Source organism: Mercurialis annua, linkage group LG2 (assembly GCF_937616625.2).
Source record: "Mercurialis annua linkage group LG2, ddMerAnnu1.2, whole genome shotgun sequence".
Lineage (NCBI taxonomy): Eukaryota > Viridiplantae > Streptophyta > Magnoliopsida > Malpighiales > Euphorbiaceae > Mercurialis > Mercurialis annua.
Genome location: NC_065571.1, coordinates 9,425,453 through 9,495,816, shown reverse-complemented (window position 1 = coordinate 9,495,816; position 70,364 = coordinate 9,425,453). Strand labels below are relative to the sequence as shown.

The following is a 70,364-nucleotide window of genomic DNA, read 5'->3' as shown; positions in this document are numbered from 1 at the left end:
GGGAGTTAACTTCCACGTCACTGTCACAGGAAGATCTAAACCGTATGGAAACTGAGATCCCAAAAATCCTGTGTAAGTTGGAACGTATATTTCCACCCAGCTTTTTTGACTCTATGGAGCATCTTCCCGTGCATCTTCCGTATGAAGCTATGATGGCAGGACCGGTTCAGTATCGCTGGATGTATCCATTTGAAAGGTAATCAATTAGTCATGGTTTTTTCTCGAATCCATCTGTTCATATTACTAATATTAATATCCGGTTACAGATATTTGAGGAAATTGAAAAAAAAGGTCACTAATAAAGGCAGGGTCGAAGGGAGCATTAGTAGTGGATATCTGCAAGAAGAAATCGCTAAATTTGCATCCTATTATTTTGCTGAAGGCGATCCGATGTTACCCGTGCGTTTGGGAAGAAATGAAACTTGTGATATGGATATCGATGAAGATGCCGACAGACTGGGAATATTTAAACCTAAGGGAAAGCCGTTGCGTGGTAGCGGCAGGAGATATCTTGAAGACGATGAGATCATCGCTGCTCGGACCTATGTTCTTCTGAATTGTTCCGAAATCGAAGATTATCGAAGGTAAGCATTTAAATATAGTGTAATATTTCACATATTTGCTAGAATTTGATTTAGTTTGGGCCTTTTCCATTTAAAGGGTTTTTGTGGCCGGATTGCGCGAAAGGAACAGTGACATAAGTGAAACAGAAATTGAAAGAGTGCTTGAAAGTGATTTCGCCTCTTGGTTCGAACAATATGTACGTATCTTATAACAATGGACTTCCATTTTAATAATAAGGTTTATAAATCTTACAAATTTCTAACTACCCACAGGTGAAAGATCCAACTGTCTGTACTAATCCGTTTATTCTGAGTCTCGCAAAGGGACCGTGTAGAAAGGTCACCACATATAAGGGATACTATGTAAATGGCTTCAAATTTCTGACTCAGGAATATGGGCAGGATCAACTTACAATGAATAGCGGTGTGTGCGTAAGGGGAACAGAATATGTTGAGGGTGAAAATGACTTTTATGGAGTGCTAACGGACATAATTGAGTTAGAGTATCCAGCTCTACCAATGAAGCAGACCGTCATTTTCAAATGCGAATGGTTCGACCCTACGGATACAGGCATGGACACTACCAATCGATACAACTTGGTAGATGTTAATCACAGACGCAGGTACAATAAATACGAACCGTTCATTTTGGCAGAACAGGCCGACCAAGTTCACTTCCTTCCATATCCAAGTAGAAAACGGGACAAAGTAAATTGGTGGGCAGTTTGCAAAATTAAGGCACGATCAGAACTTGACATGCCCGATGCAATTATCCCGGCCTTTCAAGATGACATTGAAGAAAATCCCCTTATAGTTGAAACGGACGACAATCCCACAAATTTAGCTGACCTGAATGAGGTGGCGGACGAAGATGCGTTGCAAATCCCTCCTGCTGAAGATGAAGAAGAAGAATTTCCGCCATCCTCATCAGACGAAGATGAAGAACAACTTGACTGACGTATTTGATATTTTTGCAGTTTTTGTTAGTTGTATTCATTTATTATTGTAATGAATTAGTTATATTATTAAATGTATTAATTAATTTAAATATATGAAATTGTTAACAATTAAAATGTATTTTTTTATAATGTATTTTTCTGTAATGTTTTGTTATAATTGTTAAATTGTTATATGTGGAATGAAACATATTTTAATGTCTGCAGGTATGAGAGGGCAGGGTGGTTCAGGTGATCCGACTAGAGGTCGGGGACGTCGGGGTAACCCAGCTAGAGGTCGTGGTCGGGGTAACCCAGCTGTGCGTGCCCCTGTTGAGGATATCCCTGTTCAGGATCAGCAGCAGGAGGTGGAGGCGGCACCCCCCGTTCAGCCCCGACAGCCAGGAGAGCCCCCTGCAGAGCTGGATGATCAGGGGAGGGCACTGTGTTTCCCAGACGCCAGCAGGTAAGAATGTAAATTGTTAGTTTAATTTTTTTTATCGTTTTGCTATAGAAAGTAATAAAAGTTTGCTGTAACCTCGCAGGGAGAGGCTGTTGAACTCTGGACCAGTCTCCCGATCTATGCGGGAGATCTTTAGAAAGTGCTGGTTCGAGAATGGGCGAGCCTGGCGGTTTCTGACTCCAGAGCAGAGAGATTTCTATTGGGAGGAATTTAAGGTAATAAATTGTTAATTTTAAAGTTTGATTTTAGGCTAACGCAAAATTACTAACTCAAACTTGGTGTTTATGTTTTGCAGAAGGAATACTGGTGGGATACGGCGGATTACAGCGACGACGTCATCAAAGGTGTATTCATGACGCATGCTGCCAACCGATACAAGGACGTTATTCACAGGATGAGAGAGAAGGACGGAAAACATACCTCGATCAGCCAAGATATCTGGGATTCCTGGCAGGCCGTCTGGGCGTCAGAGGACGAGAAGAAGAAGTCCGATGTAGCTCGCGCTAATCGGATGAGCGAGCCTGCTGGAGCCGGTTCCGGACCAGTACGCCACACAGGGGGATCCCGTTCCGCCATCAGACATATGGATGTGTTGGTTTGTTTCTAGAATTCTTTTTTTATTTATAACTATCTTTTATTTTCTGATTTTCTGATGAACTAACAAATTGTTTATTATTCTTTTAGGCTGACGAGCTCGGCCGCAAGCCTACCGCAACAGAGCTGTATACTCGGATGCACTCCACGAAAGCTGATAAGGGTGTCATGGTAGACAAGAGGGCCCAAGACATGAGTGTAAGTCATAAACAATCTAATTTTAGTAGTTGTTTTACTTTACTCAAGTGTTAGATTAAATTAGTGTAAAATGTGTTTTAATTTAAATTGTAAATGTTAGATTAGGTGTGTTAACAGCCGGTGGGTTGTATATGAAATCTATATGTTTGCAGGATGTCCCTGAAAAATGGGTGTTGATCAAATTATAGAGGAAATGCTGCCGAATTTTCGTTAGGATTTATACTTACATTTCATATGTTATACGTTTTAATTAGCCGTTATGTGATATATATGTTTTTCAATCTTTTTGTAGGATGCAATTGCTCAGAGACTTGCTGCTGCATCGCAGCCGCCGACCGGAGAGGGTGGTTCGTCTAACACAGCAGAAGTCGACGAGACGCAGCTATTTCTGGATATCGAGGGCGTCAACAAGAAGCGGCGTGTCTACGGGTTGGGTTCAGCGACTAGTGCCTACGTGGATACGACGACGTCTAGTAGGGCGAGGACCAGGTCCACACAGTCACAGCGAACTGAGGAGGAGATCGAGCGGCGTGTGCGGGCGGGGATCCAGGACAGACTGCGCCAGATTACCACTGAGGTGGAGGATCTCCGTGCCCAGCAGGCGAGAACCAATGAGAGGATGGCCGAGATTATTCAGGCCGAGATGGTGAAGATGATGCAGACTCTTCCTCCGCAGTATCGCCCACCCCCAGGTCCTTCAGACGATGACGACACTCCGACTTTGTAGTGTCACGTTTGTATTTCTGACATTTTGTATTTTGTCACTTTTATACATTTTGTGTTATCTTGTTTTGTATATTTTCTTACGATATGTAAAATATAACATGTTTTTATATGAAATCGGTCGTTTTTGGAAATTGAGTTTTAATGAGAGTTGCAAATAATAGATTTTACAGATTTTAATCGTCGTGAATTGAATAGGAAAAACGGACGGAAAATAGATAATTTTGTCCAAATTGCGACAACAATTTGCGACGGACTCAATTCCGTCGCAAAATGGTACAAGTTTGCGACGGAATCAATTCCGTCGCAAATATTGACAATTTGCGACGGACTCAATGTCGTCTCCCAAATTGTCAATATTTGCGACGGAATTGATTCCGTCGCAAATTGTTTAAATCCGTCGCCAATACGTCTCCTTTTTCATTTTTTGGGAGACGACATTGGCGACGGTGTGTTTGGTTATGGCGACGGGCTGGCCGTCGCCATATTTGCGACTCTCTGGTCGCTAATATTTTAGCGACCAGATCATTTGCGACGGACTTAGTCCGTCGCAAATCCGTCGCAAATACACATTTGCGACGGAATATGAGTGATTTGCGACGGAATTGTCCGTCGCAAAATCACTGAAATCCAGTAGTGAACCCTATATCCTAAATCTTAAACACTAAACCCTAAATCATGCTAAACCCTAACCCTAAAATCATAAACCCTAAACCCTAAATCATGCTAAACCCTAACCCTAAAATCATAAACCCTAAAACCTAAATCATGCTAAACCCTAATTCCAAAATCATAAACCCTAAACCCTAAAATCTTAAAATCTAAATTCTAAATTTTAAAAAAATGGAGTTAAATGTTGGATGAATAAAAAAATGGAGTTAAATGTTGGATGAAATAAAAAGGTTGGGTTAAGTGTTGGATGAAATAAAAATATGAAATCAAATGCTGGATGAAATAAAAAGGTGGAATCAAGTGCTAGATAAAATAAAAAAATGAAATCAAGTGTTGACAGAAAAAAAAAAGATGCTCAAGTATTTTTGGAATTATTTTTGAGAATCAAGTGCTGAGTCTAATTTCCTCATTAAATTAAGCTCACCCATCGATCAAAGAAATTTGTAAAGAATAAGGTATAATCCAAAATATTCCCAACTTTTTAATTTGGTTAACTGAACTTTAATTTTGTTTCTACGAGAGATTTTCAGACAAAAGATACGTATGTAACAGCCATATTTTACTTTTTGTTTTTACCTAAAATTTTGATATGTTTGTATAATTTTTCCTAATATTCCATGTTGAATTGAAATTATGTATTTTTAACTATTTCTTAGAAAAATACAAATAAAAAACGATTTTTCACATGGCAAAATCCACATGTCTTGTTCGGAAATTCTATGTTGACATGAAATTCAAATTTAATAAATCAAAATTCGATTACCAAAATATAGTAAAATGATACCCTCATAATCAATTATTGTATAATATTTATCTAAGAAAGTAAAATTTACTTATGTTTTACTAAGAAATAAAATTTATAAAAAAAGTTGAACCTTAAACTTTTCAAAATATGATATAAAAATAAAGAAAAATATTTTATTTTCTGAAAAAATATAGGATTAACCCATCCTAAAACCCCTAAAATATACATTTTTTTTTAAAAACCCCCTCAAACTTCAAATTAGCTGTTTCTAACCCCTATTTTTTTTATTTTTCATATTTATAGGCCCTTCGATGGATGTCTTTGTAAAGGACATCCATCGAAAGGCCTATAAATACAGAAAAATAAATAATGGGGGCAGAAAGAGTTAATTGAAGTTGAAGGGCTTTTAAAAAAAAACGTATACTTTTGAGGCCTTTTTTATGGAATATTTCAGAGGCCTTAAAATGAGTGAATCCATATTTTATTTATATAAATTAAATTTATATTTGATTCTTTCTTCTACATTATGTCAATGTTATTTAATATTTCAGATAAAATTTTGACATATCTTATAAATTTTTAATGTTCAAAAATCAAACAAGCAGATCCCTTATCACTTTTTTTTTTGAGAATAATGAAAATTTCATTAATAGAGAAATAAAAATACAACTTGATCAAATATTGAATAAATCAATACATTCAAGAAGTACAATAATAGAACATCAGTAAAATAACAGAAAATCATATCTAATTTCTTCAATCGCATTGACGGAACTCTTTGAATATGCAACTCGGCGATCCGTCCGCTCTACTCGAAGGTTATTTTAAACCACAAATCAACTCTTTGGTGTTTGAATGAGTCCGATTAAGAGAATATTAAAAATAAGATTTCTACTGATAGCACTTCAGATCTGAGCTTCGTAGATAATTCCATCAAGAAAATAGCAAAACCCATAAAGGATAATAGCCAGATCTCCACAAAGGAAAACAAAACATCCATAAAGGAAGAAAGAAAAATACCAACAGATCACAGATCTGTGATTATTGATGCAAAATAAACTAAATATGAGATTTGAATAGAAAACGAAAAGGTAGGGAGGTGATTTTGAACCAAAAAAATGGCCAAAATCACCTCCCTTTTGTTGCGGCTAGGGTTTCTGAAAAGAAAGAGAGAGTTTAGAGAGATGAGAGAGAGTTTTCCTTTATCATTTTTTACCTGTCCGAAAAATAGGTGTTTATAGAGACGATAGGGATTTTCGATAGTCTACCGACATTTTTTTATCTCTCTAATGACGACTCTAAATCTGATGCGATAATGACGGTTAAAAGATCAAATTAAAATAGTATAGTGAATGAGTCGTAAAACATAGTTATTTTTTTTAATGCAAATTTGACTGGACACAATTATCTTGGTCCGGACATATATATGTTCCTAGCGCGCTCGTAACGGCACATACGCTTTGCACAGTAAGAAGGTAGAAATAAGAACTGACGGTAACATAAAGGGGAGGAAAGGGAAAGGATGGAAAGAAATATTATATATTAAATTTACTTGTGCTTTGGATGCATAATATGATTGGAAAGTTAAGAGATAAAAAATATCTGATTTTATTTGAATAAATAAAAATAAAAATAAATTTTTTTAAAAGGCATATTTTTTAAATCTATTTTATGTCATTTTATTTGAAATTAATTGACTATTAATAATTGTTATCAGTTATAGTCAAATTTTTTATTATCAACTTCTTGTCCTGTATTGAAACTTCTTGCAACTTTCCCTTGATCAACAGGCTCATAGCTTTGGATATAAGAATTTTGTGATTCTTGAAACATTTGATTTTGTTCAGCAAACATGTTCCCTTGATCACTCTCTAAACACATACTCACCCACTTGATTAACAAAAGATTGCATCTTAGGCCTACGTTTATACCTCGATGAAAATTCACGTTTTTTGAAGCAAATATTTATTGTATGATCACAAAGAACACAAAAAGTACATACTGGTTTCTGCAAATTATTATCATAAGGATTATACAACTTTCTCTGCCCTCTTTGAGGCCTAAAACCACCAAAATTACCATAACTAGGATTAGATTGCCCATTACCATTCAAACCACCACTATAAGAAATTTGATTTTTGGAAACGTGAGTTGTCGTTGTGAAAACCTAAAATATGGTTGTTAAAATTTTTTAACAACGACAAATGTGGTTGTGCGTGTTGGCGTAATGTAATGTTTTTTATAACGACTTTTTCAAATAATGGTCGTTGCTATAGGTTTTACAAAATCTATAAGATTGGTTGTTAAAAGTTATTAGTAACTATAAAAAATCGTTGTCAAAACATTATAATATTAATTATTATTTTAATATGTTATATAATTTTATAATTTTATAATTTTTATAATTTAAAATATAATTATTATTAAAATTTAAATTTTTTTATTTTTTGATTGATATATTACAACAAATGTAAAAATTATTTTTATAGTGAAGGGTGGATTTCTTTTATAGTGAGAATGCATCATTCTCATTTCACTTATTTTCAATGTGGGATTTTAACTATTCCTTCTTTCTTTTAGCAACGAAATTATTTGTCGTTGTGAAATAATATTTAAAAACGACACATATTAAATCGTTGGTAAAGCAAATAATTTACAATGACATGATTAGTCGTTGTAAAATAATTATCTTTAAAAACGATATAAATTAAGTCGTTGCTAAAAGTATAACTTTTAATAACGATTTTATTAGGCGTTGTAAAATAATTATATTTAGAAACGATATAAAAATAATCGTTATAAAAGGTATATGTATTGTAACGATTTTAATGGTCGTTGTAATAGACCGTTGCTAAAACTCACTTTTCTTGTAGTGCACCATACAACACAGAAATCCTTCTTCAATAAGGATTGGCTTGAGTTGCAAAAACTGCTTTGATCCTCTGTTTTAATCAACATTTTCATAAGGTTGGCTTTGATCCTCCGTTAAGTCACGTAGATGCCAAGTTGGCAAAAATCTGACTCGATTAAAAAAATGGCTACAAAATGTATGATATATGTTAAATGGGCTGATTCTGCTGATTTTAAAAGACTAGTTTCGAATTACGTGCTATGCACGTGGGTCGTAACGTAACTCGTCAATCTTCATATTAGTAAATTTATTATATCTATATCAATTTTTATTTATAATTAATATTAAATTAGTTAAGAATTTTTGTTAAAGTAAATATAATATATTCGGTTATTAAATTTTTTTCCACACTGAATTTATTCTTCTTTTGGTTTTATAATAACCATAATAACCATAATTAACTTAATTTTATTAATAGTATCTTTAAAAATAATAAGATTGAAATTTAAATAATAATATATTGATCAAATACATTATTTTAATTTTATAGTTCAATCAAACTAAAAAATAGACATTCTTACTAATTTGGAGACGATTTAGTTATTTTTTACATACTAAAAAATAAATTAGAGATAATTTAGCTACATATTCTAATTAGGATTTTAATTATAATAATGATTAATTAAATAACTAATTAGTTAATGACTATAAAATCTTTATTTAGTAATAAACTGAAAAGGATTATTCAGTAAATTTGTCTGTCCCCCCCCCTCCTCCGTGTTTTTATATATAACTAGTTTTGCTTCACGTGCTTTGCACGTGGCTCGTAATGTGACACGTTAAAAATAATATAATTTTAATTAATAGACAAATTAAAATAATTAAATAATAATTTATTATTTAGAAATATATTTATATAAAAATAAAGTTAAAGATATTTTTTTATATAAATAAAGTTAAAGATTTATAGTTATTATTAGTTGTCGGATCTCATGCATACTCTTTTAGTGGTTGAATATAAATATATGTGAAAGAGTAACGATTGACATATATTTAACTACTTCTATTAATGAAGTTTAGTTGAAAGCTTTTTATTAATTAAATTTCAATAATAGTTCAGCAAATGTATCTTTTGTACTGTTAGTGATGGAGTCTGCCTTCTGAACCGGTGAGTGAACCTGCAAAACAGGGTAGAAGCTAACCGGACGGTGGTTGTCCGATTAACTCTCCGATGCTAAAGTCAGTTTAGAGCTTTGAGCAGCGTTTTGAGTATATGAATGTAATTGTAATTCTAGGCATACCTCGTGCTCCTTTTATAGTAGACGAATATACCTAGTAGAGTTGTATTAGGTAGGTGAATCCTACTTTGTAGGGATTCGGCCGTATCTTAAGGATTCTCCTGATTTGTCGAGATCTACCTTAATCTGATAAGAGTCCTATTTAGGAACGTCTTCCTAAATAGTCTTATCTTCCTAAAGTAGAGCTTATCCTTCCATATGTAGTGTTTGTGTCCAAATAGGACAAGGTTTCCATATTTAGTCGTTTATCCGAATCCCGGACTTGACGCGCTCTTGGCGGATCATGTGGGATTCGGTCTTTATTAGTGTATTACCGAATCTTAGAGATTCGGTATCTCCTTCATATCTTTCCGTCTTCAGGGGGAGTCCGGTGTCGCCTGAGAGTGGATCTCCTGCAACTCGGCTCCATTATACTTACAGTAGGATTCGGTATCCATCATTAGCCCCCCCGCAAGTGAGCTGAAGTAGTTTGGCATTTATGCCTTAGTGGATTTTAGCTCTTTTGGAGCTGAGTTCTTTTATGCGGGCGAGTCGCTTTGCATTCCGGGCGAGTCGTTTCATATGTTTGTGGGTGACGTTTCTTCTTTAGTAAGATTCTGTGTTGCCACGTGTCGGCATTTAATGATTTAAAAGGTTAATGATTCAAAAGCGTTTTGTATTTAATCTCTTCGCATTTCTTCTTTTCCCTCTTACTTTGCTTTTCGAATTTACTCTCATTTCTTGTAGCTATTTCCTTTTCGTTCTTCGTTTGATTGTTTGATTCTTCGTGACTTGTTTTCTCCAGATTTTTCAGGTATGTTTTCTTTCGTCGTTTGGATGTTAATATGGCTTTCTTCTTTGTATATTCTCCATGCTTTATATTCTGGAAATTTCTTCTGTACTTGTTGTTCTTTGATGTGTTCTTCAACGTGTTCTTCAATATATTTTTTGTTTGATCCTTATTCTGTGTTTATGTTTGTGATTCCCTGTTCTAGGATGCCTCTTAGTCGAGTGGAAGATGCTTGCGCTGCTATGGCTTTTACCCGATCGAAGCTTCGTAGGGATGAAGTCTTAGATATCTATTTTAAGTATAGTTTTCCTTTTGATTATAGGGTAATATTACCCGGTGCCGATATGGCTGCGTCTGACTCTCCCGGATCTTCTTGTAGGGCGGTTCTTTTTGAAGAGCAATTTGCTGCTGGTCTTAGGTTTCCTTTGGATCCCTTTTTAGTAGAAGTGTGTAGGGATTTAAAGGTTGCTCTAGGGCAACTTTACCCTGGTACGATTAGAGTAGTGCTCGCCTTTTCGGAGGCATGTAGGCTCCGGGGCTGTGCCCCTTCTCTCAAAGTGTTATATCATTTTGTAGACTTTAGGAAGTGTGATGGCTGCTTCGTTTTCGCCCTTGGTAGAGAAGGGCGATCTCGTATTTATCTTCCTTGCCTAACCAGTCGCTGGCGAAGGCGCTTCTTTATTGTCTATCATAAATTTGCTTTTCTTCATTTTTCGGATGGTTTTTCTTCTCATCCAGTTCGGAGCTATTCTTCTCCTTTAAGTTTATCCGAGTCAAAGCTTGCTTTTGACATATCTTCCTGTAGTATTGTGTCGCGTCCCATTTTAGATGTCTTGGTTAATAGTCATCTTCGGAGTCGATGGTTTCCTTTGGAGGATCCTCCTCGAGGCTTGGCGGATCTTTGCTACTCTTTTGTTCAAGGTATATTAATTTGCTTAAGTTCTTTTTAATGTTTCTTTTGTAGGATGTCTTCTTCTTCTGACGATTTCCTTTCCGGATTTCAAGTAGATTTGGACGTTCCGATGGGTGGTCCTGACGTTCCTATCGCCGACGTTATTCCTGGCGACATTGTCGTGGATGGGGCTCCTGTTGATATCCCCCTAGCTCCCGCCGAGGTAGCGTTGCCTGAGGTTATTGTTATAAATGATGATGATGGTGATGACTCGGCTGTTCCAGTCGACGACGAGGCGATTCCGTCACTACTCCCCCCTCTAGCATCATCTATCGTTTCGGGGGGAGTTGGGGGTGTGGCCTCAGGGGGGCCTGTTGTTGCTGATTCGGGGGAGATTTCTCTAGGTCGAGACCCGGATTCTCCGTCTAGGAAAAGACGTCGAGTTGTCGATGATTCTCCTACGAGGGAGAGTTTTCCTGGAAGCTCTTCTTCTGCTCCAGACTTGGTTCAATGGGTCGAAGGTCAGGATCCTGCCAGTTTGCTGAATCCGAGAGTGCTAGCGGAATATATCCGGACTTTGGCGATTCCTGATGATGTCACGTGGTTCTGTGGTAGGCCGGGTCAGGAGCTTTCCGATCTGGCTTGTTTTCATGGTTTCTCTGTAAGTGCTTTCTTTCTTGAGTATAATATGTTTTTTGTATTCAGTTGCTTTCTTATTTGTTTATTTCTGGTGTGTAGGCCCTTCAATCTGTTCTGGTATTGAACGACCGCCGACAGTGTGCCGAGGAGGAGGTCGAGCGTCTGTCTGCTCTTTTGGCGACTTCCGAGTCTGAAAGGGCGAAATTGAAGGCCTCTTTGGAAGAGCATGATTCCCTTCTGGCGCAGCTCAAGGCGCAGGATGCGATTAATGATCGCCAAGTGAAAGTGATTGAGAAAAAGATCGATGACTTGACTCAAGAGATCGAGGAGCTCATTCGGATCAATTCCCTTGTTGGTGGGGAGAGGGATAGTCTTAGAACGGAGGTTGAAGGTCTTCACATCCGTCTGCTAGATACGAAGGCTTTTTACTCTGCTCTGATAAGCGAGTATCGCCTTGCGATTGGGAAGAAGCTTCTGGAGCAGAATCCCAATATTGATCTTTCTGGGGTTAACGGGTTGGATCCCCAGGCCATCGCCCGTGATCTCCTCGTCAAGATTTCTAAAGACCGTGTTTAGTAGTTTTCTTTTGATTGTATTTGCTGATGTATTAATTTTGCTTTTTGTAATTCGCAATTTATGAATATATTTTCTTCGTTTTTCTTCGAAATGTGCTTTTGCCTTATCTTTATGTACTTGTCTTGCCTCGAGGGTTACTCTAAACCCTGTTCTTGGCGTTGCTTTTTGTAGAGTTAATCTAAACTCTTTTTATTTTTGTTTTTGTTTCGAGTTAATCTAAACTCTTTTTTGGCGATTCGCCTTTTCTGAGTTAATCTAAACTCATTTTTAGCCTTTCGTGGCGATCTGCCTGGTTCGGCTATTTTGCTTTGAGTTAATTTAAACTCGTTTTCTTGGTTTTTAGCCTTTCGTGGCGATTTGCCTGGTTCGGCGATTTTGCTTTGAGTTAATTTAAACTCATTTTCTTGGCTTTTAGCTTTTCTTGAGTTTGATCTTTAATTTATTTTTTCTTCTTTCGTCTTTGATTTAATCATTCGTGGCTGTTCTTGATTTTTATTTCTTTATTGGTTCGTCTGGCTAATCAGATGGTAGCGAAATTGAATTTTTATTGATAAAAAGATGGCATACAAAGCATTAAAGATAGATTTGACGCCATCTGGTAAGACGGAGAGTCGTTACCGATGATGGGTCGTTTTTCATTCCTATTCTTCCTTCTTTTCGGTCTTGTTTTCTTGGAGATCCACCACTGATTCATCATAGCACTTCTTGGCTATTCCTTGGTCTCCTCTCAGCGTCACTACTCCCTTTTCAGTCGGTACCTTCATTGCCAGTGCTCTGATGCTGGTTACCGCTGCCGAGTCATGGAGGAAAGGTCTTCCTAGGATGGCATTATATGTCAATTCCATGTCCACTATGTTAAATAGTGACATGATTTTCTTGTTCATTCCTCTTTCTGGGCCGATTATTACTTCCAAGGTGACTGCTCCCAGCGGGGTGATGGAGGGTCCACCGAGTCCTGATAGCGGAATTGGGACTCGGCGTAACCTTGACGCTGTTCCTCCCAACATTTTGTATGCTGCATTCGTCATGAGGTTTACTGCACTTCCTTCGTCGATAAGGATCCGCTCCATGTTCCAATTTTCAATGATAGTAGTCACTACCAAAGCATCGTTGTGAGGTGCTTTGACGTGTTCATAGTCTTCTACATCGAAGATCACTGGCGGCATGTGAGTTTCTCGTATGTTCATTACTTCCTTCCTTTGCTTCCTCCTGATCGTGGAGCTACTATGCCCTCCACCATTAATCATGTGTATGGTTCCCAGAATTTTGGATGGGCGCTCGTCTTCCTTTTCTTTTGGCTTGTCTTCTCTGTTTCTTTTTTCTCCCTTGTCATTGCTCTTCTCTTTTCGGGCCACAAATTTCCTCAGTTCGCCTGTGTCGATCATTCTTTCGATCTCGACCTTTAAGTCTCTGCAGCTATCCGTTTCGTGTCCGTAATCGTCGTGAAATTTGCAGTACTTTCTGGTGTCTCTTGCTTCTGCTTTCATTTTGGGTGGCCATACCACGTTTTTGATGTTTTCTTTGATCCACATGAGGACATTAGTTCGGCTGGTGTTTAATGGAGTGAAGTTATTCTCATCATCTCTGGGATCATATCTCGATTCATATCTTGTCTGGGGGGCGAATCGTCTGCTTTCTTCGGGTCTTCCTCTTCTGTCATCAGGATTGGACTTGGTTTTTTCTCTGGATCTCTCTTTTGATTCTTTTCCTTTTGCTTCCTTTCCGCGAATCGCCCTTCGTCTAACTCGAAGTATTTCTGAGCTATGCCCATTAAGTTTGAGAAAGTTGTGGGTTTATTGACTAGCAGCTTGTCCACCAGCTTTCCGAATCGCGTCCCGTCTCGCAATGCTTCTGTCGCCATGTCGACGTTCAGGTTGTCTATCTTCATAGCTTGCTTGTTGAATCGTTCGATGTAGCTTCGCAGGGTTTCTCCTTCTTCTTGGATACAGGCTCTTAGGATACTGGTAGTGGTTTTAGCTGGGATGTTTGTGAGATATCTGTTGAGGAATTCTGTTGAAAGCGAAGCGAAGCTTTTGATCGAGCCTGGTTTTAATTTGTTATACCATCTCTGGGCTGTGCCCGTGAGCGTGGTAGGGAAAACCCTGCAGAGGATGGCGTCTGATACGCTGAGTAGCCCCATGGTCGCTGTGAACCTAGAGGTATGGTCTCGGGGGTCTCCTTCCCCATTGAAAATTGGCAAAGTCGGCAGCTTCATGCTGTACGGGATGGTTTCCTCCATGATCTCGGGCGAGAGGGGTGATCCTTTCAGCCTGAGGTCCTCTATATCCAATTCTTCAGATTTTAGTTTTTTGAGCGCTTTGGCGATCTTCTCTTCTAGATCTTCTTCCACCACATATGTGGCTTTGCTTTTTTGGGGTGTCTCTGACGATTCGCCCTCTCCTTCTTGGTGTTTTTTCTTATTTTGTTCTTTCCCTGCATCTCTTTCTTGTCGCTTACTCCTTGGTGGGGCATCTTCTTTTTCCTTCTCCCTTCGTTCGTCTCGTTTCGTAATCAGACCGCTTCGGGCGTCCTCCTGGTTGTGCTCATTTCTGGGTGCCTCTGGTGATTCCTCGTTAGATTTTTCTCTGTCAGGACTTTCCTCTTCGCTGGTTTCCTTTTCTCGTTGGTTTCTTGCTTCGTTCCTCTCTTCGTTTCCTCTGGTCCGAGGTTCCTTGCTTTTGTTGTTTTCTGCCCTTGTCTCCCGTCGGCCTGGGTTTGCATTTCTTGTTCTTTCTCTTCTTCTGGGAGCTGTAGGGCTGAAGTTTTCCCTTAGCATTCTCATAGTTTCTTCGTGCCTGTCGTTTGTTCTTTTGGCCTCATTAGCCAATCTGTCAAGATTTGCCTGCACAGATTCTAGTATCTTTTTCAGCATTTCGCTGTGTGGATCTTGTGTCGCTGCATTTGGTGCTTGTTCTTCAGTGCTTAGGTTGAAAGCAATTGGGATGCTTCCTCTTATTGGATTAGTTTGGTACTGGGGTGTTGAGAAAGAGAGCTCTCCGGTGTTGCTTTTTTCCCGGGAGTTGAGAAGCCCGTCTTCCGTCACGTTGATTATCTCCGGAGTGCTTTTTGGGTCCATTGGTTGTTTGTCTTTCAGGTTTACTCTTTCAGAAGTCATCTTCTTCAATGAGATTTGTTTTTGAGTTCAGAAAAGCTCCTTCTTTTGAAGTTTAGTTAAGCTTTTCCCACAGACGGCGCCAATTGATGGAGTCTGCCTTCTGAACCGGTGAGTGAACCTGCAAAACAGGGTAGAAGCTAACCGGACGGTGGTTGTCCGATTAACTCTCCGATGCTAAAGTCAGTTTAGAGCTTTGAGCAGCGTTTTGAGTATATGAATGTAATTGTAATTCTAGGCATACCTCGTGCTCCTTTTATAGTAGACGAATATACCTAGTAGAGTTGTATTAGGTAGGTGAATCCTACTTTGTAGGGATTCGGCCGTATCTTAAGGATTCTCCTGATTTGTCGAGATCTACCTTAATCTGATAAGAGTCCTATTTAGGAACGTCTTCCTAAATAGTCTTATCTTCCTAAAGTAGAGCTTATCCTTCCATATGTAGTGTTTGTGTCCAAATAGGACAAGGTTTCCATATTTAGTCGTTTATCCGAATCCCGGACTTGACGCGCTCTTGGCGGATCATGTGGGATTCGGTCTTTATTAGTGTATTACCGAATCTTAGAGATTCGGTATCTCCTTCATATCTTTCCGTCTTCAGGGGGAGTCCGGTGTCGCCTGAGAGTGGATCTCCTGCAACTCGGCTCCATTATACTTACAGTAGGATTCGGTATCCATCAGTTAGCTATATCATTAAAGGGTTTATAGTAATTAAACTTATTAATTATAAAATAAAGCACGCACGCTTGTCACAAGAGGTTTACCCTTCTTAATTTAATAAATTCGCATTACGTGCTATGCACGTGGCTCGTAACGTAACTCGTCAATATACATATTAGTAAATTTATTATAATTATATCAATTTTTTTATTTATAATTAATATTAAATTAATTTAGAATTTTTATAAAAATAAATATAATATATTCGGTTATTAATTTTTTTTTCATACTGAATTTATTCTTTTTTGGTTTTATAATAATCATAATTAAATAATTTACTTAATTTTATTAATAATATCTTTAAAAATAATAAGGTAGAAATTTAAATAATAATATATTGACCAAATATAATATTTTAATTTTGTAGTTCAATCAAACTAAAAGATAGGTATTCCTACTAATTTATGAGACAATTTAGTTATTTTTTACATACTAAAAATTAAATTGGAGATAATTTAGCTACCTATTCTAATTAGGAATTTAATTACAATAGTGATTAATTAAATAACTAATTAGTTAATGACTATAAAATTTTTATTTATTAGTAAACTGAAAAGGATTATTCAGTAATTTTGCTTGCCCCCCCCCATCTGTGCTTTTATATATAGTATAGATAGATATAGATATAGATAGATTTGGCTATAACTGACAAAATCCGTAAACGTTTGATATTTTATTGGAATTAACCATATATTTTAATAACACATAAAGTTAATATTATTTGTTTACATTTGAATTATTTATAGTTTTATTCACAATACAAAATCAAACACAAACTCTCTCTTTCTTTTCAGAAACCCTAGCCGCGACAAGAGGGAGGTGATTTTGGCCACTTTTTGGTTCAAAATCACCTCCCTACCTTCTCGTTTTCTGTTCAAATCTCGTATTTAGTTTATTTTCCGTCAATAATCACAGATCTGAGATCTGTTGGTATTTTTCTTTCTTCCTTTATGGATGTTTTGTCTTCCTTTGTGGAGTTCTGGCTCTTACCCTTTATGGGTTTTATTATTTCCTTGATGGAATTATCTACGGAGCATAGATCTGAAGTGCTATCAGTAGAAATCTTATTTTTAATATTCTCCCAATCGGACTCATTCAAAGACCAAAGAGTCGATTTGTGGTTTAAAATAACCTTCGAGTGGAGCGGACGGATCGCCGAGTTGCATACCCAAAGAGCTCCGTCAATGCGATTGAAGAAATTAGATATGATTTTCTGTTATTTTACTGATGTTCTATTATTTTACTTCTTGAATGTATTGATTTATTCAATATTTGATCAAGTTGTATTTTTATTTCTCTATTAATGAAATTTTCATTATTCTCAAAAAAAAAAGAATTATTTATAGTTTTACTATTATATAATTTTTCATTATTGGAAAAAAAAAACGCTTGTGGGAGTAAATAACTTATTATATATATATATATATTAAATTCGTGACCTTATTGTATCGCAAAAGCCCCTCCATCGCAGACTATTAGTAAACATGTTTTAGAATGATAACGATAGAATTTAACAATAAAGCTAAATCGCAATGAATTATCACTTGGGACATTTTTTTCCAAAGCATTTGACTTTAATTTTGGGAGGAAAAAACCAACGAAATGAGGTGATGAAATTTCCTTAGAAAAAGCAGATACATGAAAACAGTTTGTAGCCCAAATTAAAACATAAGAGCCGCCGTGTTTGAAAGCCTAGAATGGGACACGTTCGGTGTAAATAAGCTTAAGAACAGTATAGTCCAATTCTAAACACTAATGCAACCCTAACTAAACCGTGTTTAGTTCGTTTAATTCTGATATTTGACGGTTTGAACTTTGAACTATGTTCCAAACTGAAAAAACTTATGTTTTTTCTTTTACTTTTAAGTTTTAATATACAATTAGCTAAGTATAATAAATTCATAAAAATATAAAAGAAATATAATCATTTTAATTATAATATATAATTCAATAACGGTTTGTTTACATTCGGTGATATATATAAGATACCATTCAATTTGCAATATTTATTTCGCTTAAGATTTGGTTAAAAAATTATAAGCATTCGATTTTAATAACCGAACCAACCGAGGTACAACCTGCTACTCCTTCCATTTGCTTTAAATATAAGTCTAAATGACTAATTTAACCCTAAAATGAGAAAGACTTATATGGAAAGCACACACTTTGATAGTTCCAATTAAGTTTACTGATGGATACCGAATCCTACTGTAAGTATAATGGAGCCGAGTTGCAGGAGATCCACTCTCAGGCGACACCGGACTCCCCCTGGAGACGGAAAGATATGAAGGAGATACCGAATCTCTAAGATTCGGTAATACACTGATAAAGACCGAATCCCACATGATCCGCCAAGAGCGCGTCAGGTCCAGGATTCGGATAAACGACTAAATATGGAAACCTTGTCCTATTTGGACACAAACACTACATATGGAAGGATAAGCTCTACTTTAGGAAGATAAGACTATTTAGGAAGACGTTCCTAAATAGGACTCTTATCAGATTAAGGTAGATCTCGACAAATCAGGAGAATCCTTAAGATACGGCCGAATCCCTACAAAGTAGGATTCACCTACCTAATACAACTCTACTAGGTATATTCGTCTACTATAAAAGGAGCACGAGGTATGCCTAGAATTACAATTACATTCATATACTCAAAACGCTGCTCAAAGCTCTAAACTGACTTTAGCATCGGAGAGTTAATCGGACAACCACCGTCCGGTTAGCTTCTACCCTGTTTTGCAGGTTCACTCACCGGTTCAGAAGGCAGACTCCATCAATTGGCGCCGTCTGTGGGAAAAGCTTAACTAAACTTCAAAAGAAGGAGCTTTTCTGAACTCAAAAACAAATCTCATTGAAGAAGATGACTTCTGAAAGAGTAAACCTGAAAGATCAAACGACACAGAGAAAACGAAAAGCAACAGAACTCTCAACTCCTCCTCCAGTGACTTTTGACGGAGAGGACTTCGGGAGAATAGCCGAAGAGCACAACGAAGCTCTGGTAGTGGCCATGATCATCGAACACTGGAACGTTGAGAGAATCCTAATCGATGAAGGAAGCGCAATAAACCTGATAACAAAAAAGGCCTACGAAAGCCTAGGAGGAGACCTAGCGGAACTAAAGAGAAATGCCACGCCTGTGGTAGGATTTGGGGGCTTGCCAATTAAGCCCAATGGAACAACTACTCTCGACATCAAGCTAGGAAGGACAAGGAAAAGCGAGGAATTACCTACACGGTTTAGCGTCGTAGAAATCGACCTGCCGTACAACGCGATACTGGGGAGACCTTTCCTCCACGACTCAGCCGCCGTGACAAGCATAAAGGCGCTAACCATGAAGATACCGACGAAACAAGGAATTATCACGATACAAGGAAACCGAGCCGAGGCGAAAAAGTGCTACGAACAAGCAATAAGAGAATCAGGCGAAGCAATGGCAATAGAAGAAATCCTTAATCACGACATCGAAGAAAAAGAAACAGCACCCGAAGGCGAAACAAAGAAACTCCAACTCGACAAGGAGAAAAGAGTAAATCTCGGCGCAAACATGAACCCAAAGATCGAAAGCGAAATCACAGCCATGCTAAAAAACAACGTCAAAACCTTCGCTGCTAACGCATCAGAAATAGTCGGAATAGACCCCCACGTCATTACTCATGATCTAAATGTAGCAGAAGCGGCGAACCCAGTGAAGCAAAAGAAAAGGAAGTTCTCGGAAGAAAAACAGAAAATAATCGCTGAAGAAGTAGAAAAACTGGAGAAATCAGGATTCATACGAGAAGTCCACTACCCCGAATGGGTAGCTAACGTAGTTATCGTAAAGAAAGCCAACGGAAAAAATAGAATGTGTGTGGATTACACCGATCTAAACAAAGCGTGTCCTAAAGATAGTTACCCTCTCCCCGATATCGACCAACTAGTGGACTCTACTGCCGGACACGCGATGTATAGCCTAGCCGACGCAGCTCAAGGCTACCACCAAATCCAGATGAAGGAGCAAGACCAAGAAAAAACTTCATTCATCACGGAGGGAGGAACTTACTGCTACACGGCAATGCCTTTCGGCTTGAAAAATGCTGGAGCAACGTACCAAAGACTTATGAATTTCATGTTCAAAGACGAGATAGGAAAGCGAGTCCAGGTGTATGTAGACGATCTAATCATCAAAAGCGAGAAGGAAGAAACCCATGCAAAAGATCTTGAAGAAACATTCAGCATACTGAATAAGTTTGGAATGAAGCTGAACCCCGACAAATGCACGTTCGGCGTACAAGGCGGGAAATTCCTGGGATTCATGATATCTCAAAGAGGAATAGAGGCGAACCCCGAGAAGATCAAAGCAATTATGGACATGAAGGCACCAAGAAGCATAAATGAAGTTCAAAAACTCAACGGGCGAATCACAGCACTCGGTAGATTCATGTCTTGCTCAGCAAAAAGATGCTTGCCTTTCTTCAAAGCCCTCAAAGGAACACAAAAATTTGAATGGAATGAAGACTGCGAGAACGCCTTTGAAGAAATAAAGAAATTCCTCGTCACCCCACCATTGCTAAGCAGACCGCTGAAAGGGGAGACACTATACCTATACATCAGCACCACGAACGAGACCATCGGGACAGTGCTGGTAAGGGAAGAAGATAACGAGATGAAGCCAATCTACTACATTAGTCGAGTCCTGAAGGGCGCGGAGACACGATACCCCGAGATCGAAAAAATGGCACTTGCCGTACTGACCACAGCTAAAAAGCTGAGATACTACTTCCAAAGTCACAATGTTGTAGTAAGGACAAATCAACCATTGCGAAAGGCGATCCAACGACCAGAAACCTCCGGAAGATTAGTCCACTGGTCCATCCAACTCAGCGAACACGACATAAGATACGAACCTCGCCCAACTCTGAAAGCACAAGCTTTGGCGGACTTCGTAGCAGAAATAACTCCAACCGAGACCGGCCAACCCAAACCAGCCTTGGTATGGGAACTCCACGTAGATGGAGCATCAAATGAAAAAGGAGCTGGAGCAGGAGCCATCCTCAAAGGACCCGACAAAATCAAGATTGAATATGGAGTAAACATCCAATTCGCCGCCAGCAACAATGTAGCTGAGTATGAAGCCCTAATCGCAGGCCTCGGCCTCGCATTAGAAATAAGAACGGAAATCCTAAAGATCTATAGCGACTCCCAGCTGGTGGTAAATCAAGTCAAGGGAGAATATCAAGCCAAAGAAACAGGGATGATCGAATACCTGAGTCAAGTCAAAACACAGCTTCAACAGCTAGAAGCACAAGGAGGACAATGGGAAATCATTCAAATCCCGAGAGAGGAAAACACCGAAGCCGACGCCATCGCCAAATCAGCGTCAGAACTCGGAGATCTATTCACTAAAATGCAGCTAAAGGAAATTCTCGAGTCACCAAGCACCAGAAAAACAGAGGTCATGGCAATCGAGGAAGCCGACTCCTGGATGACTCCACTGATCAAATATCTAGACTGCGGCGAGTTACCAATAGACAAAGTCGAAGCCATTCGCACCATCAGAAAATCTGCCAACTACTCTTTTCACAATGGAGTTCTTTACCGAACCTCATTAACTCATCCATGGTCTAGGTGTGTCTCGCCTCAGACAGGAGAATCCATCCTAAAGGAAATCCACGAAGGAATATGCGGCGCGCACGAAGGAGCAGTCACCATAGCAAGAAAAACAATACTCCAGGGATACTACTGGCCAACCATCAAAGAAGACGCAAAAGCATTAGTCAAGAAATGTGATAAATGCCAAAGACACGACAACATCAGTCGTGTACCGGCAGTACCTCAAGGATCAATGGAAAGCCCATGGCCGTTCGCCACTTGGGGGATTGACATAGTTGGACCGTTCGAAACGGGAAAACATCAAGCGAAATTCCTAATCGTCGCAATAGAGCACTTCACAAAATGGGTAGAGGTAGCACCTGTCGCAACCATCACCGCAGCCAAAGTAGAGGAATTCTTCAAAAACGAAGTAATATGCCGATTCGGCATACCCCACACTGTAATAGCAGACAACGGCAAACAATTCAATTGCAAGCGGTTCAAGGCATTTTGCAAAGGACTAATGATCAATTTGAAATTTACTTCGGTGGCGCACCCCCAAACAAACGGAATGACAGAAGTCACCAACCGAACCATAGCACAAGGCATAAAAAAGAGACTTTCTCAGTACAAGGAGAACTGGGTAGAAGAATTAATCTAAACGTCAACTATTTTCAAATAAATTTCAAATAAATTTTCAAATAAATTTCAACTATTTTCAAATAATGAAGATGGACTATGAGATATATATGGAATGCGATATTTGAAATTGCATGAAAATTGTAAAACGTCAACTATTTTCAAATAAATTTGTTTGTTTCTCTAAAAAGTCAAGTAATTGCAAATATAAAATATGGCTAAGAGTTTTCAATTTAAGATAGATAGTTTCCCTAATTGACTTGATTACATTACAAGAGTGGAGTCAATATGAAGTTTTATCTCCTTTCTATTTTTGCTTTCTTCCTCGTGACAGTAAGCATTCAAATTAGTTATTCTATGTTATTGAATTAATGAAATTAAGAATTAAATTATAGTTTCACCATCAAATTAATTTGATTTTTATTGCAGTTTTCTGTAAATGGAAGTAATGGTGCTCTATCAGAGGAAGTGTATTGGAAATCAAAATTACCACACACGCCATTGCCAAAAGCTCTGCAAGAACTTTTGCTGTCAGGTTAGTTTGAATCTTTTTCTTTTCTTGTAAAATTGAGCAAAATGTTTTTAAAAAACACTGAGGCACCGTTTGTATTGAAGGTTTTTAAAATCCATAAATTTTAACAAAATGGATGGATTCTAAATTAATGGAATTTAAATCCATATATTTTAAAATTCCATCGTTTGGATTGAAAACAAAATCAATGGATTTTTAACATTATTTATGAAAAAAAAAATAGTATAACAATCCATCATTTATAAAAAATGGTGGATTTGGACTTTCCCACCTAATAGATGGGAAATCAAAATCCTAAAAAATGATGGATTGTAGAAAATGAAGGAATTTATAAATCCATAGATTCTATTAATTTTTTTCCTAGGCAAATGATGGATTTGTCCAAATCCATGGATTGTTTACAATCCATCATTTAGAATCCATCAATTCAAACGGTACCTGACTTTTTAGTTTCTTCTTAATTATATCTAAATATATAAAATCGTCAATTTTATCTAAATCTGTACTTTTAACTTTTAATGGTACCCAATTTTATAAATGAATTATTTTCCACTAAAAAATAATTTAATTTTTTTTATGAATAACTTATTTGAACTCTTTACTATTTGAAAACTACAAAATTAATGACTTATGATTTTTTTTAAAGTGAAAAAAATATCAATTTTATACTTGTAGTACAATTGAAAGTAAAAAGTGCAGATTTAGACAAAATTGCTAATTTTACAAGATCAGGATATGATTTAAAAGCGGCTAACTTTTTGATTATTAACTGTGCCACAGATTAAAAGTAATCAATTTATTTACCAAAAAAAGTAATCAATTTTCGTCCGTCATATTTCAATTATTGATTGTGCCATACATTAAAAATTTAAAATTAACAATGTTTAATTAAATAATATTTTAATGAAATTTTAAAGGGGTTAATGACGACGTCATTAATTGCTAACTTTTTGATAATTTTAGTTAGAAATTTATAAAACACAACCATTGCATCATGTCATTCGTGAAATGAACTAATAATGCATTAGTTATATGAAAAATTGAATGATAAAAAATAAATAATAATTAAAAGATTTTATATTAAAAAAACAAAATTAAAAGATTCTCTTCACAAATTCTCATTGACTTGCTGTAAAAATGACGTGGCGCAATTGCTATATGTGATAAACACTCATTTTAATTTATATATTTTATTTATTTATTTATTTAAATTTATTATTTATTGAGTTATCAAAAAAGTGATACTATTTTCAGAACATTTATTAATAATGACAGTAATATTTGTTTTAGGACATAAAACAAAAGCTATTATTTGGAAAAAAATTACCTTTTTTTTAGGCCTAATGTCTTAAAAAACTCCGACCGTTTAGCCCCTTTTCAATCATACACCGATGTTGAAAATTTGTCAATTTTACCCTATTTTGCATTTTTGTGTTTCAATTGTACCCTGAAAAATTAAATTAATGTCTTTTGCGTTTGGAAATTTGTTTAAAACATTCTCCATGTCTCGCATATATTAATTGTATATTTTTAAAATTTATTTAAATTTAGTTAAATTAATTAAGAATTTAAATTAGTGTTAATTTGATTATGGTTTTTAGTTAGTTTTTAAAAGCAAAGGACTTATTTGTACTTTTTGAATAAAAAAGAATTTAATTTCATGTTTAGACTTAATTAATTGAATGATTTCATCATTTAAGTAAAAAAAATTAATAAAATTAAAATTATTGGGGTACAATTGAAAACGGAAAATTTAAAAATGGGTAAAATTGACAAATTTTTAACGTCGGGGTGGAATTGAAAAAAAGTTTAAAGGTGAGGGGTTTTTGAGTGATTAGGCCTTTTTTTTAAGTCTAATATTTTGGAAAAACCTCTATTGCACCCTCACATTATAAAATCGCTGATTATACCAAAATCCATACTTTTCACTTTTAAGTATACTTAAAAATATTAAATTAACCTCTTTTTCATTCGGAATAAATTGAAATCAATATTTTATATTTTAATATATGTTTAAAATAGGGTGTTACTATTTGCCGCCCCTTTTTACTTAACACCGCCCCTACAAAAGACATTTTCACCCTTCTAGTAAAACCAAGACCAAAAAATTCTCTCAATTCATTCGAACAAATATGTAAAAAGTTGATTAAAATGACGGAAAACGATTATAATTCGTCGGATAATAATTATCAACGTTCGGAAACAAATTTTTCCGGCTTTTTCGAAATAAAAAATAATTTTTTTTCTAAATTCTATAGAGACGTTCCGGGGGGACATCCCTCCACAAATAAGGACGTCCCTGCGGGACGTCTCTCCACAAGGAGGAACTTCCCATTAGGGAAGTCTCTCCAAAAGGAGGGAATTATCCCATATGGGATTCCCTCCAAAAGGAGGGACGTCCCAACGTCCCTCCTTTTGGAGGGACTTCCTATGTGGGAAGTCTCTTGTTGGCAAATAATCGCAAGTGTACGATATCGCTCAAGTAATATAACTTGGAAGACCAAGTATCGATCCCACAGAGACAATGGACTTAATCACTAATTTCAAATATTCTTTAATCGGCTAGCTAGAAAAATCAATAGGGTTTTGTAATTTAATTAAACTAATATAAACTGAAAACAAATAATAAAATAGGGTTTAAAACAATAAGATTAAAAAGTTCAAGGATTGATAATCCCAAATAAATAAGTAAAATTATGGAATAGGATTTTTTAGTGATTTTATCGTGAATCGAGCTATTCTAAAGCACCGAATCCCGCCCTCTCAAGCCTCAAAGATCCGAATAAAATCACAACCTAATTAACTAACCAATTATTAACTCGCTCTCACGATATTAAAACTGAATTAAATAATCAAATTATAATTATTAAGCAAACTCAATGACTACCTAAATTCCAACCCGCTCTCACGGCGTTTTCCTCTAAGTTCTTAATTATCTATGTCTATTTAATTAACAATCTCTCAATTAGTTAACTAAACACAAACTCATGAATTAAGTAGCTAATTTAATCCAAGCAATAAGATTAATAATTAAGACACGAATTAACACTAATCCATCCAATCCAAATAATTATCAATTTATAAGTTCATATCAACCCTCGAACAAGGGTTTTAGTTACTCATAATAAAACTGAAACAAAACAAGAAGGATGATGAAGAAGAAAGCATAATTAAACAATAAATACCGGAGTTGTCAATTTCGGAAAGAATCGTCTTGATTAAGCTTGAAATCTTCAACAATCGTCTTGCAGAAACTAATTATAAACTACTTATAAACTGCTGAGAAACAGAAAACTAAAACGCTAATCTAAGAGAAAATAATTAAAACTAATGTATTCTAAATTATTCTACATACTAAATTGAGTCTAGTACAAGGTCTTTATATAGTAGGAGAAGTTCCGGAGTCTTCTAATTCGTATTACAAATCAATTTGTAATAGGAATTGTAATTGTAATTTGAGGAGGAATTTCAGTCCAATTCAAAGTCTGCTGCACGCGTAATTTTCTTCTTTCCCGTTCGGGAAGCCATAGTCCCGTTCGAGACATGCCCAGTTTTAACATGGTTCCCGAACGGGAGCCTCGTTCACGTTCGAAAAAACTTGAACTGAGAGCTTTGCTCTCGTTTGGTCCTTTGTGTCACGTTCGTGAGATGTGGATTTCCTCTTGAGTCCCGAACGAGACAAGGCCTTCTCGTTCGAGACTCATGCTCATTTTGCATGGTTCCCGTTCGAGAAACCTTTGTTTCGAACGGGAACAACCCATTTTTGCTCAATCTCGTTCGTGAAACTTCAATTTCTTCGTCCGCAAGCTACGCTTTTACTCGTACACGCAATCCACCATAAATTTGCCCCAAATAGTCGTTTTTCACCTAATTTTCACTGAAACACTAACAAACACTATTAAACGTAAAAACGCCAAATAATGTATAAAAACAATACTACACATGATGAAAACCGAGTAAAATCGACCCTAAATATAGGAGTAAAATACTCCTATCAAACCTCCTCACACTTAACCTTTGCTTGTCCTCAAGCAAGAAATAAATCTTACTCTACAAAATATGTTAGAAATCATTAGCATATAACTTAACAATAAATCAATCAAAGAAATCCCCGACCCTATGAATAATATGAAAAACAACCTTCTAAAACCGACAACTAAATAATGATGCAATCAAATAACAATAATAATTTTATGACATAATTCAATATAACAACGGTTACTAACTCATTAGTACAAGGTCAAATTGAATCACACTTCAAGCTTCACCATCACTTGCGGGACATGGAAAATAATCAATTTTTTTCCACTTAAGCAAATCATAGCACAATTTAGTAGAATCCGAGCTAATGGCATCAATATAATAACAAGTGTTTAGGGTATATAACAAAGAAAGCTCACAATTGAAAACATGAATACTCACCATAAGCTTGCTCATAGTCCCGGACTCCGCTACTTGATTCGGTAATCAACAAAAATCATATGGTCTTTTATTGGGGTTGTAACGTGGTTAAGGTAAAGGGTAGGTAAAAAGGATAAAACAAAGGCTAATTATCAACTTAATAAACTATTTATTACTACTATTAACTTCTAGGTCGATCTAACTCCGCTTTTGCGTTTATATGAACTTATAACTTTCTTTTCTTTTTGAATTACGCTTTACTCATTGCTTTTTTTTTTTGCAATCTCAGAATTTTTTTCTTCTTTTTGAAGCTTTTGCTTGCAAATTTCTATCTCTTTTTATTTTCTTTCAATCTTTTATAAGGCGTAACTTTATCTTTTAAGCACAATGTAGTTCACTTTCTCTTTTCATTAATCTTGAGTTTCGAATCACCTATATTCATCATAGTCATAACAAATGATGTATCAAGTCGATAAGGTAAACAAAAGAGGTAAAACATAGAACGGTAAAGGGTAAAATATGGTAAAAACAATAAAAAGGCTTAAGGCTCAAATTGGTGTAATCTAGGGGATAAAGGGTAGTCTATTTAGTGGTCTAAAAAGAAAGGGTATACCTAATTGCCATAATCATCTAATTGTTGAAAACTCAATCGTGTAACTTTAAACGGACACCGAGCAAGTTCTAGGAATAAAACACGAAATCAACACTCACAACAAGGAAATTAAGCTCAAAACTCTCAAAAGTGTGTAGTGTCATGCCATAAACTCAATTCCTACAAGAATTATGCTACTTATGCCAAAAGTTTGAAAACGACTATACAAATAAACAATCGACATGTCATGAATCCGCATCAAGTTATTCAATTATGTTTCAACGATTTGAACAAGTCTAAATTTCGAATTCACCCTTATTTCATCGGATTATGTCAACGAATTATTAAGTCATTAAGCAAGCATCACTTATCAATTGTCGAATTAAGAAGTCGCGTTCATACATTCATCGATTCGGGGAAATCTAAAATTGACAAATTAATTTAAGATACACACCAAATCAACTAACACTTTTCATAATTGAAAGACAAAGATTTAAAGCAATACAAGACATTGAAAATAAACTACTAACACCCTAACAACACCCTAAAACAATCTATTAAAGCATAAAAACACAAGAAAAACAAAATAATAAAACACAAACTAACCCTAATAAAACATAAGAATAATAAACTAAATAAAAATCCTAGCTAAACGATATGTTTTTCCCCCATCCTCACACTATTTCATGCAATGTCCTCAATGTAATGAAATAAAAAAAATTGAAAAACATGAGTGTAAGATGAAAGGAAAATAATACCTCTTGGGATTGCCTCCCAAGTGCGCTTTAGTTAGAGTCTAAAGCTAGACTCTTCGCGTAAAGTTGCTAAAAATACAACCTAACATGAGGAAGCCGTCTTGGTAGCATCTTCTTCCTCTTTTTCCTTGTTGGCTCCTTCAAATAATACTTGGATGATATAGAGTATGCTTGTACTCTATAGTAGGGAACATGAGGAGTATGAAGCATATTCATATATTTAGTATTATTTCCATCATACTCGGAATCAAACCCTTCTAAGAATGGATCTTTAAAATCAAAGGTTTTATTAAATTCCTTGTAGAGTACCGTAATACCAAATTGCTCTCCACTTTCATTATTTAAGCTCATGGGTGTTGTAACTGGGTGGAAAATCGAAGTTTCAAGTTCGCCATCCTCACACTGTTCTTTTTCGACCTCTACATGTACCTTTATTGGATGATGTCCAACTAAAGCATTGTCATATGGAGTTTCAGCCATCTCATCGTCACTATTGATCGGCACATCGTCAACTTGAACCACCTTCGTAACATATGGACTGTCAAGTGATTTTCCGCTTCGAAGCTCAATTACTTTTACTTGCTCTTTTAGATTTGATTCTGTTGTAGATGGTAGACCATCTTGAGCTATATTTTGAATCAAAATAGCCAATTGAGAAATTTGCGTCTCAAGACGGTGGTTGACCGCGGCTTGATTTTGGAAACCGGTTCTCATCTCCTCAATGAATTCGTCAATCTTGCTTCCTTCATCCACCTTCCAATTTTGCTGAAAATCCGGTGATTGTTGTGGTTCATTATCAAAGTTGGAATTGAAATCCCATTCGTTTTGATGTGGGTGATAACTTGAATTAAAGTTCAAATTTTCATTGAAGTTCTCCCAAGTATCGTTCCAACCATAAGTTTCACTAGCTTGCCATTGATCACCCATATAGTTGGCATGTCCATTCCAATCTGGATAGAGTACATGACAGTCAACTCGAGTATGACCAAAATCCCCACAAATTTCACAATTATACTGAAAATTTTGGTACTGCATATAATTTTGATTCCATGCCATTACTCTTTCCAAAATAGGTACACCAAAAACAAATTGAGGATAAACCAACAAATATCAAATTTCCTGCACACCCAAAAACAAGAACACCCCACGTAAAATCCAATAAACACGAAAAAAATAAAAATAAAAAACAAAAAATAAAAGCTAACACAATCAAGAATATAATACTCTTAATTTATTAAGTACGCAATTGTCCCCGGCAACGGCGCCAAAAACTTGTTGGCAAATAATCGCAAGTGTACGATATCGCTCAAGTAATATAACTTGGAAGACCAAGTATCGATCCCACAGAGACAATGGACTTAATCACTAATTTCAAATATTCTTTAATCGGCTAGCTAGAAAAATCAATAGGGTTTTGTAATTTAATTAAACTAATATAAACTGAAAACAAATAATAAAATAGGGTTTAAAACAATAAGATTAAAAAGTTCAAGGATTGATAATCCCAAATAAATAAGTAAAATTATGGAATAGGATTTTTTAGTGATTTTATCGTGAATCGAGCTATTCTAAAGCACCGAATCCCGCCCTCTCAAGCCTCAAAGATCCGAATAAAATCACAACCTAATTAACTAACCAATTATTAACTCGCTCTCACGATATTAAAACTGAATTAAATAATCAAATTATAATTATTAAGCAAACTCAATGACTACCTAAATTCCAACCCGCTCTCACGGCGTTTTCCTCTAAGTTCTTAATTATCTATGTCTATTTAATTAACAATCTCTCAATTAGTTAACTAAACACAAACTCATGAATTAAGTAGCTAATTTAATCCAAGCAATAAGATTAATAATTAAGACACGAATTAACACTAATCCATCCAATCCAAATAATTATCAATTTATAAGTTCATATCAACCCTCGAACAAGGGTTTTAGTTACTCATAATAAAACTGAAACAAAACAAGAAGGATGATGAAGAAGAAAGCATAATTAAACAATAAATACCGGAGTTGTCAATTTCGGAAAGAATCGTCTTGATTAAGCTTGAAATCTTCAACAATCGTCTTGCAGAAACTAATTATAAACTACTTATAAACTGCTGAGAAACAGAAAACTAAAACGCTAATCTAAGAGAAAATAATTAAAACTAATGTATTCTAAATTATTCTACATACTAAATTGAGTCTAGTACAAGGTCTTTATATAGTAGGAGAAGTTCCGGAGTCTTCTAATTCGTATTACAAATCAATTTGTAATAGGAATTGTAATTGTAATTTGAGGAGGAATTTCAGTCCAATTCAAAGTCTGCTGCACGCGTAATTTTCTTCTTTCCCGTTCGGGAAGCCATAGTCCCGTTCGAGACATGCCCAGTTTTAACATGGTTCCCGAACGGGAGCCTCGTTCACGTTCGAAAAAACTTGAACTGAGAGCTTTGCTCTCGTTTGGTCCTTTGTGTCACGTTCGTGAGATGTGGATTTCCTCTTGAGTCCCGAACGAGACAAGGCCTTCTCGTTCGAGACTCATGCTCATTTTGCATGGTTCCCGTTCGAGAAACCTTTGTTTCGAACGGGAACAACCCATTTTTGCTCAATCTCGTTCGTGAAACTTCAATTTCTTCGTCCGCAAGCTACGCTTTTACTCGTACACGCAATCCACCATAAATTTGCCCCAAATAGTCGTTTTTCACCTAATTTTCACTGAAACACTAACAAACACTATTAAACGTAAAAACGCCAAATAATGTATAAAAACAATACTACACATGATGAAAACCGAGTAAAATCGACCCTAAATATAGGAGTAAAATACTCCTATCATCTCTCCACATGGAGAGACGTCCCTCGGAGACGTCTCTCCTTGTGGAGGGATGTCCCTCAGGGTCATTTCTCATTTTATCGGCTATATTTTAAAAAAAAAAATTAAATTTTATAATTTTTTTAAATTTATGTTAAATATAATTTTATAAATTTTATAAATTTATGTTAAATATAATTTTATAAATTGTTAAATGTAATTATTTATGTTAAACGTAATTTTATAAATTGTTAAATATAATTACTTATGTTAAACGTAATTTTATAAATTGTTAAATATAATTACTTATGTTAAACGTAATTTTATAAATTGTTAAACGTAATTTTATAAATTGTTAAACGTAATTGATTACATCGATCGTTTTTATTTTCAGAACATGAGTTTGATACTGATGTTGTACCAATTAGTTGGGCTAAGAATATTGATATAGGAATTGTGTTTGAATTAGTCATTTCGTCTCATAAGAACGGGAGAAAACGAAAGTTTCTGAGATGTGTTCGGGGTGAGCGTTACAAAGGTTCGGTAACAGATTCTGATTCAACAGTACGGAAAAATATTAAGTCATACTACTAATATTCGTAAATATTAAATCGATTAAGTTTTTAAAATAACTAAAATTACAATTTTTTTTAAAAAAAAGCCGGAAACATCCCCTTGAAGAGAGACAGTCACGTAGAATATGGTTTTAGTTTGAATGGTTTGAGAAGTTTTAGTTTTGTATAGAAATAGGGAAAAGGGCAAAAAGGTAAAGTGTAGGGGCGGTGGGTAGTAAAAAGGGGCGGCATTTAGTAATCAAGTTAAAATAGTCATTCATGTTATAATTATAATAAAAAAATATTCTTCTCTTTCACCCTCCATTCCTGCTGCTGCTATTCCAACAATCGTAACCCTCTCTATGGCCGGACTTTAATCATGAAGAAGAACAATGATCTGTTCTTTTGCATCATGGAGAAGAACAACGGTTTTTTCTTCTCCATGATGTCATTCTTCTCCATCACGAAGAAGAACCGAAGACCATGGCCAGACTTCTCCTGCCATGGAGTCAGGCCATGAATGACAGCAGTGGGTGGCTGAAATTTTGGAAGGTGGTGGTGGTTGAAGAAATGGAATTCAAGGTAGTAGGAGTATGGAGAAGTTCAAGGCGGTCGAAGTTAATTATTTCTTTATTTATTTAATTAATTAATTAAATTTTTATTATTTATTTAATAATATTTGAGGGTGTTTTGAAGATGGTTGATCTTTCCAAAATCAGGCATCGTTCGATTTCCTTGAAACGATAATTTTTTTATTTTTTTAAATTAAATTATTAAAAACATATTTTAAATTTTTGTATCTAAAATTTAATTAAATTATTGATAATAAATTTAAATTAATTTATTTAAATTAATCAAAATTTTAAATTATGGAAAATAATAGATTTTTGTTCTAATTATAACATTAAGGATTATTTAAAATATAAGGAATTGATTTGAATTTATTAAGAATGAAAAAGAGATCAATTTAATGTTTTAGGGTGTAATTGAAAATGAAAAGTGTGTATTTTAATATTATTGATGATTTTATAATGTGAGGTTGCAAACGAAAAAGGGTTATATGATTAGAGTACCCCCAATGGACTCTTTAAAATTGTCAAACTCTTTAAATTAAAGAGTTTGACAATAAATTAGAAGTCTAATGGACTCTCTATTCTTTATATTTACAGTAGAGAGTGAAAATGGCTCTCCACATGTAGAGAGTCATTTTCACTCTCTACTTCATTTTTTCAATAGTAAAATTTTAAATTTTAAAAAATAAGGTGGTTATTTTTACTTTTAAATATTATATTTTTATTTTTAGTCAAAAAAATGAATAAAAAAATGAATAAAAAATTAAATAAAGAAAAAATATTTTATTAATATTTAATATTTTATTAATATTTTATGTGAAAACAAAATAAAATAAAATTTCATATTAGAGAGATAACTAATTTAATATTATTTTTATTTAATATTTTTATTTTATTATTAATTATTAAAATTATATACAATAAAAAGCTGATATTTAAAAATTTATTGGAATAAAATTTTAAATATCACTCTTTATTTTATAAAAAATGTTCTTTATTTTAAAGAATATCATTAGAAATGCTCTTAACTTTTTATAGGTAAAAAGAGATACATTTAGATAAAGATAGAAATAATTTTATTAGAATAGCATTATTTATTCTGACAATAATGCCCCCCTTATAAAGTAAAGTTATTAAAATTCTCTAGTGCTATAGTTATAAACTTTTACAACAAGTCACTTTTTGTTAACATTGCAATTCAAAATTAACAATATTGCCTCATTTGGTTCGAGATCACTACAAAATTTAACTTCTTGCAAATAATACTCCTTCCATTTCATAAATATAGATAAATATACAGATAAAATAGTTATTTTGAACATTCTAAAATATAAACAAAATTACTATGCTTATGATATTTTTTTTACAAATACCGGAAAAAATGAAAATATTTATAAAACTACAACATGTATTTTTTTAACAATACAAAATATAATTACAAAAGTTCAATTTTTTGAAAAATAATTACAAAACTACAATTTTTATATAAAATTTAATTTTTCCAGTTTTTATATACGTTTGGTATATAATACGTACATAATATGTATATAATTCATTAATTTTGTATATAATTTGTATATAATATGAATTATATACGTTTTTTCAAAAAAAAAAATCAGATCTGAGAATGAAAATATCAAATCTGAAAAATGGAGAAGATGAAGCCAAACTAAAAATTTAAAAACAAACTGAATAGATCCATACTTACAATAATAAATCCTAAATCTATACAAACAAACCATAGATCTATACACACAAATCGTAGTTCTACACATACAAATACTAGATCTATATATATAAATATAATTTTAAAATATTACAATTAAATGGCGGCGGTGTGGAGGAGTTAGCGGCGGCGGCGTGGTCGTGGAGGGGACAGCAGCGTCAGCTTGGGCGAGGAGGGCACAGCGGCGGCGGCATGGAAATGGAGGGCACAGCGGTGGCGGCGAGCAGAGTGACGGGGGCGGCGACCATTGGAGGAGAAGGAAAGTAGATTGTGGTGTTGATTTTATAAGATGGAGATTGATATAATTAGTGGTGGTGGAGGTTAATGGAGGAAGAGAGAAAATAAATTAGGATTTGAGTGGAGAATATGAAGAAAAGAAGGGAATATGTATTTTTGCTAATAAAAGAAATAAGATGGTATAATTAAAAATATAAAAAACACTCTTATAAAGAGAAAGTATAAGGTATCATGTTTATAAATATTTTACCTTATTATAGTATAGACTGTAATTATTCATATATTAATTTGAATAATATCAATATAAACTTTCATTAATTTTAACCACTTTTGTTATATTCTATAAATTATAATTAATTATCACTTTATACAATACAAAAATCAATAAAAATTTATCTTTTTAAAATTTAATTACAACTTCAACACAAGAATTACTTTTTCCATAATATAAATTAATAATATTTAAAATATTTAAATAATTAAATCAAAGTTATCATTGGAAGTTAATAAAATATAACTAATTTAACCATGTTTTAATTCATGTTCAAATTCTATTTTATCTATTTTTATGAACAGAGGGAGTATTTTTTTTATTGGGTTCATTTTTATTAATCTACTTTCCGAAAAGTTGAGGGGTTGACTTTCCTTTAATTAGGGAAATGACTTCCCTAGTAAAAGTTAGGTAAGTTCTATTTTCCTAGTTAAATTTATTAAAATACAATTGTACCTCTATATTTAATTAATCAATTTAGTTATTGAGGGTAACATTGTCTTTGAATTTAAATTAATTAAAAATAAAATGCAACTTACTGAGAAATTATTAAGCGAAGCAAGCAAATAAAAAATTGATTTCCTCCACACTAACTTACTCAGTAATTAATTTTTTAAAAAGTATACTTTCTGAAAATTATAAACTTTTGAACCAAGCCCATATTGCGAGTGAATGAATTGTTAACAAAGAAGATTGAAGTTTCAGTGGCAGTATCAGCAAAATCAATTATGAATTTCATTATAAAATAAAGGCCAAATAATAAAAAAAGTCGAAACTTTCATAAAAATTTCACAAAAATTCAAATCTTTCAATTTTATCAGATTCGTCCTGAAACGCATGATTTCATTTCGATAATGTCAAACTCTATAATTTTATTTATATGGCACATACATGGCGCTGATGAAGCATGCTACACTTCAGCGCCACATAAAAAAATTGTGTAGTTGGACATAATTGGAATAAAATCATGTGTTTTAAGATAACTTGAATAAAATTAAAAGGTTTGGATTTTTGTGAAACTTTCATGAAAAGCTTGGCATTTTTTAGTCATTTATCTTAAAATAAAATTAAAATTCATATCAAAATTTGGTAATTTCAAAAATTTAATACTCTGGTTGAATTGCCAGAAAATGCAGGAAATGAGAGTAGATTCGCACATGCAAAGGATATACTTGAATCGAAGGATTCATGTTTCCACTACGTAAAACCGTATGGAAAAGCGCATGAAATTGACAAGAAGATCGACATATCTAATAAAACCACAATATACTTATTATACAATAATCTCCATCCCTATAAAATGATGAATCTCAGCCTCACAAAGTCTATCAAAGGGTCCAAATTCTTGCCTCGTAAAATTGCTGATTCCATACCCTTTTCGAGCAACAAATCACGAGACATTTTGGACTATTTTTCAATAAAACCCGCATCAAAAGAAGCTCAGATCATAAAGCAAACAATTAAAGAATGTGAAGCACCAAACATTAGGGGAGAAGATAAATATTGCGCTACTTCTTTTGAATCATTAGTTGATTTTGTCACTGCAAAATTCGGAAAAAATGTTAAGGCATTTTCGAACGAAATAGAAGAAGAGATAAAAAAAAAAGAGTATACCATTTTAAAGGGAATTAAAATGATAAGAGACAATCCAATAGTTTGTCACAAGCAGAGGTATAAATATGCTGTATATTATTGCCATGTAATTAATGCCACAAAGGCTTATATGGTTCCATTGATAGGTGACAATGGCTCCAAGGCTAAAGCAGTTGTTGTGTGTCATTCAGATACATCAGCTTGGAACCCTAATCATTTTGCTTTCCAAGTCCTAAATGTGAAGCCCGGAGGACCTACAATTTGTCACTTTCTTAATAATGATGCAATTGTTTGGGTATCTACTTAAATAACAAAATATTTTATACGGCATTTATTTTTAGTTAAACAGCTCTTGCTAATTATTTGATCGAGTATATGTATTATGTATTGTGGCAAATCTAGCCTATTATTAATATATTGAGAATATTCTGATGGTTAGATTTTGTTTTCATCATTATTCGGTATTTTTTTATTTTGTATTATGACAAGAGAGGGGTATTACCTGAAATCGTATGTTCTGGATAAGTTAAATGTTTTACTCAATTTTAGATGATCTTATTAATAATATGCACTAGGTCAATCATATTTGACTACGTACTAATTTTATCGTTATTTTATTATTAATTAGTTAGCACTTTGATTATTATTTTATATTATAATTAAATGTTTAAATAGTTAATTTCATTTAAGGTCATCAAGTATGTAACTTTATAGTAAAACTCTTCAGATTAATAAAGAATTATATTCAATTCATCAATAATCTTAATATAATACGTTAAAATTAGTATTGATGTTGAGTTAAGATTATATTTTACTAATCATATACATGAGTTTGGCAAAAAAACAAAATCATATATATGAGTTATTGAGTTAAATCATGGTACCATTTATGAAATAAAGCATCCACCATGAGAATACTATATAGATCACTATTATGAATCTTTTTCATTATAGTAATACTAAACCAATACTTTGACTTTAAAATCACCATAAATTTCTACATATCCATTTCGTAATAGGATAACGAAGTAGATTGTCGTTGAATATTAAAATAATTATCTTGAGAAAAATGAGTAACTGAGAAGAAATTTGTTCCTAGTTTAATTGAGTAAGATATTTGTATGCCCTTTAAAAAGATAGACTGAAAAGAAATGCATGGTCATGGTAAATAAATTGATAAAAAATTATCATTTTCAGTCTACTTGAAATCAGGAAAATAATGATTGAATAATATTAAGGTGACAGTACTATATTTTATATTCAATCTATATATCGTAAAACGAAAAGAACAAAATATTATTATAAAAGGTTAAGTCGAATAATGATATTCATATAATTTGAGTAGTCATAATATCTTATTAAAAGCCACTTATGACTTATATGAGCCGAATTAGGAATTTTGAACTCACTGCCAACACTATATGAACCTATAGTCACGCACAAAGAACTAGTCCAAATGATAATGAATTTAAACAGCAATATAATCAATTTAATTTTATAATTTTCACAATTAAATGAAAAAAGGATATAATAATTGGATCACTAACAAAATCATGATTTCATAAAATAATGATATACATACAAATTATCAACAAAAGTTTTATGTATAATCATTTAATGGAAACACAAACAATTTAAATAACATTGCCTCTAATGCCAATTGATTTTTTTTACTAAATTAAGTAAAAAAAATTGATTTAGAATATTGTTTGATATAATTAAACGCGAAAATATATATGAATATCCATGATTGAAACTTGAAAAAAAAAGAGTAGAAAAAATAATCTTCTAAATGAATGTGTTTTTACTTTATGTATATATGTTTAAATGGAAAAGGGAAAACCTACAAATTTAACGGACACATCAATTAGGACCACAACCCTTTCGTAAATAACTAAGAGAATTGAGTGCTATTGTAACCTAAGAAAAGAGTAGAAAAAATAACCTAGTTGAAATGTTATGGCACGTTTTTTTGATTAATTGACTCCAAATTTTAAAAAAAGAATTGAGTGCTAAATTGTATCTTAATTTTTTAAGTTAAACTTTTCAGATTTTAATTTGCTATTTGAATATCATTATATAAAATGTAAAATTGTTAGACTATAATTATATTTAAAATATATATGTTGATTTTATCATAGCTTTAGATATATTAATTTATTTTATCTATTTATAAATACAGAGACCAAGAGTTTCAAATTATAGATCATTTATCTTTTTTATTACTCTAGTGAAGTCGATATGAAAATCCATCTCCTTCCCTTCTTTGCTTTATTATGTGTGACAGTAAGTAACTAAGCATCCAAATCTTTGCTTCTTACTTTTTTCTTTAAACAAATAAATTATGAATTTTATATCATTAAATAAATGAAAGAATCCAATCATATATTCATCATCAAATTAACTTTATTACTATTGCAGATTGCTTTAAATAGAAGTAATGGTGCTCTACCAGAAGAGGTGTATTGGAAATCCAATTTACCAAACACTCCTTTGCCAAAAGCTCTACAAGAACTTCTGCTGCCAGGTTAGTGTGGATCTTCACCATTTGCTTTCCTTTTCTTGTATAATAGTAATTAACCCATGCTGTGTTAGATTTAAGATTTGAAATGAAGAACTTCTATAACATCTACAAAAAATAAATTATGGAAGAATGAAATTTTGAAGCTTATCACTATTGTTTATAATAAGGAAAAGAAAGTTGTCATTTGAAAATCTCAGAGCAATATGTTTTTGCATTTTAAATATGAGAGTGATCAACTATGAATTTTACTCACTGCAATTCGTATATGACTGCATTCAACGGTGGAACCAGGGTGGGGCGAGATGCTGCATCCGGTTCCGAGTTTTCAAAACACGTTAAATAATTATTTCAAAAGGAATTGAATATTTTTTAAAGAAAATTAAACCAAATGACAGTTTGTTCTAGATTTTCAAAAAAGTCAAATAACATTATCGTTCGGTCTACAACATAATCAAATAACATATAGTTTGACAAAAAAAAATTGTCCCACTTGAATAAATTTTTGATTCGGCCACTGACTGCATTTGTATTTTTATGCAAGAAAGAAGGAAAAGAAAAAAAGAAAGGCCAAATACAACTAATTACGTATCGAAATTAATTGAGAGTTAGCTTTACTCGAGTTTTCATGGATTACATATCTTCTTGTTGTTTGCCAGGAAACGAGAGTAGATTTGCAGATATAAAGGATATTGTTGAATCGAAGCAATCAGTGTTCAACTATGTAACTGGGTATGGACCAATATCGCTTGCAATTAAAAAAAATATTGCAACATACAATGAAAGTACTATATTCTTTTTATACAATGATCTCCATCGTAGTAAAAAAATGAAACTTAGTTTCACTAATTCCATAAAAGAGTCCAAATTCTTGCCTCGTAAAATTGCCGATTCCATACCCTTTTCGAGCAACAAATCACAAGAAATTTTGAACTATTTTTCAATAGACCCGGCATCAAAAGAAGGTCAAATCATAAAACAAACAATCAAAGAATGTGAAGCGCCGAGATTTAGAGGAGAAGACAAATATTGTGCTACTTCTTTCGAATCATTAGTAGATTTCATCACCTCCAAGCTTGGCTCGGAAGTTAGGGCATTATCGAATGAGGTAGAAGAGAGCACGAAGCAAGAATATACCATATTGACGGGAATCAAAATAATAAAAGGCGATCGATTAGTTTGTCACAAGCAGAGATATAAATATGCTGTATTTTATTGCCATAAAATGAGTGGTACAATGGCTTATATGGTTCCATTGTTAGGTAATGATGGCTCCAAACCTAAAGTAATCGTTGTCTGTCATTCAGATACATCAGCTTGGAACCCTAATCATTTTGCCTTCTATGTCCTAAATGTTAAGCCAGGAGGTCCTCCGATTTGTCACTTCCTTAAAAGTGATACAATTGTTTGGGTATCTACCTAGTTTACTTAGAGGTGGCAAATGGGTGGGTTTGGGTGGGTATGGGTTGAGTTTAAATGGGTAGGGTCATAAATGGGTAATCTACCCATTTATGGCCCGTTTTAATTTTATATGGGTACCCATACCCTTGTAATCCTATATGACCCTAACCCACCCATTAACCCACTTTATATGTATAATGTTAAAAATTGACTTTTCAAAATTTAAATTATGTTACATTTTAATTGTACATCTTGTGAGAATTAATGAATTTTAGAGAGAAACTTTTAGAGAGAATATGTTTCGGAAAAAAATACTTTCCGAAAAAAATTCCGACAAAAACGTTTTTTTTCCTGGAAAAGATATTTTCCAACAAATATTTTCTGAAAAAAATTTCTGAAAAAATATTTTCCAACAAATATTTTTCGGGAAAAAAAAACATTTTTCTGAAAAAAATATTCAAATTCTACTTATTTCACTAGTAACATTAAAGAAAAAATAAATAAATTAACAAAATATAGTCTGAATCATTTGTTCAAATCATTAATCAAATTACAAGTTTATCATCCTACTCAAATTCAAATTAGGTCAAAATCATTTGTGCAAAGCATCTGTTGTACAGTATGTTCCATACAAGTACTACCAAATCAAAACTAGATGAAAAATGTATTGTGCTGCCCTTGTTTCCATCAACCGAGTCCGTTTCCAACCGAAGTTTAAACGTTGCTTGGAGGACGACCTTTGGATAATTGAGTTCATCTTTGTTAGTACACTTGGAGGATGGCCTTCAGATATCACCATTGCCCTGCACTTTAAAAACAACAATTAACATTAATGCTAGCCTATATATTAAACCAAATTTATACATGCATTTCGCAGCCTATATATGCTCAACTTAAACAATTTCCATCAACCGAGTCAATTTTCTGCCCATTGTACAACAATAGGATCAAACAAAGCAATAGAAGCAGATTCAATTGCTCCATAAATTGATAACGTGTAACAAAGCAATAAAAACATGTACAACAATAAGACCAAACAAAGCAAAAGAAGCAGATTCAATTGCTCCATAAATTGATAAGGTGCAACAAAGCAAGAAGCAGATTCAATTGCTCCATAAATTGATAAGGTGCAACAAAGCAATACAAGCAGATTCAACAATTGGACCAAACAAAGCAATAGAAGCAGATTCATTTAAAAGATATAATGAAAGATATTAAAATACATACCTAAGTAACCTTTGTGAATGAACAAGACATGGAATTGCATAATTCTTCAAAATCTTCAATCAGAGATTCTTTCTCGAGATCTTCTTCAATAAGAGGTACCCCATATAACCAATCTCGAGCACATAATAATGCTTCTGCATTTTGAGGCAGAAGAGAGCTCCGATATTTATCGAGAATCCGTCCTCCAATACTAAAAGCAGATTCTGAGGCAACCGTGGTTATAGGAATACTAAGAATGTCACGAGCCAACAATGAAAGTTCTGGATATCGAAAAGAATTATCTTTCCAATAATTAAGAACCTCTAAATCTGCAAACTGTTTTCTATCAAGCCTAGGTTCTTCAAAATACAAATCCAATTGCGATTTGGCTTTAACAGAGCCAAAATTTCACTTTCAAAACTATCAAACTCATCAACATCATCCCCCGTAAAACAAGTAACAATTCTGTTTGATCTAATAGAGGTTGAATCTTTAGCAGATGAAACCATATACTCTTCAAAGAGAGAATACAATCTGTTACGAATATGAAGCACACGATCTTTTGATTCGATACCATCTATTTTAAACAAACAAAATTCTACAAAATCCAACTTATAGCGAGGATCTAAAATAATTGCTATCGATAAAATTTCACTGTAAGAATGCCAATACTTATCAAATTTAATCTTCATTCTTGTAGCCATTCTGCTAATTACATCCTCACCATTTCCTAATTCTTCCAATAAACGCAACTCAATCTTCCACACTCCATGAAAATATAAATTTGCAGTCGGATACTTAGTTCCAGAAAAAAGTGTAGATATTTCAGAAAAGGGTTTTAAAAGCTTCATTATTCTCTCAGCTTGAAGCCACTCTTTTGTTGTAGGACAGGAGGTATACTTAGTATCAATTAAAAATAAATGTTGAAAAGCACGCTGAAAAAGTAGAGCACTCTCAATCATTAGATATGTCGAATTCCACCTAGTTGGTACATCTTGTCGTACTTGCCTACAACTTAAAGAACACTGCAAAATACACTCAGCAAATTTCACCCTTCTCGCATTACTAGCCCTAACATACTTTACGCTCTCCCTAATTTTATCTATAGAAGATTGAGCAACTTTAACACCTTCTTGCACAATCAGATTAAGTATATGAGCTCCGCACCGCACATGCAAAAAATCACCATCACACGGCAAAAACTTCCCTAAAAATTCATATTTTTTCAAAATACCCACCATCGTATCATTATATGAAACATTATCTAGACTAATTGTGAATATTTTTCTCTCAATACCCCATTCTTTCAACAGGCTAAACATTTTTTCAGCTAGCACCACACCACAATACGGAGGTGGAACATAAGTAAAACACAAAATTCTCTTTTGCAATTCCCAATTTTCATCAACAAAATGTGCAGTGACAGTCATGTAATGATCAGTAGTGATTGAGGACCACAAATCTGATGTCAAACAAATTCTACTAGAAGTGGAACCTAGCAGGCATAGAAGTTTTTCTTTTTCTTTTTTGAAAACTTTTATAACATCTGCCTTAGCTGTATTCCTAGAAATGGTTTGTACATTTGGATTCAAATAACTATTAACATTCCTTACTCCTTCATGCTCCACATATGAGAAAGAGTAATTATGTTTAATTATAGAAATTGCAACCTTTTCTCTATAGATTTCTTGGTCTAAAGTTGAATGCAACGATCCACATATTTGAAGTTCTTTCTTATAACAAACATCAATGTGACGCAATAAATTTTTTGTTCCATAACCTGGACTAATTAAATATGATTGCCCACACCATTTACATTTTTCCCATTGTTTACCATCATCTAATTTATCGAGTTTATCAAAGTGATCCCATACCTGAGACGTACATTTTCTACTGCGTTTAGAACTGCAAGTAGCACTTTCTTCAACCTCAGTATCTTGCTCTTCTAGTGACATGATAAGAGGGTGATAATTAATATGAAAAAATGATGTCCAGAAGCATGGCAAAAAATAAGGAAACCTGCATAACATAAAAATGTACATATTAATATAAAAGATATTGACAGTGAAAGACACATCCAATAAAAACTTGAGAGATTTAGATAACTAATTTTGAATTATATTACTTTACAATTACTTAGTTTATTATAACATACATATGACTAATTAAAGAAATTATACTAATTATTATAATAAAATATAGACATCTTTTTTGAAATTATACTAACCATTAGGGCCTTCTTCAGCTTCATCATCAATTATATCAACATCAGCAATCTCATAGTCTGTTTCAGCTTGATGTGGCAAGTTTATATCGATGTCAAGACCAATTCATGATTCCTTCGCACCAACATTCTCTGTATTGGCTAAATCACCAGCCTGATTATTAGTTATGTATAAGTGCCCCTGAGATTCTGAAACCTTAACATCTGGTGATGTAGCTGATGGATTAGGAGGACTTGCTGGATACTCTGAAATTTTATCTTCTTTAGGTTCTGCACCAGAGAAGAACAGTAGGTTCATGGAAAAAAATTCTCATGTCCGGATGCATTTTGATTCCAACCAAGTAATTTAAACATCCGAATAAAATTTTCATTGTCTATAATTAATAAAGAAAAAACAGCACAAAACCTTGGTGCTTATTCTATGTTAAAAATAATTACAACAGAAAACTCAATACTTATTTCAAAATCAAATTGAAACCGAATAATGATCAACTTAAAACGAAACAACAATAAAAAAAATTAAATTACTTGGTACCAAAATTCTCTTCATATCTATATTGAATTAATAAAGAAAAGAGTGGATGCACAGGTTAAAAAATTCAATTATTGAATCAAGCATATATATTTTCAGATTATATGCAATCACATAGTAAAACATTATTTCAAATAATCACATTTGACTGTTGGTCGTTTTTTAAAACACTTAATTGAAACATTAAGATTACACAACCAGAATAAGCAATTAAATTTCATACTTGGTCTAAGCATACATGGTTTCCACATATTCCACAACAGATTATGCTAATACAAGTTTCCATTCATCTACTATCTTGCTTAAACATGTTAAATGATAATATTTTGTTATAATTCACAAATTTAGTGATGAACCCATTTACCCAAAAAGGAAAACGAATAAAAGAAAATTACCTGAAATGAGAAGAAGAGAAGTTCTTCGTTTGAACTGAGAATGCGACTATTAGTTTATAGATCGAAGAAGCACAATAATATTTTGTATTATCAGTATAAAAGCTTCATGACAATCCAATTTTCCCAAAACTGAGCAAACCCTAATTTCAATAGCAATTCAAGTCAAATTAGAAAAAGGAAAGAAATAGGTCGATGTCTCTCTGATATTCTGATATCCTCATAATGTGATACTCAAATTATTGGGTACCCATACCCAATGTAACCCAGCCCATCTAAATAAAATTTAAAAATTTATTACCCATTTATACCCATTTATTTTTACTTACTACCCATTTATCACACATACCCTTTATATCATGGGTGGGTATGGGTGGGTAAATGGGTATGGGTGGCATTTGCCACCTCTAAGTTTACTAAAAACAATTTCTTCATATAATATGTATTATTTAGTTAAAAGGCTCATTTGATGAAAATATGTGTATTATTAATAGGGAGCCGAATTAAAGGAACATGATGATAGGCATCAGTTAGTTACCGATTGTTTCTTGTGATGGTTTTTTATCGTCTGATCTCGTTCTATCTTTCAATATCAGCCTTTTTCTCTTCATATTCTGATTTTGCTGGTAATTATTGTCAATATTCATATACTGTTAAAATATGCTTAGAATTCTCATCGTAATAGAACTTAGATGAAAGGTAATTTTATCGTCATTTGCTAATTAGAAACTAAAATTCAATTAGTATTAATACTCCTAATGCCATATATATTATTTGTTTATTACAAATACACTATCTCATTATCTTTTAGAATATCTAAAACCAAAATAACCGAACACACAATGTAGACATCGATATGAATAAGGAGAAAAGCAGAGACGGATCAAAGCTTTGTAGGATGGGGTTCACGGACCCCACCATTTTGTTAACATAAAATTTTTCCTACATATTTAATATATAATACATATATTAAAAAATATAAAACAAAGTAAACCCTAATTATTAACCCAAAGATAAAGCATCAAAGTGTTTAAAACTAAAATTTGTAATTTGACGATGAGAAATTAGATAACGATTTACTATTTTAATTATTATATTAATCATTTCAATCGAAAAATTAAGAAAGTTGCAAATATAAGTTTATCCATTGATGTTTATCAAATTTTCCTACAAACTATAACTCAAGTAGTATATATATTGGGCATATTTTTACAAAGGTTTTGATATCAAATTCTTTTACGAGCACACCACAAATTTCTTTCCTGTAATAAAATGTTCTTTAAATTCTAAAAATCTACATTTATTTAACTAATTATTTAATTTTTATATAATAATTTATAATCTGGCTATATAATTTATTTAGTAAATTATATTGAAATATTAATATAAACAAGATTTATTGTTAGTTGAATCTAATACTTTTTAAAATTTTCAATTACCTGATTCGATATATGATAAATAATTTTTTATTATTGTATTAATATTATTTAATTAAAATTACTAATTTTTTATGAATAAATTAATATATTTATTGTTATAATTGTAAATATATATGAAACCCATCACACATCAGTTCTGGATCCGCTACTGGGAAAAAGGGCGAGTGATGTGAGGAATATAAGTTAATCATAACATTTTGTGGATTTTTCTTTAAGAGCATTATTTTTTAAAGATGTTTTCTATTTAGTAGTTTTCCACCAATTTTATACTCCTTTTAATGATTAGTGGATGTCCCGATTCTTTAACCCGTGGATGTACGGTTTAATGCTGAACAACGTAAATCTCTTGTGTTATTTATTTATTTTGCTATATTATTTGCTAATCGTTGAGTTATGACTCATATTTTCAATTGGTTTTCAATTAGAACACTAAATCCTTTATTTGGCATTGATTTTTTTTAGGATTAGAAGTCTAGTTTTTTAATGAATTAGGACTTAAATTGCATTTTAAGGGTTCACTATAAATACAAGTGATGACCCTATGGGTCTTTTCTCTATTCAATATGGTTCTTTTATTTTTTACTCTTTGTAATTGTGCTAATAAACAAACATTTATAAAAAAAGGAGTATTAGCAAAATAAATTTCAACGTTTTTGGTTTGTAGCGATTTAATTCTAGTATTTAAAACGTTACAAAATAAATTTTAACCTTTTTCTTTTTTGCATTTTGTAGCCAATTTTAATTTCCGGAAAAAATTTGACTCCGAAATTGGAGATAAAACAAGTTTGAAGAAGAAGAACGTGTTTGATATGTTTGATGTTAGGTGTTTATGTTAGAAGGAAGAAGAACGATTAATTTCGTTTTAAATCAATCGGTTTTATTTTAATTAAAACGACACCATTTCTTTGAGTAAAATTTTGGAAAAAAGGTTGCATTTAGTAGTCTTGCCACGTTGTCCATAATCTAGCAATTCGTTATTTAACGTACGCAAAAATGGTCGGAAATCAAAATTGAGGCTACAAAATATAAAAAATTAGAATTTATTTTGTAACTTTTTGAATATTAAAATTTAATTGCTACTGATATGAAATGTTAGAATTTGTTTTTTCAATACTCAAAAATAAAAATAAAATAAAATAAAGAGAAACAGTGTGCATTCAAATTTTAAATTATTATAAGTGTAGATACAGTTGTTCTCAATCTTTCATACATTTATTTGTAGTCTTATGTTCTAGGTTGATCCATTCATGATTGATTATTTTGCGCCACTAATGGTCAAATATGATTTTAATTAATAAGTTGGTGACTTTTTTAACGATTAAACCTTAATTAATTAATTTCTTATATTTTTCCAGTGAAATAGCTTTTTCATAAGAAGCTGGTAGGAACTAATGCCGGGTCATCCACGCCAACACTTGGATAAAGTTGATGTGATGGTGAATAAATTCCACTGGCTCAAAATTGTTCGCCTTTGGCTAAATTTTTCAACTATAAGGACAGGCAGATTGAAAATGTAAATATTTAATTATATAAATGTATTGTTTTCAATTTAATTGATAGTGATTAAACTCCTATGTGTTTCATATATATTACTCCCCCGTCCCATTTAAGAAGAGACATATCTCATTTTTATTTGTCCCACTTAAAAAAGTCATATCGTATTTTTTGTGTCAATTTATATAAATTTTCCTTTTTTACCCCATTTTCTCTTTCCATAATTAATGACTATTAGTCTATATATAAAATACAACACTATCATAAATAGGGATAAAATAAGAAAGTACTATAGTAATTAATGCTTTCTTAATCTATGTGAAAAAGTCATTTGTCCCTTCTTAAACGAGACGGAGGGAGTATATGTTATTGAAGACGCGTTTATTGTTTTTAATTTAATCCTACTTTAGAAAAATCAACAAATGAATTCAAAGCATTACTTTCCATGACTACAGCAAGTATCATCACCTCCTCTTTAAATTTTAAAATTTTTTATGTCGAAAATTTATTAAATTTACCATATAAACTCAATACAACAATATTAAAATAATTATTTTACTACATAATTAAAGTTATTACTAAGAGATATTTGCAAAAAAAAAAAAAAATTGCACATTTCACATTTTGTGCAATTTAACCATAATTTTTACATTTAGCATAAAATAAGTTTAAATTTTCAATTTTTGTGATCCAAGCACATTTTTCTTTAAACGATATCGTTGTTGATTGATTTTAATCAATAAAATGACACTAGATAGTGATGCTAGCCTATAACTTGCCAAAATAATTTAAAATTGATCTTTTTTTGATAAATTTTAAAAATGTCCTTAAATCATTAAAAAGGTAAATATCGAGTTTTTTTTTTTCTCTCAGGGCATAACCTACTGTAAAGTCTATGTAATTTATAATTTTTCTTTACTTCATTTTTAATGCGTTTCTTTTTCGTCCCTGTAATTTATCCCTTTTTTTGCTTTGTCCCTAAAATGTTTTTTTTTCTTCGTTTAGTCCTTATATTTTATTATTTTTCTTTACTCAATCTTTAAATAGAAGAAAGTTAGAAAGTGTTGTGCACCTTTTGTTAGTTAACGTAAAAACTCTTGTTTTGCTGCATTCCAGTTATATTATTTGTTAATTTATTCATTAAGTCTTCCAAATTAAACTCAACATTTTGCATCAGAGCAAGACGATCGAAAGGTTTGTCTTCTCATAGTAGATCGAGTTTGACAATGAAAAATGCCCTAAGGTGTAATTTTGTTTTATATACTCAAGATCATTGGGAAGTCGATTGATTTTTTGGTTGAGAAGAGTCCCAAATTACAAGATTGCCACGACAAGCAATATGAAAACTTGAATGACTTTAATTATAGTATTTGGGGAGGCCATATTTATCTCGATTCCATCTCGCTTGACTCCCGGTTTGCCCCGATGCTCCGACAAACTCGGTTATGCTTTGAAACACTTCATTCTTGCATATTATGCCCTGAAACAACTCAAGCATAATAATAAGCAATTTGAACTCAAAAAGATAAAAAAATATACAAGAAATAAGTCCTAAATTGTAATATCATGTGATCGAACCCCAAAGGTCAGGGGCCATGAGTTATTATTAGCCGGTAATAACATAAATATAATAAGAATAGGTCAGTAACGTTTAAAATCTGTGACTTTCTTTTAATTGTGGATTACTTTATTATAAAAATAAATTAAGAAATTAAAATAGAACAAAGGATCAATTCACCCCTTCAGCTTGCCACGAAATATCAAATGAGTTATTTTGAACGGTTTTGGGTGAAACAAACACGCAACTTGCATTTTTCGCTCAAATCAGCCCCTCCCCACTCTCACTCCAGCAAGTGAGTTACACTCTCCATAAAAAATGAAAAAAATTTAAAAAGATCCTTAATATTTATTTATCTTTTAAATTAATCCTTCATATTTTTTAAATTTCAATTATGTCTTTATAATTTTAATAATTCAATAATTTTTCTATTTTTTAATAAAAGTTTAGGGATCTTTTTTCCCTTTTTATCTTCTTCTTCCCTCTTAATTCTCTTCCACTGGATTCCTCCATTTTCTCCCTACTTCTTCTCTTCCACCGGACTCTTCCGCCATCGCCCCCGCCAATGTCCTTATCATTGTTCTCAGTCACTGAGAACAGATACGTTCTCGTCTGAGAACAGACAGGTTCTCAGACGAGAACGGATCTGTTCTCAATTGACTGAGAACGATTTGTTCTCAGTCACACTGAGAATAAATCTGTTCTCCGTCACATTGAGAATAAATATGTTCTCTGAGAATAAATTTGTTATCAATGAACATATTTTTTCTCAGTGTGACTGAGAACAGATCTCGTTCTGAGTCACACTGAGAACAAGATGGTCGGTCGCCAGCGTAACTTCAGGTGGGGGTGAAGGTGTCCGGCGGTTGCGAGTGTTAGATTAGGCTTAGGTGTTTAATTAGGTTTAATTAGTGTTAATTATTATAATTTTAATTGTGTTTAATTAGAATTAATTTGTAATTAATTAGGATTAATTTTTGGGTTTAGTAATCTCACTCTATTTTTTGGGAGTTTTTGTGTCAGAGGTACTGATTTGAGCGAAAAACACAAATTGCGGGTCTGTTTGACCCAAAACCGTCCAAAATGACTCATTTGATATTTCGTGCCAAATTGAGAGGGTGAATTGATCATTTATTCGATTAAAATATATATCCTTTTTTATCATTCAGATTTGATTTTTTATTAATATTTTTAATATAATTGACAAATTGAAAAATTGTTGGACTAAACTAAACTACTAATTTTTTATTTACATATATTTGACAAATTTTGACATAGAAATTGTCTTCTAAAGGGTGATCATTATTCCTCACATCAACCGTGACATGTTATTTTTATAACAAGTTAATAACTATTAGAATATCCGATCATTATTTTATTTTTTTTATCATTGAATGTTGTAACATTACAAACGTCGACTCATTAGTTTATTATATGAATAATGTGACAAAACCGTTGCGCTTAATCAAGAATGTAGAAGAGGAGTTACAATAATTGTTGTAATTAAAAAATGCTACACTAATTGACTAGTTGATGACATATATTTTCTTTTTAAGAGGTTTGGCCACATAATTCAATCTGTCAACTGAAGAGGAGTAAACATGAAGTTTCATCTCCTTTTCATTTTTGCTTTATCCTTTGCAGCTGTGAGCATACTAATCTTTGATTATTTTCTTTAAACAAATAAAATTATGGAATTTGATGTTAATATTGTACTAATGGAAGAATCTAAAACAATTTTCATTACCAAAATAATTGCAGCTTGCTATGGATGCTCTACCAGAAGAAGTTTATTGGAAATCCAAATTACCAAACATTCCTTTACCCAAAGCTCTAAGAGAACTTTTGCTTCCAGGTTAGTTTGGATCTTCTCCTTTGTGTTTTCCTTTTTTTTTTTCTCTCTTCCATTTGCTATTGTTGGAATTACTAAGTAAATTTTAAGAATTCAAATGAAGATTAGATGACAAATAATAAGTACTAATAATAGATAAAATTTATGAGAAGTTTTTTGATGATACAAGAACGAGTGATTTTATATATCAACAACTATGACTAAATTAAAAGAAATGTTCTTAACAAATAATTTGAGAGTCTAGTGCGTCAATTTTATCAGTGATAACTATATCCAAAAAGTAAAAAAATAAGAGTCTAATTGATAAAATTAATATACAATTCATTTTACGAGTTATTTTTTTTTATGTTAAATTAGTCCATATCTGGATATGTTTTTATAAAATTTGTTAAAATAATAAAAATATTTTAAGAATAATATGTAAATTTTATAGCTTGTTTTTTAATTATGAACTTATTTATCATAAAGCTTAGTTAACTATTTATTCATCTTTATTATTTACTGCTTAATATAATTGTCATGATTTATAAAATTGAGAGATTTGAATGTCATCAAATTATTTTTTTACGGGCATTTCTGTTAATTTGGTCATAGTTATAGATATATAAAATAAATTTTCAATAACACAATTGGGTTATGTGGCACTGAAATATAGAAATCTAAAGACGGAAATGCCAATCACGAAACAATTAAATAATACTATCTTTTGTAAAAATATACTATAAATACAAGTTAGATTGTTGCCTATTCTGGCAGCCATAGCCTTTAGTGCGCCACTTTAAGGGTGTCTCTTATGTTCGAAAACTTGTCGTTTTGGTTTTTGGTGTTTGCCATTTCTTATGGCCTCAATATATTTTTATTCATAAAAAAAATTACAAGTTAGATTTTCAAAAGGTTTAAGAAATAAAAATATGCCAAAATAAAATACTTGACAAATTTTCGAGCGATATAAAAAATATATTATTGTTTTTTATTTCGCAGAATATACAGGAATCAAAAGTAGATTTGCAGATTCAAAGGATATTCTTGTATCAAAGCAAGCGAATTTCCACTATATATCAAGGTATAGTGAAGCATCATTAGCAGACATCTACAACGAAACTACTATATACTTTTTATACAACAATTTTCATCCTAATAAAAGGATGAAACTTAGTTTCACTAAATTCCTAAAAGGATCCAAATTCTTGCCTCGTAAAATTGCTGATTCCGTACCCTTCTCGAGCAACAAATCACAAGAAATTTTAGATTATTTTTCAATAGAACCTAAATCAAAAGAAGCTGAGATCATAAAACAAACAATTGAAGAATGTGAAGCACCAAACATTACAGGAGAAGACAAATATTGTGCTACGTCATTCGAATCACTAGTCGATTTTGTTACCGCCAAGCTTGGCTCGAAAGTTAGGACATTTTCGAACGAGATAGAAGAAGAGAACAAGAAGCAAGAATATACTATTTCAAAGGGTATAAAAATGATAGGAGACAAGCAGATAGTATGTCACAAACAAAGATATAAATATGCTGTATTTTATTGCCATGCAACTAATGCCACAAAGGCTTATAGGGTTCCAATTGTTGGCGATGATGGATCCAAAGCTAAAGCAATTGTTGTTTGTCACTTTGATACATTAGCTTGGAACCCTAACCATTTTGCCTTCCATGTTCTGAATGTGAAGCCAGGAGGTCCTCCAATTTGTCACTTTCTTCTTAAAAGTGATACAATTGTTTGGGTGTCTACTTAACTATGAAATAAATCTTCATTTAGTGTTTATTATTTCAATTAAAATTCGTAACCATTTTGATAAAAATATATGTAATGTAGTTTAAGTTAATTTTTTTTAAGATTGGATTGCTATGGATTTGCATTTATACTGTCTTGATATAATATTTTATTTAAATTATATTCTTTCTTAAAAAAGTTCCTCTCCTCTTGTCCTGGCCTAGTAGCTCGAATCAGGTATACTCCTTGATTCTATTCTTTCTCTTCCAGGAAATCATGTCTACGAAGCTGGGTCCTTGAAAGACTTCTCTCCCCTCCCCCGTGACACTCTCACTATTCATATCTAATAACTTTTTATTTGTCTTTTAATTTGCTAAGTTGCGTAAAATGACATTGAGATATGTGATACAACAAAATAAGATATGATGTATATATAATAAGTACGGAATACCGTAAAAATAGATAAAAAAAACAATACATTGGAAAAAATATACATATTTCAATTCAATATATTCGTAAAGTTAAAGTGTATTATAATTAATTTGAAGCAAGAAAACCCAAAAAACTTAAAACATCATTTATTTAAGTAAATACAAAATTAAGAAAATGTACAAATTATATAATCTCATTGTTTTAAAATTTAAAATTTCTAAGTTGTTTACATTAAATTTACTTACATTTTTAAATATTAAAAATATAAAAATTAATTTTTATTTTTATGAAATAATTTAAGGTTTTGTGCTTATCAATTTTCTAGGACAAAAATATCGACTGTTTTTTTTGTGTGTAAATGATTGATATATTAGCACAATCAAAAGAATATGGAATGGCAAAGAGAGGCTAATAATCACCCACGGCCCCTGACTTTAGGGGTACCTTACGACAAACCCCCTGATAAAAAAAAACGATCAGTAAACCCCCTAATCTTTGTGGCGGCGCTCGCTAAACCCCTTTTCGCATAAATTGACCAAAATACCCTTCAAAACTGTAAATAAATACAAACAAACCAGACAACTTCAATCTAACCACACTTAAAACCGACCCAATCAAATCAAACCAAACAAATCTAATCAAACCTAAATTTATTTAAAAATTAAATAAATAATTATTTTTAATTTAAATAAAAAAATAAAAAAAAATACTTTTTTTAATTCATGCCGGTGAGCAGACCCACCGCGGTGGGTCTGCTCACCGGAGAGCAGACCCACCGCGGTGGGTCTGCTGTGCAGCAGACCCACCGGCCGGTGGGTCTGCTCTGTGCAGCAGACCCACCGGCGTGGGTCTGCTGCAAAGAGCAGACCCACCACGGGTCTGCTCTTTGAAGCAGACCCACGGTGGGTCTGCTCTTTGCAGCAGATCCACCGCGCCGGTGGGTCTGCTGCAAAGAGCAGACCCACCGCGGGTCTGCTACAAAGAGCAGACCCGCGGTGGGTCTGCTCTTTGCAGCAGACCCACCGGCGCCGGTGGGTCTGCTGCAAATAGCAGACCCACCGTGGGTCTGCTTCAAAGAGCAGACCCGTGGTGGGTCTGCTCTTTGCAGCAGACCCACGCCGGTGGGTCTGCTGCACAGAGCAGACCCACCGGCCGGTGGGTCTGCTGCACAGCAGACCCACCGTGGTGGGTCTGCTCTCCGGTGAGCAGACCCACCGCGGTGGGTTTAAATTAATTTTAAAAAAAAAAAATTAAATTAAAAATAATAATTATTATTTTTTAAAATTAAAGGAGTTATTATTTGGATAATTTTTTTTCCGGCAATGGACGGTGGTGGCCGGAAAAAACCGGCGGCGGCGGGTGAAAGTTTCGGTTGGATGGTTTGATTTAATTGAGTTGATTGGTGATTTAAGTATCATTTGGATGGTTTATATCTGATTTGGTTAGGTGAATGATTTTAGATTTGGTTAGATTAGGTTGGTTTGGTTTTTGTTATTGACCTTAGGGGTATTTTAGGTATTTTTGAAAAAATAAAGAGCTTGGGGCGGTTTTTTGGGGCGGTTTTAGGGTAAAAGGGGTTTAGCTGATCATTAGGTAAAGTTTAGGGGGTTTACGGCAGCTTTTTTTAGATCAGGGGGTTTAGCGTAAGATACCCCTAAAGTCAGGGGCCGTGGGTGATTATTAGCCGCAAAGAGAAGCAAAAGAGATTGCAAGCCAGTAGCCCCTCAAGCCAAAATAAAAATAGCTAAACTAGCCACAATTTCAAAAAATAAAACAAAATCAATGCTTCCAAAAACATTAATGCCTGAATAAGAAAACTCAATAGGTCCCTTTGTGAACACTCTCTCCCTAAATGGAGTGTCTCTCTCTACCTTAGGCCTACCTAGGATTAGGGTTTTTTTTTACCTCTTCTGCTTAGAGATTCCTCGGACCAGTATTCCGTTTATTTGCCCTTGCTTCTGGTTTTCGTTTCCTTTCCTTATCTATGCTGTTGTGGTAGTTATGGACTGGGACCTGGCTCATATGTGCGCTAACCTGAGTCTTATAGAAAATGAGTGCACATCCATAAACCTTGAGGACGTGATTGATGATACTTTAGAGATAAAAGCTAACCTAAGCCTAGTTTAAAAACCCCTAACAAAGAAACCATATAATCTTATTCACATGAGAAACACGCTTACGAGCGCTTGCAAACTGGCTAAGAATTTTGATATGAGAGATATTTGTAGTAACTTGTTTGTTTGTGAATTTCATACAACGACTGATAAATCTAAGGTTTTACACGAAGCACCGTGGCACTTTGATAAACAGCTAATTATTTTCGAACTTATGGTTGGTAACATGCAGCCCAACAATATGGTTTACTAGTGCTCCCCGTTCTGGCTTCGAATCTATGAGTTACCTCTTAATTATCGCGAGAAAGCAGCTATTACTAAGATCTAAGGAAAGGTGGGGAGAGTTATTGAGTGGAGTGACAATACAGACGGACATTGGAGCAGATTCAGCAGAGTCCGTGTGATGATTGATACTACGAAACCATTGATTAGAGGAACGAAGATCATTAATCTGATTAGAGAACATTTTTTGTTCAAATACAAAAGAATTCAGAACTATTGCTGTGGTCTCCTCGATCATACCTCGTTAGATTGTGAATCTAAACCAGATGAGACGAATGTGACAGAATGGCCATTGCGGACATTAGAAATGCAAAAAACACTGCCGCCCAAAATGATAAGGGCAAAGGGGTTCTAAAAAAATTGATTGTCCTGACTGAAAACAACAACTTCAGGGAATCTACAGGAGATGGTTTTGTGGACATTAATATGTCACAAATACAACATACAATTCAGATTTTTGAGCTCACTGATCTATACAACGATAATGGTGCAAACTTAAAGCGGGCCGAAAAATCTATGAAAAGGAGTACTTGGACGTAGCAAAGGACAGAGAAATGTTGGGAGTGATATTTTGAAAAGATCACTCATTGAGGCCCAAATTTCGATCGATCCAGATAATCTTTTCTCAAAGAAAGTTAAAGATGGATTATTGGATAGGTTTGACAACTTTGAGATATCGGTAGGGACTGTTAAGCAGTCTCACCGAAAGCAATAAAGCTCCTCAGTTGGACCCTCCAAGTTGCGGGGAATCCTTGGACGATACATGTTCTTAATTTTGTTGTTACTAATAATGCCCAGGAATTTTTCTTTTAAATGGACACAAAGCTTGTCGAGAGTGAGTTAGTATCTGTTAAAAGGAAGTTTCAATTTTTTAATTCTTTTTTAGTCGATTGTGTTGGTCGTAAAGGTGGACTAGTTCTATTATGAAAAAAAAATCCATTATTCTTGATATTTTTTATATCTCTAATAATTATATTGCTTTTACTGCCTTTTATGAGGTGGTGAATCTGAAGTGAATTGGTGTTGGCATATACAGCTGGCCCGAGAATAATAACAAGAGTCTAACTTGTGATCTTATTCGGCGAGTTTGCATGAATATTGATAAACCGCTGCTTCTATTTGGTGACTTTAACATGTTTTCATTCGGAGAAGCTTGAGGGTCCGCTTAGAGACCAAAGAGAGATTGGTGGTTTCAGAGGTGCTATTAATGACTGTAAGGTTGATGATTTGGGGTACGGAGGAGCTGCTTTTACTTGGTCGAATATGCATGCTGCGGATCAGAATATACAAGCCCGTCTTGACAGATTTCTAGGTAATTCAAAATGGCAGGAAATGTATTGGGGTTGGAGAGTTCACCATCTAGCAAGGCAGAGGTCTGATCACTGTCTAATTTATATTAACACACTGAACTACGCTATTCCTAAGGCTCTGAAACCGAATCGTTTTGAAAAAAATATGGATGTCTCATGAGCAGTTTGAAAGAGTGGTGGCTTCATCGTGGCACCAAGCTGTTGACGTGAATGCTGGCTTTATGGAGAAGATCGTGTCATGTAGGGAAAATTTCAAGTCCTAGGCTATCCATAATATCGGTTGTGTTCGCCGCAAAATAAAGGATAAAATGGCTGCTCTAAAGACATTGCAAGATGAATTGTTGTCTAACGCTACAACTCAAGCTATTTGCTCTCTGAATTTTGAGATGGACAAGTTGCTTTATATAGAGGAAACAATGCAGAAACAACGCTCTAGAGTGGATTGGCTTAGAAATGGTGATTGCAAACTAAATTCTTTCATCATAAAGCTTTTCTAACATGAAGAAAACCAACACTATTCAATGGATTCGAGATGTTCTAGGTAATTGGCGCTCAGGCGAGGCTGTTTCAGAGGTCATCTCTGAGTACTTTTAGAAGCTCTTCACTTCATCCAACCCTACAAATCAAGAGGAGGTTATTGACTGCTGTGATTCTCGCCTATCCATTGAGCAGGTAAGTAGCCGATTTACAGTCACCATTCTATGCACATGTGATTACCGTGGCCCTTAAGCAGATGAGTCCTACAAAGGCGCCAGGTCCCGATGGTACGCCCCCTCTTTTTTACAGTTGACACTGACATATTATTGGCAAAAATATGGTGAAGTGTGTTCTTAATTTTTTACAGTCAGGGAGATGCGTATGAATAGGAATCATACTTTTGTTAACTCTTACCCCTAAAAAATCATCTCCAGAGTCTATGAAAGATCTTAGGCCTATTAGTTTGTGCAACGCTGTGTATAAATTAATAGATAAGGTGATCGTTAATAGATTAAAAAGAGTTTTATCGAGTTTGATTCATGAATCGCAAAGTGCTTTTGTGCTGACAATGCGCTGATTGCTTTTGAGTTGTTTCATTCTATGGCCAAGCGGTCTCAGGGCAGATTGGGGTCGATCGCGCTTAATCTGGATATGAGCAAAGCTTACGAAAGAGTCGAGTGGAGAGAAGGCTATGTTTCAGATGGGTTTCCCGGATTCTACCAAGATTATTTCAGCTTGCATATCTTCGGTCACTTTTTCTTTTCTTGTCAATGGCATACTGTACGGGTTCTTGCAGCCACAATGTGGTTTGACTTAGCAACCCATAAACGCCTTTTACCTATTTGATTACCCATTTTATTGCTTATGTTATTTCCGTTCTAATTGCCAATTTAGTGTTTTCGTGAAATGTTGATTGCTTAGTTGGTTTTGATTGATTTGTTATTACTTGTTTAAGTGTTTACAAAAACCTCTATTGTTTTATGCTATCCGAATGAAAGACTTAATCAAAATATTCTCATTAAATAATATTGTCTCTGTGGGTTTGACAACGCAGACTATTAGTCCACTCTATTACGCGTTGCGATAACGTATGCTTGCGGTAAATGACCAACACTAGTCGTAATGCTCCAGTTTGCTAGAGGAAGCCCCAAATATATTTTTTCAAAAGGGAGCCCAATAGCAGATAACAATATTTGAGGTATAAACTAGATCAAGATGGTTAACATTAACACCCATCAAAGAACTTTTATGAAAGTTGATTAGTAGACCCGAAATTAACTCCAAACACTTCAGAATCCGAGTTAAGTTCTTTAGCTTTTTAAAGTCTAGCGAAACAAATAACAACGTGTCGTCGGCAAATTGAAGCTCAGAGATAGAATCTGTATTTTCACAAAAAGTAAACCTTTCAATTAAGCTCATACTTTCCCTCTATTGATAATACAACTCAAACCTTTCATGGCAAAAAAACAATTAAATAAAAATTGAAAAATTGGGTCACCTTGGCGGACGCCACAGTTCAAAATAAAAGGATCAATTGGGCTACCATTCACAAGAATTGAGCATGACGTTGTTAACAATCAATTACATATCCTTTATAACCAACAATAAGGAAAGTGCATCACACGCATAATAGAAAAAATATAGTTTCAATCTATACTATCGAAAGCATTATGAAAATCAAGTTTAATGAATAGTAACTTATATTTTCTTTGAGTCGCCAAATGAAGAAATTCATTCGCAAAAAGCAGTCAGAAATGCTTTGACCCTTGATGAAAGCGTTCTGATTATCGGAGATAATGGACGAAAATAACGGAGCAAGTCTCAAAGAGAGGACTTTGGAGAGAAGCTTATATATATGTGTTGTTTATCAAACTTATAGGTCTGCAGTCTTTCATACCAAAAGAGCCTGCTACCATCGAAATCAAAAACAATAAACGAAGTATTTAACCCTTTTCGTAAGCTGCTATAACAGAAAAAGGAAAAAAAATTCAAAATATCATTTTTAAGGTAATCCTAAGCCCGAGGATAAAAATAAAAATTGAAATTGTCCGGACCGGGAGCTTTATGGGAACCACAAGAAAGCATTGCCGATAGATCTCCTCCTCTCTAAACGGCAATATTAGCAGCTCAAATTGCAAATCAGTCAAGGAATTAAAACTCAGATGCGATGAATCATGAATCTAGGTTTGCTATTTAGTATATCGTTGATTAGAGGTCAATTTTTCTTTTTTTAAAGGTCTAACTACTTAAAAACCACACACGTTGATTTTTTTTCGTTTATACCAGGACGTAAGAAAACAACCGATTGTATTCTCTTTTGGATTTTCATGTTTCACGTCTACCCCAAAATTAAATTTTTTGACAATATAATTAATTTAAGGATGAAATCATTAAAAACAACTAAATGAAAGGGTTAAATCATATTTTTATCTATTTGAAAAAGTACAAACAAAACCTTCAATTTTAAAAAATTCAAATAAATCCTAAAAATTTTAAAATTTTATTAAAAATTTTCATAAATTAAAAAATCGCCACTAGGCATATTTCTCAGACCCGTCCTCGTCCTCCTTCTACAGAATGAGGAGTAGACTTACCCTCCTTCCATGGAAGGAGGAGCAGGTTTGGTCCTTCCTTCCATGGAATGAAGAACCAGGTCTTGTTCGTCCTTCCCTGGAGGGAAGGACGATCTCGTTCTCCTTCCATGGAAGCAGATCCGATCTGCTTCTTCTTCCATGCAAAGAGGACAACGGCGGCGGATCCGCTGATTATTGTTTTTTTTGAAAAAATAATTTTACGATTTTAATTTTAAAATATATTTGATAATTAATATAAATTAAATAAAAAATATTTTTTACTGGATTATTTTGAGGAAGAAGGTGTTCTTTTACAATTAATAACATTAACTTTTAGAGAAATTTTTAGGTAGACTCGGTCCACCATGTCATCTATAGACTAAACCTATCACATTATGACACATCATTAAAATAATGGCACTATCGTAAATTACTATTCAAAAGTGTAAATAAGTAATAAACAAAATTACGATAGTGCCACTATTTTAATGATGTGTCATAATATGATAGGCTAGTCTACTGATGACGTGGTAGAATGAGTCTACCTAAGAATCTCTCTAACCTTTAATTAGCCTGTAGACCGATAACGTTTAATTAGACTATAGACCAAAAAGGAAAGATTATTTTAATTTTTTTTAAATGAAAACATGTCGATTTAACTCTTTGGGTAGAGATAAACATGAAAATCCAAAAAAAATACAAACGTTTTTTTTTCTAAGATTATAAATAATTTTTTTTTTTAATGTGGGTGAGATTTAAGTAATTAACCCTTAAAAAAAATTACTCCCTCCATTTTTTTAGTTGTCCATCTAGAAAAAATTATACATACCAAGACAATGCTTATTTTGCCTTAAATTACAAAGAAAAATACTAATATAATCCCATTAGTTAATAAATGCTTTCTAAAGTAAAATATAAAGTCATTTATTAGGCATAGGTAAATTTGGAAAATTAAAATTAAAATCATCTTAAATTTTTAAATGGACAACTATTGATGAAAAAATACATTTGTGTAAAGTGACACTTAAAAAAAAATTGGAGAGAGTATGTTTTTTCCCCTTCAGTGGACCACAGTGAACATATCATCCTCTAGAAACATTTGAAAATTGTAAAAGCAAACATTGGAATAAACATTTGAAATTATTGATTATTGGTAATGATATTAAATTATTGATTATTGGAGCTAATGTCGGGTCAACCATGCCATGAGCTGAAAAGGATACCCTTGAAAAGACATTTAATTTTACATGTTTCATTTAAAAGGTTTATTTTATATTTTTAATATTATTTTATATGACTCCTTTAATCCATAATATTTATTGTATTTTAAAAAAATTGATAGATAATATTTATCACTTTAAAATTTTAAAAAAATAATAACAGCTATTTTTTCAAATTTATTTTTAACAATAAAATAATTTATTATAGTTAATAGAACAAATCAAATATAAAATAGTAGTAGTAATTAATATGGTTATTTTAGTAAAATTATAAACTAATTAAATTATATTTATTAGTTTTTTAATATATATGAATGGTCAAATGCGATAAACATTATACACTAGAGAGTAATTTTTTTAGATTAATAACTATTCCTCTAAATGTTATTTCTAAGGACATTTTTAGTAAAATAGAATAAAAAAATTTCATTATTGTTTTTATAATTTATTTAAAAAAATTACATACATTTTGTTAAACAGAATAAATAATTTAAATGATATAAGTATTGGACAACGAACTGTTAAATTGTATACTTAAATCCTCCCAAATGCACTTTTTTTTATTACATATAAAAAAAAAAATTATAGTCACATTTGTGGACTAAACTCCATATACTTTTGTTCAATGCACATCATTAGTCAGCTTGAAATTGATGGTCATTGCTTAACTTTTCCATTTTGAAAACTGTTCACCCACATAAATTTTCAAATGAAAATGACAATTTACTATTCATTTTCAAATGTCAATTTTTACTTTTCTGAATTTAATGTCACTTCAAAAAATCAACAAAGTTTATTATTCTTCTTACTTACTCCATATCTAGTGGTTATATTTTAAAATGAACAAAGAACCACTTTACCCCTTTTATTTGGGATAAAGTATCAAAAACGTCCAAATTAAAAAAATCGGATCACTTTTACATTAAACTTGGTAAAACAGTACAAAAACACCCCTATACTGACATGACACCTTAATTGGAGAGTGAATTTCTATTTACTCCTCAGACGAGGAGTAGATTTGCTCCTCGCCAAAATGAGGAGCAGATCCGCTCCTTTTTAACGAGGGGCGAGATGAAAAGACCCGTCTGGGTCTGTTCATTTTTTTTCAAAAAAAAATCATCTTCTTGAAAAAAAAGATGAACAGACCTGTGGGATTGTTCATCAATTTGATGAACAATTAATGAAAAAACAAATTATTTATCAATTTGATGAATAGACCTGTGGGTCTGATGACCCACGGGTCTGTTTTAAATTAAAAAGAAAATTAATTTTTTTTTATTTTTTTGTTAAAAAATATAAAATTTTGGAGTAAATTCGTTATATGTATAAAATTTGGGTGTTAATTTGTTATATATATAAATTTTAAGAGGTTTATTTGTTATTTTAAATTTTAAATTAAAAGAATTACATTGTTTTTTTTTAAATTATTAGGTATTAATTTAAAATGTTTAACAAATATTAGGACTATTTTAAACCTTTTTTTTTTTATTAAAAACCATCTTGGAAAAAAATACCACCTTGAAAACTGGAGAGTGTATCTCACTCTTTTGAGTGAGAATGGGGAGAGGAGTTGCAGGAGATCTACTCTCAGGTGACACCGGACTCCCCCTGAAGACCGAAAAGGTATGAAGGAGATGCCGAATCTCTAAGATTCGGTAACACGCTAATAAAGACCGAATCCCACATGATCCGCCAAGAGCGCGTCAGGCCCGGGATTCGGGTAAACGACTAAATATGGAAATCTTGTCCTATTTGGACACAAACACTACATATGGAAGGATAAGCTCTACTTTAGGAAGATAAGACTATTTAGGAAGACGTTCCTAAATAGGACTCTTATCAGATTAAGGTAGATCCCGACAAATCAGGAGAATCTCTACGATACGGCCGAATCCCTACAAAGTAGGATTCACCTGCCTAATACAACTCTGCTAGGTATATTCGACTACTATAAAAGGAGCACGAGGTATGCCTAGAATCACAATTACATTCATATACTCAAAACGCTGCTCAAAGCTCTAGACTGACTTTAGCATCGGAGAGTTAATCGGACAACCACCGTCCGGTTAGCTTCTACCCTGTTTTGCAGGTTCACTCACCGGTTCAGAAGGCAGACTCCATCAATTGGCGCCGTCTGTGGGAAAAGCTTAACTAAACTTCAAAAGAAGGAGCTTTTCTGAACTCGAATACAAATCTCATTGAAGAAGATGACTTCTGAAAGAGTAAACCTGAAGGACCAAACGTCACAGAGAAAACGAAAAGCAACAGAACTCTCAACTCCTCCTCCAGTAACTTTTGACGGGGAGGACTTCGGGAGAATAGCTGAAGAGCACAACGAAGCTCTGGTAGTGGCCATGATCAGCGAACACTGGAACGTTGAGAGAATCCTGATCGATGAAGGAAGCGCAATAAACCTAATAACAAAAAAGGCCTACGAAAGCCTAGGAGGAGACCTAGCGGAACTAAAAAGAAATGCCACGCCTGTGGTAGGATTTGGGGGCTTGCCAATTAAGCCCAACGGAACAATTACTCTCGACGTCAAGCTAGGAAGGACAAGGAAAAGCGAGGAATTACCTACACGGTTTAGCGTCGTAGAAATCGACCTGCCATACAACGCAATACTGGGGAGACCATTCCTCCACGACTCAGCTGCCGTGACAAGCATAAAGGCACTAACCATGAAGATACCGACGAAACAAGGAATTATCACGATACAAGGAAACCGAGCCGAGGCAAAAAAGTGCTACGAGCAAGCAATAAAAGAATCAGGCGAAGCAATGGCAATAGAAGAAATCCTTAATCACGACATCGAAGAAAAAGAAACAGCACCAGAAGGCGAAACAAAGAAACTCCAACTCGACGAGGAGAAAAGAGTAAATCTCGGCGCAAATATGAACCCAAAGATCGAAAGCGAAATCACGGCCATGCTGAAAAACAACGTCAAAACCTTCGCTGCTAACGCATCAGAAATAGTCGAAATAGACCCCCAAGTCATTACTCATGACCTAAATGTAGCAGAAGCGGCGAACCCAGTGAAGCAAAAGAAAAGGAAGTTCTCGGAAGAAAAACAGAAAATAATCGCTGAAGAAGTAGAAAAACTGGAGAAAGCAGGATTCATACGAGAAGTCCACTACCCCGAATGGGTAGCTAACGTAGTGATCGTAAAGAAAGCCAACGGAAAAAATAGAATGTGTGTGGATTACACCGATCTAAACAAAGCGTGTCCTAAAGATAGCTACCCTATCCCAGATATCGATCAACTCGTGGACTCTACTGCTGGACACGCGATGTATAGCCTAGCCGACGCAGCTCAAGGCTACCACCAAATTCAGATGAAGGAGCAAGACCAAGAAAAGACTTCATTCATCACGGAGGGAGGAACTTACTGCTACACGGCAATGCCTTTCGGCCTGAAAAATGCTGGAGCAACATATGATAAGAGTATTTTACTCCTATTTAGAGTGTCGTTTCCGCATGCTTTTATTATGTTTTGTCATGTTTTTATGGTATTCTGAATGCCTTATTGCATATTTTAGTATTTCAGATACTTGGGAGCATCGCGGAAGCATTTTGGTGCAAAAGATGGAAAAGTCGACGAAATAGAGGCGAAAGCTCATTTGCAATTCTGAAAAGCTGACCCCTCTGCACTATTTGACCAATTTGGATCGGTTAGAGGTCTCTAATGAGTTTTTGTTCTTCATAAGAGTTAAAGTAGACATCCTAATCTTTCCAATGGTTCAAGAACCAACTCATTTGGACATTTCTACACCGAGTTATGAAGTTTTGAAGTTCAAGGTTGTGGAGGCTGAGGGTTGCACGAATCGTGCAACACCTTGCACGAATCGTGCATAAGTAGAGCAGAAGCAGATTGTTCCCAGAGATATTGCACGATCCGTGCACCCATGTTAAGTTGGTTTGCACGATTCGTGCAAAGGCTTAAAGTTAGAATCGAAAATCTGAAGAAAAGGACAAGGCTTATGCACACTTTCTCTTTTGGCCCAACACTCTTTTGTAGGATGTTTTTATTTCCCTTTTTGAGAACACTATAAGTACTACTTTATGTTTCAAATTAGGGTATGATGCAACAACACTTATTCTCTACACACTTTTAGTCATCTTTTAGGAGTAGAATAGTTTAGTGTTTTGTGCCTCCATAGTTCTACCATTATTGGTGCTTGGAAGCTTTTATTGCTTTGTAAGAACAAGATTTATCTTTGAATGCAAGTGCTTAAATTCAATCTTATTCTTCTAAGTAAGTATTTTTTATCTTTTATTTCTCTTTATTTAGTAGTTAATGTGATGTTTAGTATGATTGGCTAAACCTCCTTGTTTGGGGGTTGATATGATGGTTGAAATAATTGCTAGATTGGGTTAGGGTTTGGCTTGTGTGTTCTAATTAATTGCTTAATGCCTATTCTAGATTGATCACCTAGTATTTGTTGCTAGATTAATTTTCACCTTGAGAGAGGGTTTATTAATTGGAATTAATTAATTAGATGCTTAATTAGTAACACCATGAGAGTGGGTTAGTAATTAGGTGGCATATGAGTTGTGTTTAATTGCTAATTGCCTCTAATTGTGTTTAGTGCTACGAGAGTAGGTTAAGCTTAATTAGTTGTGGTTTTGTAACTCTTTGAGGCTCGAGAGAGCGGGAGTTGCGACTTAGAAAAAACTCGGTTCGCGTTTAGAAGCCATAGTCCGACCCCTTGATAGTAATTGGTTAATCGTAGTATCAACCCTCAAACTCGTTTATCCATAGTTTATCTCAATCATTCAATTGCTTGCTTTTTGATTTTTGCTAGTTAAATTGTTTAGTAATTGTGTTTACTTTAGTTAATGTTTTAATTGTTCAAATTCCAAATCCTCTACCTTATTTATTGCTTTCCGAATTGAATTTCAAGATCGACTTCGCTCACTTTAAACCTCTCATCCTTGTGGGATTCGACCTCGGTCTTACCGAGTATTACTAGTTGCGACACCGTACACTTGCGGTTTTCGCTAACAAGTTTTTGGCGCCGTTGCCGGGGATGAGGTTGCGTTTAATTGATTGAAAGTATTTTGAAATTCGGTCGAGTTAGCCTTATTTTCTGTTTTTTATTTTAATTGTTCATTTTTTTTCTTTTTCGTGGTTTACGCTTGGTGTTCTTGTTTGCGTGGTTGTGCAGGAAATTTGTGTAGTTGTTGGTTTATCTTCAATATTATTTTTATGGTGAATATATTTGGGCAAGAGTAATGGCTTGGGATCCAAATTGTGAGATTTGTGGGGATTTTAATCATACCGGAGCCGTGTGTCCTACACTCTATTCAAATTGGAATGACCATATCAATTATGTGGGTGATCAATGGCAAGCTAGTGACCCTTATTCCGACATGTATGATCCGGGGTGGCATAACCCTCCGAACTATGGTTGGGACAACAATTGGGAGAACTTCAATGAAAACTTGAACTTTGATTCAAGCTATCACCCACATCAAAACCAATGGGACCTCAATTTCAATTTTGGCAATGAACCACAACAATCACATGGTTTTCAACAAGATGAAATAATTGACGAATCTACTAAAATCGACAAGATCATGGAGTTGTTAGATAGAATGGAGGTACATCATGAAATTCAATCTACACATCTTCATAACCTAGAGATACAAGTTGTTCGGTTAGCTAGTGATTTGCAAGAGATAAACCAAGAAGGATTACTAGCCGAAATTGAAGCTACTCCAATACAACATGCTATGGCCATAAAGTTGAAAGATGATGATACTTTAGTAGAACATACTCCCACAAAGGTTCACATAGAGATTGAAAGAGAAAAGTGTGAGGATGTTGAACTTGAAGCTCCAATTTCCAAGCCACTTACTTGTCCCAAGAGCGTAAATGATGAAAGTGAGGAGAAATTTGGTATTACGGTACTCTACGAGGAATTCAACAAATCCTTTGATTATAAAGATCCATTCTTGGAGGGGTTTGATTCCGAGTATGACGGAAATAATATCAAATATATGAAGATGCTTCATACTCCTCATGTTTTTTGTTATAGAGTACAAGCATACTCTATATTATTGGAGTTGTATTTGAAGGAGCCAACAAGGAAAAAGAGGGAGAAGATGCTACCAAGACGGCTTCCACATGTTAGGTTGTATTTTTAACAACCTTACGCGAAGAGTCTAGCTTTGGACTCCAACAAAAGCGCACTCGGGAGGCAATCCCGAGAGGTTCGATTTCTTAGCTTTAGTCTTATGTTGTTAGCTTTTAATTTCATGTTTTTATGTGTTTAATTTTTATGTTTTTTGTTCAAGATAACGCCGGTGTGTTTTGGTTGTGGTGTGTAGGAGAGTTGCGAAAAACAAGAAATTCAGAATCCCCAAATCTGTGCATTGCACGATCCTTGCAAGCCTCTTAAGTTCAGTTGCACGGATCGTGCACCACTGAAATAGGAAGCAGAATGCTTTTCAGCTTTGTGCACGGATCGAGCAACACAAAAACCAAGCATGTCTCGATCCGTGCAATTCAACTTAAGAGGGGGAATTGAAAGTTTCCTATTGGTCCATCATTAAGGCACTTGGATGGTAATGGTGGCATGATCTAAGCCCATTAAAAAGAAACACATTTCACTTGGAGAGATGAGGTGGCTCCATCTCAAGCCTTCAAATTCAAGCCATCTCTACACTTCTGCTTCTTCAAGTCAAATTCCGGCCACCACCCTACACCATCTGCAGAACCTCCGGCGTTCGACTAAACAAGATTTGCATTTCTCTAACTCAACTCATACAATTTTGTTTTTATATTTCTTACTTAGGGACTAAGTTCGAAATAGTGTGAGGAGGGTTAGTCAATTGTATGTCGTTTAGTTGAAATTTATCTTGTTTTATGCTTTAGTTTGTTTGTTTGTTGTTTTAGTGGTTTCGTTGTCGAGTCGCCTCCGCTAAATCTTTGTTCTAAGCTTGTCAGTGAATGAAATGGATGTTTGTGATTGTTGGCGAATTTTGGAAATTTATCAACTCTTGACATCTCCCGGTCAATAATGGCATGAATGCGTTTTCTAGTTTAGACAACTTCTAGTGATGCTTGCTTAATGAAATGCTATTCATATGACATGTTTGATGGGAATTGGGTGAAAATGTTCTTTGGTGAAAACAATTGTGAGCATGATAGTTGTTTTGAAATATGGATGCATGATGTGCCATTTTTGAAAATTTTGTGTCATTTGTGAACAAAAGTGGGCATGATTGGCATGAGAACATAGGAACCAAGAAATTGCATAACACCACATTCTTTTCTAAAAATGATTGAGCCATAAATGCATTTCTTGTGTGTTGTGTAACTACATTCCTAGAACTTGCTCGGTGTCCATTTAAGACTATATAGTTGAGTGTCTATTGCTAAATGATTATGGCATTAGGATCAACATTTTTCTTAAGATCACTTAAAAAGCCTACCCTTACCACTAGATCACCCCTTTGAGCCTTAGACCAATTTCTTTGAATTTCCAACACATTTTGACACACCATCCTTTCAACAATCTACCCCTTTAAAATACCCCAAAAATGTGACTTGAATGACTCATAATTATTAAGAAGTTTGTCTAGCTTGAAGAATAGGAAAAACATGAGCAAAAGAAGTAAACTTGTGCCTAAAGAAAAGAAAGAAAAGCAAAAGAAAAAAAGAACAAAAAAAAAGATCAAGAAAAATAGAAAAACAAAGAAAAATAGCAAAAGGAAAGTTGAATAAAAGGCATGAAAATGAAGATGAAGTTCAATTGTGCAAGAAAATTCCAAGTTATACAAATAATGTGATCAATGATTTAGTTGTCAAGTCAAATTTTTGTAGCCAAATTATACCTCTTTACCTACCCCCTTAACCCCTAGCCAAGTTACAACCCGAATAAAAGCCCATATGATAGTGATTGATTACCGAACTAAGTAGTGGAGAATCGGACTAAGATCAAGCCTATGGTGAATTAGCGAATTCTTGAGCCTAAATTTGTGCACCCCAAACATTTGTGTGTTAGAGTGAATCTTGTGAGAATTGATATGCTTTTATTGATGCCTATGTTTGCTATGCCATGATTGCCCTCACTTGACCAAGTCATGCATGTCCCATAGATGATCTTAGTGACTTGATTTGTTCAACAAGAACCTTAGCCAATGCAAGTGTTGTCTAATTACCATTGAAGTATGTCATTGTAATTGCATTCATCATTTGTTTGCATCATTAGCGGTTGTTGATATTAGACGATTGCATTTGAGTCATTGTTGATTGGGAGTTCGTTTGTTGATGCTTGTTCAAGGTCGCTATGATTAGTTAACATCGTATTTTACTTTAGTTCATTTCTTGCTTGGGGACAAGCAAAGATTTAGTGTGAGGAGGTTTGATAGGAGTATTTTACTCCTATTTAGAGTGTCGTTTCCGCATGCTTTTATTATGTTTTGTCATGTTTTTATGGTATTCTGAATGCCTTATTGCATATTTTAGTATTTCAGATACTTGGGAGCATCGCGGAAGCATTTTGGTGCAAAAGATGGAAAAGTCGACGAAATAGAGGCGAAAGCTCATTTGCAATTCTGAAAAGCTGACCCCTCTGCACTATTTGACCAATTTGGATCGGTTAGAGGTCTCTAATGAGTTTTTGTTCTTCATAAGAGTTAAAGTAGACATCCTAATCTTTCCAATGGTTCAAGAACCAACTCATTTGGACATTTCTACACCGAGTTATGAAGTTTTGAAGTTCAAGGTTGTGGAGGCTGAGGGTTGCACGAATCGTGCAACACCTTGCACGAATCGTGCATAAGTAGAGCAGAAGCAGATTGTTCCCAGAGATATTGCACGATCCGTGCACCCATGTTAAGTTGGTTTGCACGATTCGTGCAAAGGCTTAAAGTTAGAATCGAAAATCTGAAGAAAAGGACAAGGCTTATGCACACTTTCTCTTTTGGCCCAACACTCTTTTGTAGGATGTTTTTATTTCCCTTTTTGAGAACACTATAAGTACTACTTTATGTTTCAAATTAGGGTATGATGCAACAACACTTATTCTCTACACACTTTTAGTCATCTTTTAGGAGTAGAATAGTTTAGTGTTTTGTGCCTCCATAGTTCTACCATTATTGGTGCTTGGAAGCTTTTATTGCTTTGTAAGAACAAGATTTATCTTTGAATGCAAGTGCTTAAATTCAATCTTATTCTTCTAAGTAAGTATTTTTTATCTTTTATTTCTCTTTATTTAGTAGTTAATGTGATGTTTAGTATGATTGGCTAAACCTCCTTGTTTGGGGGTTGATATGATGGTTGAAATAATTGCTAGATTGGGTTAGGGTTTGGCTTGTGTGTTCTAATTAATTGCTTAATGCCTATTCTAGATTGATCACCTAGTATTTGTTGCTAGATTAATTTTCACCTTGAGAGAGGGTTTATTAATTGGAATTAATTAATTAGATGCTTAATTAGTAACACCATGAGAGTGGGTTAGTAATTAGGTGGCATATGAGTTGTGTTTAATTGCTAATTGCCTCTAATTGTGTTTAGTGCTACGAGAGTAGGTTAAGCTTAATTAGTTGTGGTTTTGTAACTCTTTGAGGCTCGAGAGAGCGGGAGTTGCGACTTAGAAAAAACTCGGTT

At 33.8% G+C, this 70,364-nt stretch overlaps 6 protein-coding genes across 7 annotated transcripts in view; all 6 read left to right on the top strand.

Moving 5' to 3' along the window:
• Window positions 1-1,504, top strand: part of LOC130015090 (uncharacterized) — a 3,593-nt gene extending 2,089 nt beyond the window's left edge. Inside the window, exons 1-5 of the mRNA XM_056104618.1 lie at window positions 1-196; window positions 267-584; window positions 661-760; window positions 837-1,438; window positions 1,495-1,504. The exon at window positions 1-196 is cut by the window's left edge and continues 2,089 nt beyond it. Coding sequence (XP_055960593.1) covers window positions 1-196; window positions 267-584; window positions 661-760; window positions 837-1,438; window positions 1,495-1,504 — 1,226 coding nt within the window. The remainder of the gene's footprint in view (window positions 197-266; window positions 585-660; window positions 761-836; window positions 1,439-1,494) is intronic.
• The window catches only part of LOC130015089 (uncharacterized), an 8,931-nt gene extending 2,699 nt beyond the window's left edge, over window positions 1-6,232 (top strand). Inside the window, exons 2-9 of the mRNA XM_056104617.1 lie at window positions 1,727-1,964; window positions 2,044-2,176; window positions 2,257-2,556; window positions 2,646-2,753; window positions 3,046-3,445; window positions 5,197-5,277; window positions 5,803-5,930; window positions 6,125-6,232. Of these exons, the coding sequence (XP_055960592.1) occupies window positions 1,729-1,964; window positions 2,044-2,176; window positions 2,257-2,556; window positions 2,646-2,753; window positions 3,046-3,445; window positions 5,197-5,277; window positions 5,803-5,930; window positions 6,125-6,232 (1,494 nt within the window). The 5' untranslated portion in view covers window positions 1,727-1,728. The remainder of the gene's footprint in view (window positions 1-1,726; window positions 1,965-2,043; window positions 2,177-2,256; window positions 2,557-2,645; window positions 2,754-3,045; window positions 3,446-5,196; window positions 5,278-5,802; window positions 5,931-6,124) is intronic.
• A 3,762-nt stretch (window positions 6,233-9,994) lies between these two features.
• On the top strand, window positions 9,995-12,009 carry LOC126666686 (uncharacterized). The gene is made up of 3 exons (XM_050359525.2): window positions 9,995-10,732; window positions 10,820-11,364; window positions 11,442-12,009. Exons 1-3 carry the CDS (start codon window positions 10,018-10,020, stop codon window positions 11,916-11,918), a joined length of 1,737 nt encoding a protein of 578 aa, XP_050215482.1. The 5' UTR covers window positions 9,995-10,017; the 3' UTR covers window positions 11,919-12,009.
• A 10,199-nt stretch (window positions 12,010-22,208) lies between these two features.
• LOC126667051 (BURP domain-containing protein 5-like) lies at window positions 22,209-36,436 on the top strand. Of its 2 annotated transcripts, none has more exons than XM_050360017.1 (3): window positions 22,209-22,296; window positions 22,393-22,498; window positions 35,542-36,436. In XM_050360017.1, the coding sequence occupies exons 1-3, from the start codon at window positions 22,252-22,254 to the stop codon at window positions 36,303-36,305; spliced, it is 915 nt and encodes a 304-aa protein (XP_050215974.1). In that variant the 5' UTR covers window positions 22,209-22,251; the 3' UTR covers window positions 36,306-36,436. The 2 variants fall into 2 exon arrangements, with proteins under 2 accessions (XP_050215974.1, XP_050215973.1); XM_050360016.1 differs by having other exon boundaries at window positions 35,533-36,436.
• Window positions 36,437-38,212: 1,776 nt separating this feature from the next.
• On the top strand, window positions 38,213-39,952 carry LOC126669857 (BURP domain-containing protein 5-like). Its single transcript, XM_050363422.2, has 3 exons — window positions 38,213-38,284; window positions 38,420-38,525; window positions 39,179-39,952. Exons 1-3 carry the CDS (start codon window positions 38,240-38,242, stop codon window positions 39,940-39,942), a joined length of 915 nt encoding a protein of 304 aa, XP_050219379.1. The 5' UTR covers window positions 38,213-38,239; the 3' UTR covers window positions 39,943-39,952.
• A 10,351-nt stretch (window positions 39,953-50,303) lies between these two features.
• Window positions 50,304-52,389, top strand: LOC126667260 (BURP domain-containing protein 5-like). The gene is made up of 3 exons (XM_050360232.2): window positions 50,304-50,411; window positions 50,527-50,620; window positions 51,599-52,389. Exons 1-3 carry the CDS (start codon window positions 50,367-50,369, stop codon window positions 52,360-52,362), a joined length of 903 nt encoding a protein of 300 aa, XP_050216189.1. The 5' UTR covers window positions 50,304-50,366; the 3' UTR covers window positions 52,363-52,389.
• Window positions 52,390-70,364: the final 17,975 nt, after the last annotated feature.

What these genes read in the sequence shown, in the direction of transcription:
- LOC126666686 (XM_050359525.2), top strand. Translation starts at nt 10,018, where the DNA reads ATGCCTCTTAGTCGAGTGGAAGATGCTTGCGCTGCTATGGCTTTTACC. An exon ending in TTGCTACTCTTTTGTTCAAG is followed by an intron (nt 10,733 to 10,819) that starts GTATATTAATTT and finishes GATTTCAAGTAG; the next exon opens with ATTTGGACGTTCCGATGGGT. An exon ending in CTTGTTTTCATGGTTTCTCT is followed by an intron (nt 11,365 to 11,441) that starts GTAAGTGCTTTC and finishes TCTGGTGTGTAG; the next exon opens with GCCCTTCAATCTGTTCTGGT.
- LOC126667051 (XM_050360016.1), top strand. Translation starts at nt 22,252, where the DNA reads ATGAAGTTTTATCTCCTTTCTATTTTTGCTTTCTTCCTCGTGACA. An exon ending in TTGCTTTCTTCCTCGTGACA is followed by an intron (nt 22,297 to 22,392) that starts GTAAGCATTCAA and finishes TTTTTATTGCAG; the next exon opens with TTTTCTGTAAATGGAAGTAA. An exon ending in GCAAGAACTTTTGCTGTCAG is followed by an intron (nt 22,499 to 35,532) that starts GTTAGTTTGAAT and finishes TTGAATTGCCAG; the next exon opens with AAAATGCAGGAAATGAGAGT.
- LOC126669857 (XM_050363422.2), top strand. Translation starts at nt 38,240, where the DNA reads ATGAAAATCCATCTCCTTCCCTTCTTTGCTTTATTATGTGTGACA. An exon ending in TTGCTTTATTATGTGTGACA is followed by an intron (nt 38,285 to 38,419) that starts GTAAGTAACTAA and finishes TTACTATTGCAG; the next exon opens with ATTGCTTTAAATAGAAGTAA. An exon ending in ACAAGAACTTCTGCTGCCAG is followed by an intron (nt 38,526 to 39,178) that starts GTTAGTGTGGAT and finishes GTTGTTTGCCAG; the next exon opens with GAAACGAGAGTAGATTTGCA.
- LOC126667260 (XM_050360232.2), top strand. Translation starts at nt 50,367, where the DNA reads ATGAAGTTTCATCTCCTTTTCATTTTTGCTTTATCCTTTGCAGCT. An exon ending in TTGCTTTATCCTTTGCAGCT is followed by an intron (nt 50,412 to 50,526) that starts GTGAGCATACTA and finishes AAATAATTGCAG; the next exon opens with CTTGCTATGGATGCTCTACC. An exon ending in AAGAGAACTTTTGCTTCCAG is followed by an intron (nt 50,621 to 51,598) that starts GTTAGTTTGGAT and finishes TTTATTTCGCAG; the next exon opens with AATATACAGGAATCAAAAGT.